At 34.3% G+C, this 72,089-nt stretch overlaps 5 protein-coding genes, 2 long non-coding RNA genes and 1 pseudogene across 9 annotated transcripts; 2 read left to right on the top strand and 6 right to left on the bottom strand.

Annotated features, from left to right (window-relative positions):
* Positions 1–38: 38 nt before the first annotated feature.
* On the bottom strand, positions 39–2,245 carry LOC125423783 (uncharacterized protein At2g29880-like). Its single transcript, XM_048478927.1, has 4 exons — positions 2,221–2,245; positions 2,002–2,081; positions 604–819; positions 39–506 (listed from the first exon to the last, which is right to left on the bottom strand). The coding sequence occupies exons 1-4, from the start codon at positions 2,243–2,245 to the stop codon at positions 39–41; spliced, it is 789 nt and encodes a 262-aa protein (XP_048334884.1).
* A 15,652-nt stretch (positions 2,246–17,897) lies between these two features.
* On the bottom strand, positions 17,898–19,829 carry LOC112492507 (uncharacterized). Its single transcript, XR_009639500.1, has 3 exons — positions 19,274–19,829; positions 18,378–18,618; positions 17,898–18,118 (listed from the first exon to the last, which is right to left on the bottom strand). It is a non-coding gene; the product is annotated as an uncharacterized LOC112492507 (long non-coding RNA).
* Positions 19,830–22,532: 2,703 nt separating this feature from the next.
* On the top strand, positions 22,533–23,558 carry LOC107425713 (zinc finger protein 3-like). The gene has a single exon (XM_016035728.1). The coding sequence runs from the start codon at positions 22,533–22,535 to the stop codon at positions 23,556–23,558; it is 1,026 nt and encodes a 341-aa protein (XP_015891214.1).
* Positions 23,559–29,818: 6,260 nt separating this feature from the next.
* Positions 29,819–30,223, top strand: LOC107425714 (uncharacterized). The gene has a single exon (XM_016035729.1). It carries the CDS (start codon positions 29,819–29,821, stop codon positions 30,221–30,223), a length of 405 nt encoding a protein of 134 aa, XP_015891215.1.
* Positions 30,224–37,799: 7,576 nt separating this feature from the next.
* Positions 37,800–39,043, bottom strand: LOC125418158 (uncharacterized). 3 transcript variants are annotated; one of them, XR_003057065.3, is made up of 3 exons: positions 38,889–39,043; positions 38,400–38,682; positions 37,800–38,180 (listed from the first exon to the last, which is right to left on the bottom strand). It is a non-coding gene; the product is annotated as an uncharacterized LOC125418158 (long non-coding RNA). The 3 variants fall into 3 exon arrangements; XR_007242651.2 differs by having other exon boundaries at positions 38,847–39,012; XR_007242652.2 differs by having other exon boundaries at positions 38,866–39,008.
* A 5,133-nt stretch (positions 39,044–44,176) lies between these two features.
* On the bottom strand, positions 44,177–48,652 carry LOC107425715 (polygalacturonase QRT3-like; annotated as a pseudogene).
* Positions 48,653–51,900: 3,248 nt separating this feature from the next.
* Positions 51,901–52,497, bottom strand: LOC107425716 (uncharacterized). The gene has a single exon (XM_016035731.1). It carries the CDS (start codon positions 52,495–52,497, stop codon positions 51,901–51,903), a length of 597 nt encoding a protein of 198 aa, XP_015891217.1.
* A 14,808-nt stretch (positions 52,498–67,305) lies between these two features.
* On the bottom strand, positions 67,306–69,481 carry LOC125423702 (polygalacturonase QRT3). Its single transcript, XM_060818759.1, has 3 exons — positions 69,172–69,481; positions 68,797–69,084; positions 67,306–68,684 (listed from the first exon to the last, which is right to left on the bottom strand). Exons 1-3 carry the CDS (start codon positions 69,424–69,426, stop codon positions 67,620–67,622), a joined length of 1,608 nt encoding a protein of 535 aa, XP_060674742.1. The 5' UTR covers positions 69,427–69,481; the 3' UTR covers positions 67,306–67,619.
* Positions 69,482–72,089: the final 2,608 nt, after the last annotated feature.

Genomic DNA, 72,089 nt, shown 5'->3' with positions numbered 1-72,089 from the left:
AGACCTTTTAATTTCAGCAACTCCTCATTAATTTTTGATCAATTTTCAGATGCTATTGTTCCTATATCTGCTTTGCTAAGTTTATCTAACACATCCTTAAGTTGAGAGCCAAGCAAGCTTGCAACTTCTTTCATTGCTTCCATTATATTTTCTTTGCCTTTATCTCTTTTTTTCCTTTTTCTAGATGAAAGTCCCTCACCTTTGCCAGTTTGGAGTGTTTGCAAGTCTTCTCCAAGATTAGTATATTCATCTTTTGCATTTTTCTCTATATCATCGTTTCCTTTTCCTTCCATATCTAAATTTTCAGCAACATTAATTGGCGATTCTGCATCTTTTCCATTTTTCTCTATATCATCGTTTCCTTTTCCTTCCATATCTAAATTTTCAGCAACATTAATTGGCGATTCTGCATTTTTTCCATTAGCATGGTCTTTTGCATACACAATACTTAAATCTTCATAAAGTGGAAAAGATTTGTTTTTAAATGAAGCTGCCTTGATATGACTCTGTAAAAAAAAATAAAAAAAAAATACAAACTTAGTAATACTCATTTTATATGTATTGTTTAATATAAATATTTACTGGTATATATGCCTCCCAGACCGCATCTTCTGCAGTGACAAACTTCCTCACATCATCCCATCCAAATCCACTTGTGTTAGTACCAGTTAACATCTCATGAACAGTTTGAAAATCATTTTTTAATGTTTTTAATCTTGATTCAATATGTGGCTTGGCTTTTAATCTAGAATTTAGTAATTCAGCTGAAAGTTTTCCCTCCAAAACTTCTTCATATCCATGCCTAAATGGAAGCTCTTTCTATTCATTATGCAATTCAACTAATGCTTCAACAAGTCTGAACCTCAGCATGTGTCCACTTTATTTTGGAAGAATCTTGAACACTTATGGTTTTCATATTGCCTAAAAATTATAAATATAATACAAAAAATATAATAATTAATGTATTATCATTAAATTTAACTAATAAAAAATAAAATATCAATATGAAAATAAATTATCCACTGTCAAATTAAACAAAAGAAAATCACACACTAATCCAATCATTACATTCATTGAAAAACATAAAGAAATAGTGCAACAAAATTAAATCACTAAATAATCAGACATTACATAAAAAATTAATTAGCCCTCCTATTTCTCCTCCACGAATTAAACATTTCAATAGCCGAGCTTGTTCTCCATGCACTCCAAGCATTTGAAGTTTTAATTTGTGTTATTGGTTCACCATGGATTTAAGTTGATGTGTTTTCTTGTTGATCAAATTCTTCCTCCAATGGATCTATGGGCATTTCTCTTCTAATAAAATTATGCAAAAGATAGCAAGCTATAATAATCTGGATTTGTGTTTTAACAGGATAGAATGAAAGGCTCCTAAGAATTGCCCATCTCATTTTAAGTAATCCAAAACATCTTTCTATAACATTCCTAGCAGATGAATGTTTTATGTTAAGATACTCCTCTGAGGTAGTTGGTTGGTGTCCATCCTTCCAATCATTTAAATGGTATCTTTGACATCTATAAAGGGCAAGAAATCCTTCACAGTTGGTATAGCCAGCATCCACAAGATAGTAGTAACCTATATTTTATATTAATTTTTATTAAAAATAAAATCCAATATTTTAAAGTAGTAAATTAAAAATTTATTAGGGAATTTATTTTCTTTACCATGTGGAATTTTTAATCCATTTCTTCTACCTATTGCATCTCGAAGAACTCTGCCATTTCTTGTAGAGCCTTCCCAATCAGGCAATACATATATGAATTGCATGTCCTATGAGCAAACTCAGGACATATTTGTAGCTATCTCTCTTTTCTGTTACAGTATCTTGGTTGATCTTTTAAAGTCATCCTTAACCGAATATATGTTCCATCTAATGCTCCTAAGCAATTCTAAAATTGAATAAAATAAAATTAATAAATAATCTCTCTAGTTAAAACTTCCTATATATATATTATATGCAATAAAATATGAAAAATTACCTTAAACAATTTCCATCTTTCATCTACTAAATATTCAGGAACCGGCTCTAGTTTCTTAAGTAACTCTGCTTGTAGTCGTACTATAGCATTCAAAAACAATGTTGAAATGTCTGCTAATTGTTTCTCTTGAACGTCTAAATTGGTGTTTTATGACTCGATTCTTTACATGATGTGATAAAATATGTAAGAACATTGCAGCTTGTTCAGCTACTAACATACGTTTTGTGGCTTTTAAGCCTCCCATTGCTTGAAGCATATCACACAATTTCATAAATGCACGTCTATTTATCCCAAGTTGATTAGTGCAAGTTATATCACTTTCATATATTAATCTATTAATATCTCTTCTTCTTGAATAAAAATTATTAACATATGTTATTCTCAAAGATTTTTTTTTCAATATAATGTTTAACCATAAAACACATAACAATTGATAAAAACTAGAGACCTTATATAACATTTCCAACCACACCATCAATACTGAAACCAACTTCTTTTTTTCTCATCAATTTCCTCGCAGTCAAACTCAATCTGGCCATTTAATTAGCTGCAAGAATATTAAATATACAATTAAATTTTATGGTAATAATTTTATAATATTCAAGCAATTTTAAGTATCCTAGATACCTAACATATCTCTTCCTCCCTCCTTAAAATAAAATAAAAAGGAAATATTTACTAAATTGTCAATATTAGCATAACAAAATTTCGTAAATGAAAACTTTGCCATCCCATATCAAAGAATCAAATATACATGCATAAGGATATATAAGATTTATATAGTGGTGATAAGACTATTTTATAAAAGGATAAAAAAAAATGAATGATAAAAGGAATGAAAACGCAGAAAACATATAATAAGTGAAGGTGGGGGAAAAAAAAAAGAAGGAAATTTAATCAAAAAGCAAAGAAAATAATAATAATAATAATAATAAAGCTGAAAAACAAGACAGGAAAAAAGAAGAAGGAAAAAAGGGCAAGTGGCGTAAACAAGGAAAAGAAAATTTGCCATTCAAAATTTCTCCTGCACATTCACGTTTTTAGGTCAAACTAAATAAATGTTGTCATATTACTAAAAGTTTCTTAATAGCAGATAATTGATCTTCTTATCTTCTTCTTCTTCTTCTTTCTTTTTTTTTTTTTTTTCCTCCTAATTTTCCTACACATTAGATACCTTAATTTTTTATTCATTGATAACAAAGAGGCTATGAAGTGACGGTACAGGGAAAGAGATTGAAAACTTATAATAAAATCGAATATTTTATAATGTAAACTATACAGGTCACAAGTATTCACTGGTCATTAACATCTTGCAATAGAAAAAAGAAAAAAATAGAAGAAGAAAAAAGTAAATAAATGAGACTAGAAGAAAATATTACCTTTGAAGATTTGCAAAGAACTTCTTCACCTTTGAGAAAAGAATATGAAAGTGATAGTTTTGGAGCAAACTATGTTTTGGGTATAGTATTATAGGAATGAAATTTTGAAGCGAAAAGAAAAAAAAATGGTGCATCAAAAAAGGCAAAAAAATTAATATGAAACTAAGAAAATATCAAAGCGTGAAAAAAAAAAAAAAAGGTAGCATATTTTGTATTTCTTTATTTTAGGGAATACAGATTCTGAGCTTTTAAGAAGGAATATTAATTCCTTATTGTGAGGAATTAGAAGGAATATCAATTTCTTATTGTGAGGAATTGGGATTCCATTGCAATAGATAATGCAAATTTTAAAAATCCAACCAAACAAAGGAATATCAAAATTTATGAATCTTTATTTTATTCCACAGTCTATCCTATAAACCAACATATCCTAAGTAAACTGATTTTATAAAAGTTAATTGCAAAATTGCAATCGGTTATTATTTCAGCTCTAAACTCATTTTGTAAGTGTTATCTGTATGCTTTTGCCAGAAGCTCATTTGTAGCTAAATTTGACAATTAGGGATTAATTTAGTTCTTTGTAACAAATTATCTTTTATTTAAAATTTTGAAACTAGGGAAAAGTTGGTGCCAAAATTATTAAGCATTTAGTTACAAGAATCAGTGACGATAATAATTTAGTAGTTAAATTCTATGGAATTCTAAGTTCATTAGCTACAAAATTATCAACTGACACAAAAACAAACCATCATTTAGCTAGAATCAAAATTATCAGCTGCATAAAAACTATCATTTAGCTAAAAAAAGAACAATTATAACTTGAATACGTAGTTGTCTCTTACTTTTTTTTTTTTTTTGGGTAGTAACTCCTGTGTATAAATAGATACAGATAAACTGATCGACAACTCTTAACAATATTTATTTCATTAATCTAGAATATTTAAAAAAAAAATGCTAATAAAAGATATTGCTTATTTGAATATATGAAAGAAAAAATGATCCCCCATTTGACATGCTAAATTTTGAGGGGGATCCTTATCCCATAAAAGGTTGGCTCCACATTTAGAGATAACATTCTCAGTTCATTCCTCATGAATACTGGAAATGTAAGCTTATATTTATGATGAATTTCGAATGGAAGTTTTATTATTATTATTATTTTAATTATTAAGGTTACTTAAACCTATAACCTTACATATAGAGAAATTCCAAATGAAAGTTGAGATAGGTGAATAAAATTGAGATCCATACGGTGAAGCCATATGTGACCTGAGTCTGCCGAAAGAAATCTCCTTGGATTCAATTTTTCATGCGTCTTATTTGAGTGGCATATAAGGAAATGCATGAAATAGATTTGCAACTACAATGCTCGATTCCAAGATGTAATGAAAAAGTTAGTGATATAGTCGAATTTTGATGGAAAAATGCAGTTAGATTCATGTATAAGATCCATATTAAATATTGTATCTTTAAAGTATAATTTGAATTTTGGAGTACTTATGCTAAATCAAAATGAGAGATCATTATTTTTATGTTAAATATATGGAGAGAAAGAGATAAATGTGAATTCCAGCATCTTAAAGTCCAGCCACAATTTTTACTTAGTATCCAAGTTAATCTATAGAAAAATGCAACCTTATAAGCCTATCAATAGGTGCTAGGATTTTCACTCTTGTATCCCAACATAGATGATATAATCTCAAAGAATATTAGGAACTTTATAGAGGGTTGTAGAGAGAAGTTTTTTTGTGTCTTGATTTCCAAAGAGAAATGATAAAACATTCTTTTTCTTCTAAATTTCTATGTTTTTCGTGGTCAGAAAATCACAATAAATGGTATCATAGCTCCAGGTTGAAAGACAAGGTTCTTTGCAAACAAACTCTAAACAAAGGTTTGAGAATACCAGATGACAAATCTCACTAAAACGAAGAGGACGAGTCCAACTAGACCTTCACTTGCTATCACGTAAGCCCCGATGCTCCAATGGAATTTTTCTGTAGGTTACATGCACCAATCCATGTGCCCACACTTTAACCACGGGCTACCACGCACCACATGTGCCTGTCAGCTAAGCTGAGTCACACAGATAAGGTGCCACATTAGCAACCAAGTCAACAGGCACATCATCTACCATGTCAACAACAATGCCCAATTTTCAAAATTGCAAATTAACCCCTATAGTTTCTAGTATTTAGGTTTACCCTATAACTTTTGAAAATTACAATTTAATCTAGAAGTTTTGAAAATATAGTTTTGCCTTAAATTTTTTAAGATTTGGATGTTGACTCTATAGGAGTCAAATCCAACATTTTTTACCATTCAGGATGTATTGGTGAACTCCTTTTTGTTGAATTCAACTTTGATTTTTCGATTAATCGATTGTAAAGCAAGATGTCAATATAGGAATCATTGGGAGCTATGATTAAGCTCATCGCCACCAACTATATAGTATGGAGACTTCAAATGGAAGATCACCTCAATTACGAGGATTTGTTTAACCCTTTGGAAACTAAAGGATTGAACCTCGATTAGCCAAAGAAGAAAAATGGAAGAACATGAACTAGAAAATGATTGGAAAGATTCGACAATGGATTGATGACAATGTCTTCCATCATGTAGCACAAGAGATAGAAATATATGACCTTTGGAAGAAGCTGAAGGACATTTACTAGGCCAAAACAACTCGGAATAAAGCCCTATTGATAAGACGATTGGTGAATTTGAAGTTAAAAAGTGGAAGCACATTAGTGAGTTTTAGAGTTTGGTAAATCAACTATCTATGCCAAAATTACAACTAGGGGATAAGGACCAATCACTCCTACTTCTTAACTCTCTTTCAAATAGCAGGGAGATACTAGTAGTCTCTCTTAGCAATTTGGTTTCAAAAGATAAACTTACAATGGCTATTGTAATGAATGCTTTATTTAGAAGGCTAGGAGAAAAAACATAGGCAATGACTAGTTGCATGTTCTTTTCATAGAGAAATATAGAAGGGAATAAGAAGGTTGTTGAGACAAGGGGAAAGGTATGAGCTAGAGTAAGGGTAGATTAACAAACTAGAGGAAGCCAAGATATAAGTGCAAATATTGTGGCCTAGAGTGTCATTTGAAGAAATACTTTAAGAAAACATTGTGAAAGTAAGGACAAAAGAGTAATCGTCTGAAGAAAGATGGAGAGAAATAGTCACTATCACACGAGAAATGGCATACTACCCACGAAGAGACATGCTTTCACATTTCAAGCCAAGATGTCAAATGGATAGGTGACATTGCAAAATCCTACTACCTCATTTCGCACATAAATTTCTTCAAAATGTACAAAGTAAGAGAATTTGGCACGCTGAAGATGGAAAATAGCAGTTTTCATGAAGATTGCTAGAACTAATGACTTTCAGATAAAAACTAACATTGGATGTACAATTACTTTACAAGATATCTATCATGTTTTAGACTTTTGGCTCAGTCTGCTCTCAACAATAGCCTTTGACAAGGAAAGTTATAACAACCATTTTAGCAACAACATATAGAAAATGATCAAAGTTGCCATGGCTATTGCTTAGGACATATTTGAGGAGCACTTTATAAGACTCATGTGAAGATATGGGCAGAAATCCTTAACATTAAAAAATGTAAGGTGTTTTAAAATTTGTGGCACTAAAAACTTGATCATGTGAGTGAGAAAAGATTTATCTACCTTGACAAAGAAGAAGTTTATCATTGTTTCCAAAAATACATTGCTAGATACTTGCAATCACTATTTGTATGGTAACTAACACATATTCTATTTTAAGTCCTTTTCAACGATGAGATCAAAGTTGCTCAATTTGGTGCACTCTGATGTTTGTGGTGTGGAGATGGAATTATTAGGTGGCAACAGATATTTCCTGACCTTTATTAATGATGCTTGCTCAAAAGATGTAGGTTTACTTCTTAAAGATGAAACACCAAGTACTAGATCACTTCAAATTGTTCCATGCCATGTTAAAGCATTAAACATAAAAGAAGTTGAAAAGCTTTGACTTAGACAATGGAGGCGAGTATGTGACAACCAATGTAGGTGGGTACAGGGTATTGGCAGGCTACTTGGTGTTTAATCCCACATCGTCTAGGTGTGGATAAGGGGATAGTGAAAATGTAATGATAGTCACTCTCATAATGCTGAGGCATTTTCAGAGCAGTTGGCTTCAAGGTTCGAAAGAACTTCACAGCTAAGCGTGCTCAAGTTAGAGTAGTCTAAGGATTGATGAACACCTGGAAAGCTCTTAATAAAAAACTCCATACCAAGTATGGTGGTTAAATTGGAGATAATATTGTTTGAGTGATATGTTTACTAGTGAAGGTGGGGTACACAAATGGTATCAGAGCTTATGCCTGGCCGAAAGTGTGCCATCGAGGATACTGAGCCTAAAGAGGGTAGATTGTGACAGCCATTGTGGGTGGGCGCGAGGCACTAGTAGGCTATCTATATCTAATCCCGCATTGCCCACGTATGAATCAAGTGATGGTACAAATGTAATAATATTCACTCTCATAACACTAAGGTATTTTCGGAGTAGTTGGTTTCAGGGTTCGAAAGAACTCCAAAGTTAAGTTTGCTAAGACAAGATAGTCCAAAGATGAGTGACCTCATTGGAAGCTCTAAACAAAAAACTCCATACCGAGTACTGTGGCTAAATTGGAGACAATATCATCTAAACAAAAAACTTCATACCAAATGCGGTGGCTAAATTGGGGACAAAATCAATAGAGAGTGACAGATCCATCGGTGGAGGAAGGATGATAGAGAGTATACTTCCAAAGAGTTTGACGCCTACTATAGAGGATATAGTATTTGACATGAAAAGATGATTCCTTACATCACACATCGTAATGGAACAATCGAGCGGATGAATTGGACAATCATGGAAAATGTGAGAATTATGATATGTATGGCTCATTTACCAAAGCCGTTATGGGAGGAACTATTCATCCCACCTGCTATTTGATCAAAAGATCACTATCAGTAACGTTGAATTTTGAAATTCCAAAGAAAATGTAGTCTAGTAAGAATCTTTCATACTCTCACTTAAGAGAAAGTAAAGATATTTTTATGGAGGGCTTGCTCTTTTGCTATATCTTGTGCTAGTGCTCTGTGTAGGGGAAATGTTTTATCAAGTGGTTGCTGTAGCAGTATATGTTTGTGTCTTGAAGAGACTATTTTACATGCTTTTTGGCTTTATTCTAATGGTAAGGTGATTTGGCATTAGGTGGAGTAAATTAATGCTTCTCAAGATGTTTCTATTTCTGGTTTTGAAAACTTATGTTATTTGGGTCATGATATTTTAAGTGATTTTCATATGGAGAAATTCACTTTTTTATGTTAAGCATTGTGGAATAGACGGAATAGATTCATTCACGATGAAAAGTTGAGATCTACTTTGCTGTAACTAGATGTTATGGCTAGCTTACATATTAAAATTTATGAAGCTATGGAGAGACGATCTACTAAGTTCCCTATGCATCGTGATGTAAGATGGGTAGATCCATGTGAAGGTTTGATGCAGTGCATTTAGCATTAAAATATATAGAATGCATTAAACATTCTAAATGTGGATAACTGATGGGGGCTTTATAGGCATTCTGGAAAATGTAGGATTTTGGCAATCATTTAGTCTAATTTGTTGGGAAACGATGCCATGAATAAAACTCACCACCAAAGGCAATGATAGATAGGGTCGCATAATGAAATTTCATATTAAGGGCCCAAAATGTTAAAATTTCTACTTTTGGTAATATTTTGACTCACAGAAATCTCGACCTATCAATGTCCAATTTGAATTTAGCTAATTGCTCATGAATCATGAGATAGTGGTTTTTTTTTTTTTTTTTTTTCAATTCAGTAGACATTCAATTTTTTTAGCTGATTTCGTATTTAATATAATTTCAAAAATTATAGAGGCACTAAGGTTTCTTATAGCCTCTACTATTTAAGTTTTATTTTGTTGATTATAAGAAGATGATTGATTAATAACTTTCAGAGATTATTCTCTCTCTTTTTTTTTTCTTTTTTTTCTTTTTTTTTTCTTTTTGTCAATTCTTGACATTCGTGCATGAATCAACAAGACTTGAATTATCGTTGCTCGTATTTGATTAACTCTCGTCTTTCTCATAAGCTTCTATTACATCAAGGTTGTCTTAAAATCATTGTGGATGGTGCTATATCTGCAGTAGATATGGTGGCTGGTGTGGGAGTGATAATTTAGGATTGGTGTGAACAGGTGTGAGCATCTTTGGCAAAACCTTTCCATCAATTTGTTATGCCATTGTTTATTGAATTGTTGGTCATACGTAAAGCATTGGATTTTTGCATTCAATTGGGATTTTTTAGTGGTGAAGTTGTGTCAGATTGTCAACAAGCTATTCACTTGATTAATGATCCTAACAGCTATTTGGGCATTAAGTATTTTCTGGAAAAGGATATCAAGCTGATGTTGTGTTTAAGTTCTCAATTTGTTTGTCATTATGTTTCTTGGGGTACTAATTGAGCTGCTCATGTTTTGGCTCGACATTCTTTGTTGTTATCATCTAGTCAATCTCGGAGAGAGGACGCACCTTCTTGCTTGCTTTCCACAATCCAGGATGAGATGTATTCTTGTTCTTCTTAATAAATTTTTTTTTATTTAAAAAAAAAATTGGTGGCCCTTTAATAAAATTCGTTTAACAAATTTTAAATAGGAGAGACGCCTCTTTAATTAAAGGACCAGCTTTTGTAGAATGAAATTGCCACTCTGTAATTCTTCCATGTAAGGTTCGTTTTGTATTATTAATGCGGTGTTATATTTAAGCCAAAAAAATAAAAATAAAAATAAAAAATCAGCAATAGTTATTAGAGGTTAAAAAGTATTAATATATATCCTTTTGAAATTAAACATATTAATAGATGAGATGCGGTTAGGTTAGTAAGAGATTGTATGCAACAATTACATATAGGTGGCATATTGTAGCAAATTAAATTAACCATTTATTACAAAACATTCAATATTATATACATATATATATATATATATATACATTTGAAAAAAGAAAAAAAAAAGGAGATAATTTTATTAAATCAAAGTAGCAATACACATATCGTCTTGAATAAAGTTAGAGAGCGAAGAAGGACCATCCAAAATTTGTAATCAACTAAATCTAAAGCATAATGGGCAAGCTCATGTACTACCCTAGTAGCCTCTCGCTTAGTAAGAGAAGAAGAAAATTGTAAATTAGCAACTAACAAACCCTTAATCTGATCAACCAGAAAACAATTTACAGTTAAACTAGACAACGAGCATGTGATTAAAGCTATTACATTCTGAGAGCCACCTATATATTTATTATTAAAATATAAAATATTATTAAATATTTTTTATATGAAATTATCATCATCATCATAGTTATAAACAAATAATGTATAATATGATTTCCTTCAAAATATATATACACTACAAGAAAAAGGGGCACACTTACGGCTCATTGTTGTCAGTGTATGCCCATTTTTTGTCACAACTTCATTTATAGTAAGAGAGTAGGAAGTAGGAGAGTTTGAGAGAATGTGGAGAATACTTGTATTGCTAGAATTCTTGGATGTGTTACAAATGAGAGTCCAACCCCTTTATATAGAGGGCTTGGCACGTATCACAAAGATACAAGATTCTAGATATGTACACATGTCATCCATCTATTTATGGTTCTTGATTATTCTAGGGTTATGTACAAGATATTTACATGGAGTATTCTAGAGAGATTCTCATCTACATTAGTCTAGGTTTCTCTTGAATCCTCTAGAATATTCCGGATTTCTCATGGATCTTCATGGAGAGTGTAGAACCTTCCAACCAAACCTCAAGGTTTTCACCTCTTCTGGACGGGACGTGACACCCTCCCCCACCTAATCTCGCGACGCCCTCGTCGCGTCTTCTTCCTTGAACCTCTGAATGTAGTCTCTAAATTGCCACAAAACCTCTTCATGCTCCCAACTAGCTTCACTATCCGGTAGGTTCTTCCACTTCACTAGATACTCCGTATAGTTAGGCACTCCTCTACGTCGTATGACCCGATCTGCAAGTATAGCCTCTATGTCCTTATCGAACGAAGTCACAACTGCCGTAGGTGCCCTCTTTGATTCCCCCCGATTAGGATCTTCCATGTCTTGATGGTAAGGCTTCAAGACACTCACATGGAAAATAGGGTGAATCTTTAACTTAGGAAGAAGTGGTAGTTGATAGGAAACCTTACCCACCTTCCTCACATTAGGAAATGGTCCTTCATAGCGTCGAACCAACCCCTTATGTACCTTCTGTAGGGCCTTGAATTGTTGGGGCAGTAGCTTCACCATGACCAACTCCCCTTCCTCGAATGCTACATGCATTCTCTTGGTATCTGCCCACTTCTTCATCTTCTTAGATGCCTTGTCCAAATATGCTCTAGCCAAATCGGCTTGTTCCTCCCAGGACTTGGCAAACCTGTAGGCAGCGGGGCTTTTGCCTCCATAGCTTAGGGCTAGGGCATTAGGAGTCATCGGTTGTCTCCCCGTCATGATCTCGAATGGACTCCTATTAGTTGACTCACTCCGTTGTAGGTTGTAGGAGAATTGGACCACATCCAGCAACTTAGCCCAATCTCGTTGGTTGGCACTCACATAGTGCCTCAAGTAGAGCTCTAATAAGGCATTAGTGCGCTCCATTTGCCCATCACTTTGTGGGTGGAAGCTAGTGGAGAAGTTTAAATCCGAACCAAGAAGTTTGAAGAGCTCAGTCCAAAACCTTCCAGTGAATCAAGGGTCCCGATCACTTACTATATTGTTAAGTACTCCCCACAGCTTCACCACGTGCCTTAGAAATAGTCGGGCTGTCTCCTCTGCCATGCAATCCGTAGGTGCAGGGATAAAGGTAGCATACTTGCTAAACCGATCCACTATGACGATGATGCTACCATAGCCCTCCGACTTAGGTAAACAAGTGATGAAGTCCATTGAAACACTCTCCCAAGGTCCGTTTGGAATGGGCAACGAATCTAGCAACCCTCCTTGTTGCTTTTGTTCTACTTTGTCTTGTTGGCACACAAAACATGTCCTCACATAGACTTCCACATCGTCCCTCATATGGGGCCAATAATATGTGGCTTCTATTAGGGCTAGGGTGCATCGAGTGCCCGGGTGGCCAGCCCACTTGGTGTCATAGCACTTCTTAATCAATTCCTTTCTTAGATTCTCCTTCTTGCGCACATATATACGGTCTCCCGTAGTGTAAAGCAAGTCATCTCTTACCCAGAACCGCCTAGTCTTTCCCTCATTGACTAGGGCCATGATGTTCTTGGCTATGGGGTCTTGTGGGAGTCCTTCCTTGATGCGTTCCAGCAAGGTGCACTCGGACCGACTTATGGATGCAAGTTCGGCCTTCCTGCTAAGTGCGTCTGCCACCACATTCCCCTTTCCGGGCTTGTACTCCATCTTATAATGGAACTCCGCCAAGAAGTCTTGCCATCGAGCTTGCTTGGGGGTGAGTTTCTTTTGGGTTTGGAAATAACTGGTGGCAATGTTGTCCGTCATAATAGTGAAGGAGCTCCCTAAAAGGTAATGCCTCCACGTGCACAGGCAATGGATGACCGCCGTCATCTCCTTTTCTTGCACCGTATAACGCCGCTCCGTGTCGTTGAGCTTTCTACTTTCGAAAGCAATTGGGCGTCCATCCTGCATTAGCACCCCACCTATGGCAAAATCCGATGCATCCGTATGTACTTCGAATGGCCTAGAGTGGTCGGGTAGGCACAACACCGGTTCCTCCGTGATGGCTTTCTTTAGGTCTTCGAAGGCTTGTTGGCACTTCTCCGTCCAACCTCAAGCTTGGTTTTTCTTTAACATGTTGGTTAATGGGGTAGCCTTCACCGAGTATCCCTTGATAAACCGCCGGTAGTAGTTGACAAGGCCCAAGAAAGATCTTAATTCATGCACCTTAGTTGCTGGTTCCCACTCCTGTATAGCTTGCACCTTTGCTTCATCCATCATAAGTTTCCCATCTTTGATCTTGTGCCCCAAGAACATAACTTTTTTTTATGCGAAGGAGCACTTCTCCAGCTTGATATATAGCTCATTATCTTGTAGCACTTGGAAGAATTGTCTAAGGTGTTGTAAGTGTTCTTCCATAGTATTGCTATATACGACAATATCATCCAAATATAATACTACGAAACGATCAAGATATGGGTGGAAGAGCTTATTCATCAAGGTGCAAAACATTGCAGGAGCATTTGTCAAACTAAAAGGCATCACTAGAAATTCATAGGAACCATACCTTGTGATGCATGTGATCTTGGCCTCATCACCTTCCGCTATGCGCACTTGATAGTACCCGGAGCGAAGGTCAAATTTGGTGAAGTACTTTGCCTGGCCAAGTTGATCGAAGAGATCCGTAATAAGAGGGATGGGATACTTGTTCTTGATGGTGATCTTGTTCAAAGCTCGATAGTCGATACACATCCGCAACGACCCATCCTTCTTCTTTTGGAATAGCACCGGTGCACCATATGGAGCTTTTGAAGGCCTGATGTAACCCGCATCGACAAGGTCCTTGAGTTGCCTCCTAAGCTCTTCCAATTCTGGTGGTGCCATGCGATAGGGGTTCATGGGGGGTGGCTTAGACCCTGGTTCCAGCTCGATCTTATGGTCTACCTCCCTCCTAGGTGGTAGTTTCTTGGGCAGCTCCTTGGGCATTACGTCCTTGAACTCTTGTAACACCGTTTGCACTTCGGGAGATATTAGGACGTCTTTATGGCCATCAAGCTCTTGAACAACAGCTAGATAGTTTTGCTCCTTTTTAATGCCCTTCTTAAATTGCATGGCTGACAAGGGTTTGGCCTCCATCTTGCTAGCCCTTTCCGTAGGCACCATGCAAGTCATCCTTCCATCCATGATGCACATAGAGTTTGCAAATGGAAGGGGGAAGGCCTCCACTTGGTCTAGGAACTCCATGCCTAGAACAACCTTGAAGTCATCCATGGGAACTACCGATAAGTTTAATTGGCCTACCCATTCTCCAATGGTGGCTTGTACACCTCTAGCAACCCCATGGATGGGCTTTGCAGCCGAGTTAACCGCCTTCATTGATCCACCCTCTTTCAAGGCCTTAATGCCAAGTCATCGTGCCTCTTCTACCGACAGGAAGTTATGCGTAGCCCCCGTGTCCACCAACGCTTTGGTGAGCACTCCATTAATCTTTGCTTCTACAAACATTAGACCACCTTTCTTTGAATCCTTAGGAGTGGCTTTGATAGCATTCAACAATTGTAAGGAGCCCATGTTGGCCTCTTCCTCTTGTCTCTCCTCGTATTGGGTAGTCATGGCATTCAAAGCCTTCCTTTTCGGACAATCCCTAACCCAATGCGGTCCATCACATACGAAACAAGAGTTTTTAGATTTGGAAGCATCCTTACCTTCTCTAGGCGGCTTCCATTTCGAGCTTTGAGGTTTGTGTGCACTTTCCTCTCTTTTGTGTTCTTTGGGCTTGCTTGATTCTCCCCCACCTTTTCCATGGTTGGTCTTCTTCTCCATTGGCTTCGAGGAGTCCCTTTGGATGGTGTAGTCGATAAAGCTTTCTGCATGTGCGATGGATGAAGCAAAGGTGCAAGCTATACAGGAGTGGGAACCACCAACCAAGGTGCATGAATTAAGATCTTTCTTAGGGCTTGTCAACTACTACCGACGGTTTATCAAGGGATACTCGACGAGGACTACCCCATTAACCAACATGTTAAAGAAAAACCAAGCTTGAGGTTGGACGGAGAAATGCCAACAACCCTTCAAAAACCTAAAGAAAGCCATCACGGAGGAACCAGTGTTGTGCCTTCCCGACCACTCAAGACCATTCGAAGTACATACGGATGCATCGGACTTTGCCATAGGTGGGGTGCTAATGCAGGATGGACGCCCAATTGCTTTCGAAAGCAAAAAGCTCAACGACAAGGAGCGGCATTATACGGTGCAAGAAAAGGAGATGACGGCGGTCATCCATTGCCTGCGCACGTGGAGGCATTACCTTTTAGGGAGCTCCTTCACCATTATGACGGACAACATTGCCACCAGTTATTTCCAAACCCAAAAGAAACTCACCCCCAAGCAAGCTCGATGGCAAGACTTTTTGGCAGAGTTACATTAGAAGATGGAGTACAAACCCGGAAAGGGGAATGTGGTGGCAGACGCACTTAGCAGAAAGGCCGAACTTGCATCCATAAGTCGGCCCAAGTGCACCTTGCTGGAACGCATTAAGGAAGGACTCCCACAAGACCCCATAGCCAAGAACATCATGGCCCTAGTCAATGAAGGAAAGACTAGGCGATTCTGGGTAAGAGATGGCTTGCTTTACACTATAGGGGACCATATATATGCGCCCAAGAACGAGAATCTAAGGAATTGATTCAGGAGTGCCATGACACCAAGTGGGCTGGCCACCCGGGCACTCGACGCATCCTAACCCTAATAGGAGCCACATATTATTGGCCCCATATGAGGGACGATGTGGAAGTCTATGTGAAGGCATGTCTTGTGTGCCAACAAGACAAAGTAGAACAAAAGCAACAAGGAGGGTTGCTAGATCCGTTGCCCATTCCAAACGGACCTTGGGAGAGTGTTTCAATGGACTTCATCACTTGTTTACCTAAGTCGGAAGGCTATGGTAGCATCATCGTCATAGTGGATCGATTTAGCAAGTATGCTACCTTTATCCCTGCACCTACGGATTGCACGGCAGAGGAGACCGCCGGACTATTTCTAAGGCACTTGGTGAAGCTGTGGGGAATACCTAACAATATAGTAAGTGATCAGAACCCTCGATTCACTGGAAGGTTTTGGACCGAGCTTTTCAAACTTTTTGGTTCGGATTTAAACTTCTCCACTAGCTTCCACCCACAAAGTGATGGGCAAACGAAGCGCACTAATGCCTTATTAGAGCTCTACTTGAGGCACTATGTGAGTGCCAACCAACGAGATTGGGCTAAGTTGCTGGATGTGGCCCAATTCTCCTACAACCTACAACGAAGTGAGTCAACTAATAGGAGTCCATTCGAGATCGTGACGGGGAGACAACAGATGACTCCTAATGCCCTAGCCCTAAGCTATGGAGGCAAAAGCCCCGCTGCCTACAGGTTTGCCAAGTCCTGGGAGGAACAAGCCGATTTGGCTAGAGCATATTTAGACAAGGCATCTAAGAAGATGAAGAAATGGGCAAATACCAAGAGAAGGCATGTAGCATTCGAGGAAGGGGAGTTGGTCATGGTGAAGCTACTGCCCCAACAATTCAAGGCCCTACGGAAGCTACATAAAGGGTTGGTTCGACGCTATAAAGGATCATTTCCTATTGTGAAGAAGGTGGGTAAGGTTTCCTATCAACTACAACTTCCTCCTAAGTTGAAGATTCACCTTGTTTTCCATGTGAGTGTCTTGAAGCCTTACCATCAAGACATGGAAGACCCTAATCGGGGAGAATCAAAGAGGGCACTTACGGCGGTTGTGACTTCGTTCGATAAAGACGTAGAGGCTATACTTGTAGATCGGATCATACAACGTAGAGGAATGCCTAACTATACGGAATATCTAGTGAAGTGGAAGAACCTACCGGATAGTGAAGCTAGTTGGGAGCATGAAGAGGCTTTATGGCAATTTAGAGACCACATTCGGAAGTTCAAGGAAAAAGACACGATGAGGGCGTCGCGAGATTAGGTGGGGGAGGGTGTCACGTCCCGTCCAGAAGAGGTGAAAACCTTGAGGTTTGGCTGGAAAGTTCTACACTCTCCGTGAAGATCCATGAGAAACCCGGAATATTCTAAAGGATTCAAGAGAAACCTAGACTAATATAGATGAGAATCTTTCTAGAATACTCCATGTAAATATCTTGTACATAACCCTAGAATAATCTAGAACCCTAACTAGATGGGTGACATGTGTACATATCTAGAACCTTGTATCTTTGTGATACGTGCCAAGCCCTCTATATAAAAGGGTTGGACTCACATTTGTAACACATCCAAGAATTCTAGCAATACAAGTATTCTCCACATTCTCTCAAACTCTCCTACTTCCTACTTTCTTACTCTTAGCTTCCGCATTTTGATAGCTTGTGAGCAAAGCTTACTTAGCAAGGAAGGTGCCAAGTGCCACACGGGAGTGTTGGAAAAGTTAGGCCCGTGACAGTTAGCTTAAACTAAAATGAGGAAAAAAATAAAGGAGATGGTGCTTCGTTAGCCTCTAAACCTTCTTGATGTTGTAATGCTGCAGCATTCTCCTTGAATGCCTTCTATCCTCTGGAAATACCACATGAGCTTCTTTTAACACACAAAAAGCCCCACATTCCCAAATATGCAGTAGATAAATACCTAAATGATTAAAATGAATAATAATAATAAACATAAAAGACAATGTGAAATGGTTATGTGAAATTGGACAACTACCATAAAGTGATGTCTTATAGATTTCCAATGGATAGAAAAGGAAATGAGAGTATATATCATAGTCTCAGCCAAAAAGTTTAACCCGAAGTAAGGAAAAAAAAAATGAAAAATGTGCTCCAATAATGTTAGCTACTAACAGCAATAAACAAATATAGAAAATCTTTTATCGTACTAAAAAATTATATCACATGTTAAGTGTAAATTACCAGCAATCCTTAAAATATCCCCATCAATATAGTAATAGAGTTCCAGATTGTGATCCACAAAAGGGAATATATTAATCTGAAAGAAGTATTAGAAAGCAAAGTAGTATAGGACCCATTAATCATCAAATAAAGTAAAATAAAAATTTAATTACAATTATATCACAAATGCAAACCTGAAAACATTCTCATCTTTAATGACTATCATATCAGGAATGATATGCAGATTTGCATCACAAATGCAAATGTAAAACATGGAAAGGATGAATATGTAAACAAGAAGTCTTCAAAATAATAGAAAACAGAAAGGAGACAAGTATTCCCGAATTTATTCTTACCTAACAATATCTATGCTCATCTCTGCAAAGCATGCTGTTAGATAAATCTGCATCATAGAGTGATCCAGCATCCACATATGCATACAACGTGTGGTACTTTGAATATTAAAAGTGAAATAAGATAGAAGATAGAAGCATGGTGGGTCGGCCAGCAGTACCACTCCTATCTTGTGTCTTTCATTCCTTGGCCTTCAAGGCTCATGCAGTTTTTGGGGTTAACCTCATCACATCCACACCTCACCTGCATTATTATATATTTTATGCCTATATACCTTGGCCAATACCACATTTCAATTTCAATATTTCAGGAAGACCAAATGAATAAAAGTTTGAAAAGTGCAAGCTTGACAATGTTCTCCATACGTACACACACACACACACATATGTACATATTTTCCTTGCCAACAATGAAATAGTTCCACAATTCATTAACAGAGCAATGCAAATTATACATTTGAAGATTTTGATCTCGCTAGGATAACAACTAGACTTTTCTTATAATTGAGGTAGGAACTCTATATGAATAAACGCACATCAAACCCAGTAGAAGAGTTCACCCACCACCAGCACACCCACAACACAAACCCCCCCCCCGGCGGCGGGGGACACACACACCCAAAAAAAAAAAAAAAAAAAAAAAAAAAAAAACATGCAACACAAAAAACTCTCTATAGAAGAGCAGAGGAATATAAATCAATTTCATTAATCTAATAAAGCTTATAAGATTTCAGAAAGCCAAAAATAGCAGCAATACGCAAATCCGTGAACAGGTGGAATTTCAATTACCAGAAAATTTACATCTACCAGCAATATGCAAACCAGAAACAATTTGTATAACACACAGAAAAGGGCAAATCCATGCAGAAAATAGCAAAAACATGAGGAATTTCAATTACCCAATACCTCCCAGGCCGGGTTAGGCAATTTATCAACTTTCTCACCCCGTACATCTTCTGAGTTCGCACTACTAGTCAAAGAAACGATTCCATTGACGGATTCCATCGAAAACCCATTGAAGTCTACGAGGGCTTCGAGGATTCGGCAAAAGCCATCGACGAGGAACGTCTGGTACTCCTCTGTAAAGGCCGTGAGAGACTCGATTGAGGGCAGGGGCAAAGTTTTTGAGAGACTTAAAAGAAAAAAAATTCCCTAGTTAGATTGGCGTTCGATGTCGGAGCGATAATGCTTAAGAGTTTGGAGATCTTCTTCAAGGTTCTGGGCCTCCAGTGTAGTTGCGAAGACGATTCCGCCATTGTTTTCTATTGCACATTGGACTGAGGGGGTTAGCTAATTGAGTAGGTGAGTGATTTTGTGGAAGCTGATTTTGATCTTTGGGGTTTCATACGGAGACTTTGGGGAAGGGAAATCAGAGAAGGTTTATGTTTGTGTGGGTGGGTGTGTATAAGTGAAGAGGGCAATAACAGTTAGAAAAAATTCTAGGATCCTACATTACTCAAAAACACACTATTTTGGACTTAAATGAGGTTATGGATGTGAAAACGCTGCGTTTTGGCTTTAATCCACATACTGACAATTTTTTTCTTGTAACTAATGTTGGTTGGACAGTCAACTTCAGCATTTTGAGTGACAAAGCCAAAAATTTATCACAATTTTTTTGAAAATAAAGGAGGGAAACTTGGCGCCATAATTTTTTAGGCCTACAGTGACAAAATTACGTGACAAGACGAAAATTGTCACTAAGGAGGATGATATTGTGACAGAAATTTTTTTTATCACTGATGCAGTATGATACTAGAAAATTGTAAGTGTTACTTGTTTTTTTTGTAGTGATATATATATTTATACGGAAATTTTATGGTGAGGACGGTCCGCATGAGGATAGCAGTATTAGTGATGGTTTTTCATAGTATTAACGACGGTTTCTTAGAAAATCGTCACCAATACTATGAAAAACCGTCACCAATACTGTGGTCCGCATGAGGACCGTCCGCACCATAGACGGACTGTATATATATATATATAATAGGACAATATTGTAATATATAAATATGAAAAGATTAAACGCATTAGTGTTCAACATCAAGAAAAGTACAACTCTTATACAATATAATATATGGTCATAAAATACAATCCATTCCTCTCGTCACACATCCAAAAAAAAAAAAAAAACCATAAATACACTCCAATAAAAATCAAAATGAAAATAAAAATAAAGATATATATATAATAGGACAATATTGTAATATATAAATATGAAAAGATTAAACACATTAGTGTTCAACATCAAGAAAAGTACAACTCTTATACAATATAATATATGGTCATAAAATACAATCCATTCCTCTCGCTCACACATCAAAAAAAAATAATAATAATAATAAATAAATAATAAAAATAAAAATAAAGATAGTAGAACACAATCCAGCAGAACAAAAGAGCCTAAAATGCTTGCTTAATCCTCAGTAAGATGTTGGATGCATTGTTAAACCTAAGCCTTCGACAGGCACGAGGGTGGGGGTTTGATATGTAGCAAAACAAATGTAAGGTCCAAATTACTCAAAACCTACTTTAATTTTGTAGTAGGTGTGAATACAAAAAGATTAGCAAATGAGAATCCAACGCCAAGAAAAACAAAACTCTTCAAATTAGAGTACAATATAATCATATATATTGTCATACATTAATGCAATACAATCCTGTCAGGCCAAAAAGACGAAAAAAATTGTTGACAATCAACATAGAAGTCCTAATAAGAGGACTTGGATAGATATCTATAAACCAAGTCCTCTTATTAGGACTTCTATCAAGATTACAGAATATATGCATAGTTCATATAAACCATATAAGTTGTGTAATATTGATATATTGCAATATATAATTTACAAAACTGATCCAATGTACAACAAACTAGGTTCAAGACCAATCTTTTTTGGTAACATATAATTCAATTGATATATGTTTCTAGAAAATTCTCAATACAATGACCAGAACCTTGATTGAAATTCTATTTATTCTACTTAATATAAGTTTGAATTAATATGTTTGTTTACATTTGTTTTTATTGGTGAAATCTGATTTCATTAAAAACTTAAATTAATATTAATATATTTTTTTAAAAATAATATTAATATTATTTATGGCGAATAACATTTACAAAAACATGCATGATATATGACGCATGACATCCTTTCACGCTATGTAATTAAAGGTTTTAATTCAACCAAATTTTGTGGAACAAAGATATTTTATTTGTGAAAATACTAATTATATATGGAATTTTAATTCAATTATGTAGATATTATTTTTTTTGGTCAATATTATGCTTTATATAAATTGATCAATTTGAGATGCCACAATTAATTAGTATATTTAATTAGCAAAGCACATCATGGTGTTAAAAATAAATTATATACATATAAATGCAATTCTTATATTTGAAGTATCATTTAGATATCACACATAATGATTTATATATGGTATTTACATATAAAACATTTAAAATAAGTATATCTCAATGCCTAAAAACCATGGGAAAATAAAGAAATAAATAACCAAACCATTTTTGGATCTTATAAAAACGATACGTTTGAGAATGATTCATTAAATCAGGGCGTTTTGAAATCTTGTGTACCAAAACTAGATGGAAGTCCAATAAAAAATTACTTGGACAAGAAATTGACATGAAAAGCTAATACATAGAATCAATATGATTAGGGTATTAAAATATTTATTTAATTATTCTTCCTTTACTATACTTAATTTCTTTCCATTTTTGAAATCCAATATGAAAGTGCATAAAAGGCACCTTTTTACACTCATTGACCACCATATATATCACGCGAACTGCTTAATATAGAAGTTTGACTATTAAAGTAATTAGCCGTAATCATAGAGTATTAACAATATACATACACATAGAGGATATATGACATATTATTGCCACGTGCCATTATATATATAAAAAAATATATATGGAAATATTGAAAAGGTGTAAGACTTGGCTGCCATGGGAACAAATCTCGGCAACCTTAGTCATCACTTCAATCCTTTGCTAATATAACGCTGGTATTAACTGCAAAATGGGATTTCTTTCCAAACATGAAATATAACGTATTAATTCAAACGCTCATTATAAACGACTATAATCTCTCCAAATCTCTTCCAAACCCACACAAGTTTTCATTTTTTTTGGCCATGGAAGAAATTGGTGGAGGAGAAACATGTTCCTCTGAGGCTTCAAGTATCTCTGCAGCCTCTGATGGAACTACTACTCCATGCCAAAATCAGCATGCTCACAACAAGAAGATCATGAATAACATGAAACTCAAAGAAAAACAACTTGTCAAATCCTCCTCCGATATTAATGATCGAGTGGAACTCCAAAATCCCGAATTGAGTTCTCGAGTTCTACTCGATCTGAATCTCTGCAATGATGAATCGCTTCGTGGTGGTTCATCGTCGAAGCTAGAACTCAACCTTTTCAACTCCATGAATAACCAACATGTTTCTTCTCGTGCAAACAACGATGAGTCTTTGGACGAGACAACCCGAGAGGAGAGATCGGAATCTAAGGTTTTCTCATGCAACTTCTGCAAGAAAGAATTCTCTAACTCTCAAGCCTTTGGAGGCCATCAAAACGCTCATAAACAAGAGCGTGCTTTGTGGAAACGTCGCCAAGGAATGGATGTGGGTGCTTTTGGATATCCTCCCTTTCCTTATTATCCATATTCAAGCATATCTAGCTACCCTCTTTTTGGATCTTTCAATAGGTCTATTGGTGTTAGGAATATGGAATCAATGATACATAAGCCTAATGCTTATCAATGGCCAACACAGGCTGGATACCGGTTCAACAACCATAGTGGAGGTGGCGTTGGTATTGGTGTCGATGATGTTGGGTGGGGGAGGCAGGCTATCATGAATCCACAAGCTTCCATTGATAGACTAAACCTTGAGGGGTTTCAGAATAATCATATTGGTGGTGGGGGATTACGGCTCGCAGGAACTTCAGCCTCTAATAATTCTTCTTCTTCAAGGTTTGAAGAAAGTAGTGCAATTCGGAATTTGAGTGTTTCTACTTCTACTACTAGTAATAATATTGTTTCTGGTTCAGACATGGTGACCAATAGGCTGACAGGTTCTGATTTTATCTGGAGAAGTGAAGATATGAAAACTGATCATGCTGATGTTCCAAAACTTGATTTGTCTCTTAAGCTTTAGTTTTAATTTATTTTCCTTTTTTCTTTTATTTTTCTTTAAAAAGATTATCGTATGATATTATGGGTGGTCTTGGCTCGACATTCTTTATTGTTATCATCTAGTCAATCTCGGAGAGAGGACGCACCTTCTTGCTTGCTTTCCACAATCCAGGATGAGATGTATTCTTGTTCTTCTTAATAAAGTTTTTTTTTTTTTTATTTCAAAAAAATAAATATTTTTTATTTTTTATTTTTGCTTAATAGGATCTTCTTTTTCTTTTAATGAATTTTAAATAGGAGAGACACCTCTTTAATTAAAGGACCTGCTATTGTAGGATGAATTTGCCACTCTGTAATTCTTCCATTTGAGGTTCGTTTTGTACTATTAATGCAGTGTTATATTTACACCAAAAATAAATAAATAAATAAAAATCAGCAATAGTTATTGGAGGTTAAAAAGTATTAATATATATATATATATGTTGACAGACTACCAGCTGTTAGTATTGATAAAAGAAAGGCAACCCGATGAAGCAAAGAATATCCTCTGTTATCCCGTATTGATAAGCAACCGAAACAGAGTGATAAAGGACAGAAAATAATAAGCAGCCGAACTAGATGATCATTATTTCCAACCTTTAATAGTTATCTTAGAGGTCTTTGATAAGTGTTGTTAATGTTATCTCATAATTACTTGTATGTATATATAGACAGAATGTTAAAATGAATACACGTGAACAATGTTTTTGAGCAAATATGAGTTTCCACACACACATATATATATATATATTCTTTTGAAATTAAACATATTAATAGATGAGATGCGGTCAGGTTAGTAAGAGATTGTATGCAACAATTACATATAGGTGACATATTGTAACAAATTAAATTAACCATTTATTATCAAACATTCAATACTATACACACATATATATATATATACACATTTGAAAAAAGAAAAAAAAAAAAAAGGAGATAATTTTGTTAAATCAATGTAGCAATCTGTGATGCTCGGACTCATCAAAATCACCAAAGCACCCGTGTCAACACGACACGACACGGATACGCCATGACAATCAACATTCATAGAGCTTCCATGAAGTCTTTATCCATGGAGGAGAAAAAAAAAAAGAGAGAGAAAAGCATTGATAAAGAGAAGGAAAAAAGATAGAGACGGAAAAGAGATATAAAAAGAAAGGATCCGAGCATCCATGCCATAAAAAGAAAGAACAGAGTTTCCTGCCTGCTAAGCTTCCATGGTGGAACTAGAAAGAGAAGAGAAAGGAGAAACATGGAAAGAGAAGAGAGAGGAGAAAGGTTTGAAGAAAAGCATAGGGAAGAGTAGAAAAGCATTGGGCAGTGAAGAGACGTGCAGAGTCCAATATGTCTGCTATACATTTCGAAATGTGATTTTAAAAGTACTGAGAAGAAAATGCAGACCTAAGCTATTAATTATCCTATTTTTACTATTATTTTATTAATTTTATAGTAAATAAAAATTAGATAAAAAATTGGTGCTTTTAAATTTGTTATTATTATTAGTTTTTATTTTTATTTTTTATTATTAGTGTATTAACTTTGAAAAGATATAACATTTAAAGAGATTAAAATGCCCATATTACTAAACGAGAATATCATTTCAAACACACCCCACATCCGTATTTAAAATTTGGATATTTGTTATCCGTATCTCCGTATCTTAAATTTTAAAAATTCATGAATTCGACTCTTAGATATGTGTCCATCTGACTCCCGCACCCAAGTCTGAGCAACATAGATAGCAATACACATATCGTCAAGGTTTGAAGAAACTAGTGCAATTTAGAATTTGAGTGTTTCTACTACTACTACTACTACTACTACTACTAATATTGTTTCTGGTTCAAACATGGTGACCAATAGGCCGACAGGTTCTGATTTTATTTGGAAAAGTGAAGCTATGAAAACTGATCATGCTGATGTTCCATAACTTGATTTGTCTTTAGTTTTAATTTATTTTCCTTTTTTCTTTTTCTTTTTTTCCTTTAAAAAGATTATAGTATGATATTATGGGTGTTCTTGTTGAAGTCTGTGTGTAATTTTTATTCAACTTCACATTGTTTTTTAAAGAAAAAAAAAATTGTTTCCTTTTTTTTTTTTTAAAGTTATTTTTTATATTCAAGAACATGATAATAGAGCCAATCTTGCTCTTTTGATCCAAGATGATATGTGTTCATATTATGTTTCTTTCGTTTAATGTTTTTCTTTAAAAAGGAAAAAGGGACCAAAAAAAAAAATAAAAAAAACTGCTAATTTGGATAAAGAGTTGGTCAACTCTGACTTTTACTTATACCATGCTGGCCTTATGAAATTAAATGATATTATGATATATTATTAATCTGCCATACATAAAAAGATTGATTTTCATATTTGATAGCCTGGAGATATGAATCTGTATTTGATCATGTGAAAAATTAAATGCAATGAATGAGATATATTTAAATCTATTAGTAATTAATTGAAAATTAATTATAAAATATATTTTTTGTCTATCAGTTAGCTCGAATGAGATATACCATCAGTTGTGGTTTAGAGTTTGACAGCCCAGACCATCCGCATGCGATATTGTCCTCTTTGGACCTGGGAAATCCTCTTACAATACAACCCGCGATATTGTCCTCTTTGGACCTGGGAAATCCTCTTACAATACAACCCTCAAGGTTTTAAAAGGCCTCCCAGTGGTTAGAGGGAATCCTCTTCCAACTCCTACACCTACTAGTCCCATTGGCCTGGGCCTCCCAGGCCCAACCGAGATATTGTCTGCTTTGAAAGCTAGGTGGTGAGCCCAATCCTACTCCTGACGGTTTTGTTTCCTCACAGGAAGGCCTCTCAGGGGAAAGATATCCACACACTTATAAGTCATGCTTCGTTCCCCTTTCTAACCGATGTGGGACTTCACAATCCTCCCCCCTTGGGGCCCAGCATCCTCGCTGGCACACCGATCCGGGTTCGGCTCTGATACCATCTGTGACAGTCCAGACCACCCATATACAATATTGTCCTCTTTGGGCCTGGGGAATCTGTGACAGCTTCGTTCCCCTTTCTAACCGATGTGGGACTTCACAATCCTCCCCCCTTGGGGCCCAGCATCCTGGCTGGCACAGCAATCCGGGTTCGGCTCTGATACCATCTGTGACAGCCCGGACCACCCACATGCGATATTGTCCTCTTTGGGACTGGGGAATCCTCTTACAACCCAACCCTCAAAGTTTTAAAAGACCTCAAGGTTTTAAAAGCTCTGATACCATCTGTGACAGTCCAGACCACCCATATACAATATTGTCCTCTTTGGGCCTGGGGAATCTGTGACAGCTTCGTTCCCCTTTCTAACCGATGTGGGACTTCACAATCCTCCCCCCTTGGGGCCCAGCATCCTGGCTGGCACAGCAATCCGGGTTCGGCTCTGATACCATCTGTGACAGCCCGGACCACCCACATGCGATATTGTCCTCTTTGGGACTGGGGAATCCTCTTACAACCCAACCCTCAAAGTTTTAAAAGACCTCAAGGTTTTAAAAGACCTCCCAGTGGTTAGGGAGAATCCTCTTCCAACCTCTACCTCTATACCTGCCAGTCTCACTGGCCTGGGCCTCCCAGGCTCAACCGAGATATTGTTCGCTTTGGAAGCTAAGTGGTGAGCCCAATCCTATCCCTCACGGTTTTGTTTCCTCACAGGAAGGCTTATCAAGGGAAAGATATCCACACGCTTATAAATCATGCTTCGTTTCCCTTTCCAACCGATGTGGGACTTCACATAGAGAAAGTGAAAGGCCAATACCTGTGCATGAGATTGTTCATGCTGAGTCGGTATGTGTAGTAAAAATGGGTTTTGCAGAGTGAGTTTTTATATTCTCATATAGGAAGAGAAGGAAAAACAGCGAAAAGAGAAAAATAAATAAATAAATAAATTTTACTTTTTACTTTTGGAAATTAATTAAGCTGCTTACTGTTGACCGGTGAGAGGAAAAGGATTGATCGAGATAATTATTTAAAAGGAGAGAATAAGAAAGATAAACTTTTTTTGGAAGGAGCGAGTATTGTTTTTTTTTTTTTTTTCATTGTTTTTGGTAATAATGAAGAATGAGTAATTAGTAAGAAATATGATATGTCTTGCTCTCTAATTAAGTTCATAGTATATAATCTGCATATATAATTAATTAATAATAGATTTTTGTTTTGATGAAATTAATTAATAATAGATCAATAAAAGTATTTTAAATCAAATTATAATTTATAAGATATATACAATCTCATATTGATGATGAGATACAGTATGTGATGTTTAATTATGTCTTTTGTCATTTTGTGATGGGTCCAATAAAAAAATGATAATAAAAGTAATCTAATAATAATTTTCAAAAAAAATAATTAATCTAATAATAGTCATTCAATAATGATCACATAAGCTATCTTGTTATTAGTGATTATCACCAGATAAGGAATTAGAATATGTTTGAAAGAAATATTAGAAAAGGAAAGAAATTTGATAAAGTAGTGACAAGATTTTGCATCCTATAATTCATGGTATGTGAATATTGAGTTTGTTTTACTTCAAAAGTTGATTTTACGAAGTAATTGATATATATATATATATATATGGTGTACATATATAAAAATAATAAAAATTAAATATCCTAATTAAAATAGTGATTATTACTAGAGGAGACAAATATCAAAACTCAAATATACATAAGTATGTTTCATTGTACATTATATTTTATTAACAAAGAGTATCCTCTTTACATTGGTAACTAATTAATTAATTATAACCTTTAAATTCAAGATATTAGATAATTATTTAATTTGCTATATATATACATTGTACCGGACCTGATTGTAGTCCAACTGTCCAAGGTAATAAATTATGTTTAAAATGCACACCTAGCACCTTTTATTATGCATACTAATTTAGGTATGATTTGCCACCTAAGCTAATTAATCATTTATATATTAGGTATTTGTCCTGTTTTTTATTGATAAATTAGCCTTCAATTATGTGAGCCATGCGTTTCATAAGTTTATGCTGAGTACTTTTTTTTTTTTCTTCTTCTTTTTTTTAAAATATGGTGCTTTGGGTATTTTGAAACAATGAAATAAACTATATTTTTAAATTATATCGGTGGTCAGAAAATTTTAGAGTTTTAATCAAGATCTTCTCAACAGCATTATTTGGAGATTCTAATTAATTTTGATCATAATCGGATAGACACAATACTTAAAAAGGATATTGAACAATATTTGGTTAGTGAAGAAGATGAGGAAATTATTATATAGTGGGACACTGACAAGTGCCATTGAAAATTTAAAAGGTTCAATCAGTTTCATTGTTAATGAGAAGAAAGAGTTTGGAAGCTACTATAAAAGTGTTATCACCGGTGGTTATTGTCATATTGGTTCTTTTAAGAAGATAATTTGATAATTTACTAGAGTAACATAGCCTATATTGGTTAGGAGACAAGTGTTTTAATTGTTTATAACCAAACAAATCCCTAAAGCAAAGTTACTGTGTCTGAACAGAGCAGTTATGTTTAAGCAATAATTACCATGTATGGTGATGTATGCACCGCTGAAACTCCCCTTTGGTATAATGTTGTGTTTTGAAGATAAAAACTTCAAGTCAATAACAACAAAACAGAGTAAAATTAAGTAAAAAGAACACCATATTGTCAACTCAAATTGATTAACATAAGATAATAACAATCTTTTATAAAACAAAAACAAAAATATGCAGCATTAGTAATAAATATACAATTTCTAAATCTAATGATCGTACACATATATATTTATAATTAGTTGAAATTATATACGTGACCACATGTTCTCTTGACTTTCAAAGTGGTTTATTTTTTAATCAAAAGAGGAAAGGTGTTCTAATCTAAATAGGATCTTTCTTTGGTATTGGGTTTCTTATATTTTTATATATACATACATATATGTGTAACATATGCCAATTTCAAATTAGCGTGTTCTTTTCTTGAGTACTTTCTTCTTCTCAGCTGCTTTTTATAAATTAGTGTAATTCTCTACAATGGCTGTCAACATCGAAGAGCTTCGATCCGGCGAAGGCCTTGTTCCAGTTTCTTCTTCAGATCACATTGCTCCACAGCTAATCATACCGACGTCATTCGCTCCCCAAGTGCTTCAAGACTCTTTGCTTTGCCGATTCCATATTCAGGATGAACTCAGTAGAGTGTTAGGGTTTAGGTCTCGAATTACTGCCATTGCTCGGCTCGCCACACATTAATGGCGACTGCAGTGACAGAGAGATTGAATGAGGATGGTGTTGATGATGATGATGGTTTTGTTGTTAATTTTGAGATTGCTACCGTTGATGAGATTGAGGTAGAAGATGGGGATATTATTATTGGAGAATATTTTGATGAAGAAGATGATTATTCGTTTGATGATGAGGAAGTAATTACTCATGGGACATCAAGAACCGCCATCAAAAAATTGAAGGCTCAAAGTTTTGTTAATGAGAAAGAAGAGTTGGGAAATTGCTGCGTATGTTTGGAAGAGATGTGGCGTGGGAAAGAGCAGCTTGTGGGTTTGCCTAAAAGCAAACATATCTATCATGAAAACTGTATTCTTCAATGGTTGGAGAACACCAATTCTTGCCCTGTCTGCAGAACCCCATTAGAGGATTGATTCATACTCTGCTATCGTTTCTTTGTTTTTCTTTTTTGTAGATGAAATTTTGTTAAAACTAACATAACATATGAATATAACAATATATATGGATCAAAAGTCCTTTTATGTTTGTAAATGTATACACCCTTCTTTTTTTTCCCCCCTTCTTTTATTATTGATTTTAGAATTGGAAAAAACAATAAGCAAATAAACTAAGGACGATAGATATGATTTTCCTTAACTAATAAGAGATTTCTATATTATTATAGCCTCTATATTATAATTTTTCATATAAGTTTAATTAGGCAATTTCATTAGATGAATTCATTAGACAACATTAGTAAAAAATAGAAGCATAACATAATTAAAATATGAGACATATATTAAGGTCTATAGATTAGGATATATTAAACAGATTTAGGGGAAAAAAAGATAAATTAAAAAAAAAAAGAAAAAAAAAAAAGAAGAAACTCGACTGCCCAAGCTATTCAAGCATGTCAAGATTCTTGCCTTCCAAGTAAGAGGGTTTAAAACACACCCCAACAGTTAGATTTTAGATGAAACTGAATAAGCCAAATATTGACTATTGATTTATATATAACGGTTATTAGTTTTTCTAATATTTATTGGGATTTTCTTTATATTAAATTAAAATAAAATTAATCTTCTGAATTTGTTTCTTTCTTGAGTAGTTCTTCTTCTTCCTCCTGAAGTCCGCTTTCATCAACAATGGCTATGAACCTCCATGTGCGTGGACACTATGCTTTGCTTTCTTTCCCGTACTTTCTTCTTGTCTCATTGCTTCGCCCCTCTACATTACATATCCATTTTATTTCCCTACGCAGATTCTTCTAGACCTTTTGCCTTGCCTATTCCATATTCGGGATGAAGTATCAGCAATCTTAGAATTTAGCCTTCCATGATAAATTGGATAAGAAAGCCGTAAATAATGGCCGCGGTGATAAATTGTATTCTAACATCACATCAAGACATTATGACTCTAAAAAATTAGAATATTGTATAATAGTCATTTATACTTCTTGATATCCAATTTTGGATGGAAAAGAAAACAAGTTATAATTTAAAAAAAAAAAAAATCCAATTTCTTTTGTTTCCTTTCTACCTCATTTTATCAATGCAAATAAGGGATTCAAATATTTTCCTTGTATTTCCTTTTATTCAGGCAAAAATAAATAAAGAAAGAAAAAAAGAAACTCACCCAAGCCATTCAAGCATTTCAAGATCTTTGCCTTCCAAGTAAGAGGGTGTAAAATATATCGCTAGAGTTATATTTTAGATGAAATTGAATAGCCAAGTTTGATTGATTTATATATTAATGGTTGTTTCTTTGTACTTTTTCTAATATTAATTGGGATTCTCTTTAGATTAAATTAAAATAAAACTTAGGGAACCAATACTGTCATTCTAAGACTAATAAATTAGGGAATGATAGAAGTAGAGTTTCTTCTGCCAGCATTGGCTGATCTCTTTTCCAATTACTATACAAATAATATTAGGTTGATTACGACAAAATAATGCTCTGTCTATTTCTAAACAAATTCCTGTTACCATGCAAACTTGCTCTGTTTTTAAAAACAGAGCAATGACCGATTTTCAATATTTTGTTAACAAACATACATCTTTACCACGATTCTAATGCATAAACTACCAAAATTTAAGATTGCATAGATTATAATTCTCTGAACTAAAAATAGGATTAAATGGTTAGTGCACTAAACATAAACCTCTAACATGTTCCAAAGCATCCAAATAACAGAATGAAAGGAAGAAATATGTAAAGAAAACCAATCATTTTTAGGAACAATAATATCTTAATTTGCTCCTTCGTGTTTTTTTTCACAATTTTAGTACACTAACATAAATTTTAGTACATTTTCTCTTTACTGCAAAAATACATTGAAAATGCCTTGAATGGAATATTAAAATAACATTGTCCAGTAAAGAGTACTGCCTTTATACCTTGCTGAAAAGCACACATCACAATGGCAAGAGAAGAAGCCCTTAAGCAGGTTGTCAAAATCATTGTGAAATAACAAGTTAAAAATTTTTCCAAATGCTGGGGATTAAATTGGACGACAATGGAGAAAGTGGACAAGAAAGATAGCCATTAAATCATAGACCATGAAATATGTGAATTGTGTTCTTCCCTTTAAAACTGCAATGCCTTGGTCATCGAATCCACTGGGGATTTGGATGGCGCTGCAAATATGGCGGTAGGGATGATTGTGGATATCAATAAGCAGAGACTTGCTAAATCCTTACCCTGTTTTTCTTCTTCTGAATTCTTGCGCTCTTTTCGCTGATCTTTTTGTTTTCTCATTTCAGCATTCTCAGCTTCTTTAGAATTCATGGTATGCAAATATTGAGTTGGTTTTACGTCAAATTTTGATTCTGTTAAGTAATTAACACCATTAGTCTAGATAAATGTTAAATGTGTTATGTATATATATATATGTGTGTGTGTGTACATGTTGTATTCTTATTTTTTTGAACAAGGGTATCCTATCTAAATTTAGGATTGACAAAATCTTATAAGACATGATAACATAATATAAATCTGCATGATATTTTGTGAGATCATGTAGGGTATATATTAGTGTCAACCAATAAAATCTAATAAATTAATGAGTTTTGACTTATGAAACATGATAATATACTATAAATCTATTAAAACCATTAAAGAAAAATATTTTTGTAATTATCAGGTTTTATATATTAAAAATACTTAATTTATTATTTGAATATATATCAATTTGTTATTTTTTAATTTAATTTTTTTAAAAGTCTAGAAACAAACAAATAAGTATATTTTTTTTAATCAATGAGTTTAAGATTTATTTATTTTCATATGAAAGCTTAATAGGTCGTGTTCGGAGTTACTAAATTTAACACGAAAAAGACATAATACAACACAAACACTATTTAACACATGTAACATTGCTAGATCTATGTAGATTGGCAAGAAGTAAACTAATTATAATTTCTAAATTCAAGATATTTAAATAATTATTTTCAATAGTGTGTACATATATATATATATATATATATACAAGGTAATGGACTCAGGTGTAGTAGATTTAAAATCTAAAAGTACCACACTTTGACCACACTAATTTAAGTATGAAAGGTGACTTGAGCTAATTAATTACATATGTGGTAAAATTCCTACTTAACAATTCTTTCTTAATAAATTAGACCCCGTTCATGTGAACCATACATTTCCAAATAGATACCTGGAATTTTTTTTTTTTGGCTTTTTTTTCCTTTGTGTTTTTTGTTTTGTGTTTCTTTTTTTGTTTTTATTTATTTATTTTTTTTTTTTGCATTCTGATATTAATATTTGGTATACTTGAAATAAAGCAACAAGTCCCTTTTAGGACAACCCAGTTGGTAATAACCGCCAATGACAGTTCTAATTTTAGGTTTAAGGCATGACGATGAAATCCATCTTCCCTAATTTATTTAGGGGGAAAAAAAAAAAAAAACAGTGTAACAAAATATACCCCTTTTTTTCTCAGAAACAAAATATACGTATATAATTTGACAATATATTATCATATTGGTGGAAGACTTTGAGTAGCATTAGAATTTTGAGTATTAATTTTTTAAAAACTGTGATATATTAATTTATTAGCCATTAAAAGCACTTGTTTTATAATGCATGCGACCTTATTGATATCCAATTAATCCATATTTCTTTAAATGCAGTTCGTTGTTTGTAATGTGTATATATAATATATATATATATATATATATATATATATATATATAAATTGGAGTAGATAAATCTTTGAACTCCAATTCCCTATAGGACTCAAAGGCTTGGCGATCATGTAGTAGTGCAAGTTGTCAAGTCAGTCTCAAATACATATTAATTAACGAGACAACAAAGAAGTTTCCTCTTTCTGAATCCTTGTCATTCCAATTTCTTCGTATCCCATCGTTCCGCCACTCCAAGCATCATTTAATTTCCCCAAACAGATTCTCCTAGACCTTTTGCATTGCCTATTCCATATTCAGGATGAACTCACAGCACTCTTAAGAGTTTAGGGTTCCATCCATAACCAATGCTTCGCTTGCCGCCCGTTTAGTGTTGTGTGCAGGGAGATTGAATATGATGGAGGTGGTGAATAATGGTGGTGATAATAATGTTTAGCGGTGGGTATTATTTTCATGCTGATACAGAGATTGTTAATCTTGATCAAATAGTCGACACAGTTGTTTATGTTTATCAGTTATTTAACTTAGTACTATTGGAAGATATTCAATATGACTTCTTTGTTGAAGAAGATGGATTGCTTGATGAGCAAGTTACTAGTGGGACATCAAAAACTGCCATTGAAAAGTTGAAAGCCGAACGGTTCCTTGGTGATGATGAGAAGGAAGATTTGAGAAGCTGCTTTATATGTTTGGAAGAGGTGCGTGGTGGGAGTGGCATTTTTCAAATTACTATAGAAATAATATTATCTTGATAAAGACAAAAAAAAAAAAAAAAAAATCCTCTGTTCATTTCTAAACAGATTCTCTTACTACAAGAAATTTAACTTTTACTGACAAAACAATTTTGTCGGCAAAAACACAAAATTCATCGGTAAATGTTTTACGGACAAAAATAAATTCATCGCCCATGTCATCGCCTATGCCTCCTCTGCAATTGTATTTACCGAGGAATTTTTAATTTTTGCCAGCTAAAACTTTTGCCGATAAAAATTTATTATTCTCGCTAAAAACTATTTCCATCGAATCTAAAATTGTAGGTGAAAGGTTTTGGCCACAAGATATAGCATATGAAAAACTATTTTTATAATGGTGAAAATATAACTAGCGACAAAATTATTTTGTCGGCAATAAATAATTTGCTGACAAAATACAGTTCATTGGCAAAGAAATTTTTAGCGACAAAACAGTTTAGTGTGCAATAATAAGTTTGCCATCAAAGTTTATTCGTCGGCAATGGTGATTTAAGCGACGAAACTGTTTTGGTCGGTAATGATTAAATTTCCATCATATTTCAGCCGAAAAGGTTGTTTTAGTGACGAAAGTGCTTAGATTGCTTGGCTCCACACCTAATCCACAAAATGCAATTAATTAATGTACCCATGCTCACACACACAATATATAAATTGTAGAGCAACAATAAATTAAGTCAAATATAGCCAACTATGGAAAATCTGAATCTACCGAGGCCTGGGAGACAAGAGGTTGACTGCGTAGACACATGTAGAAAATGGTACCATGCATAGGCATAAACGCATAGACAATAGCATGCACAATGACAGCAGTGGAAAATGGCAGACAACATTGGTAGACAGAAAATAGTACCAGTAGCAGGAGAAAAAAACAAAGAGGTAGAATGAGAAACAATCCACTAATCAAGCATGATAATGACAAAGATAAATAGAATAAGGAGCTCTAGGTGTCAACTAATCAAGTAGCACTACACTTCACAAAGCAGCGCTAGTTTTCTCTTTGTCTTCAACACACCACAAAATGCAACAGAGAGAACAGAGTAGAGAATGAGTGAGATTCAATGGCTTCGTAGGTCTCCAACATTTAGTAACATAAGTCTTTAAAACAATGATCTGCCTGCCATATGGTGCTTCAGGATAGAAGCATTAAGAAAGAGGAGAGCAGACAACCCGACTTTTGACTTGAAGAAAGGTGGAAATGGGGTAATATGATTATTATGGTATAGTTAAAATGGTAAAGTTTTTGGAGTCATGGACCTTATCCACAGTCTCAGCAAAATCATGATTACCATGTGGTATACCACCATAAGACCAATGTTTTTATGTACACATGATACTATTTTCAGAAACCTTAAAAAATATTTGTTAAGAAGCTAAAAAAAAGACACCCACAACAGGTCATCATGATCCAACACAGAAAATTGCCTCCTTTGTCACATAAACAACAAAAACAAAGTGCATCAAAAAGGGAAGAAAGAGATAAAAATAAATAAATAAATAAACAAATAAAAAAAAAATAAGAATGAGAACAAACATGTCCCTTAAGGATGGTGAAAGGTGACTCAGGAGGATTATAATTCTATTTTTATTTAAGCTTTTGAAAATATAGTGACATCTAGCTGCTAACCCTTTTTAACAATCTACTTTTCCACTTTTCCCTTTCTAACACTAATATGACAGATAGTTACATTGCTATGAACAATTCTGAAATTGCGGCAATCTTGAATCAAAATGTATTTCAATACAATCGCTTCCACAAACAATTCTTTGGTGCTTTTATGCTTAACCAACTGAAAAAAATATAAATCCTATGTTAGTGGTTCCATTAAACAAACGCTAGCAAACTGCATGATGCCGGTGCATATTGCAACAAAGGCAACTTACATAAAATTGGGAATTAGCTTTGACGTTATATGATCAAGTAAAAAAAATCTTATTAGAGGAATTAGCAAACCATAGGCAACAGGACAACAAGCTGGATATAAATTATTTATATATATATATATCGGAGAACCATCACCAACAAAATGAAGAAGCCACCAAGACCCCTTTATCTCAAATAAATGCCCATCATAAGTTTTACAATGCATATGTATGAGATTGACATAGTGAATTACATGTAGACAAGGAGCTTGTCAAATCTCAATTGATTAGTATGAAAGCTCTTTATAACTTTCAAACAATGTAGGTTGTCTAAATCTACATACACCACAGTACCATCGTGACTCTTTAAAGGTGCCAAAACATGGATCTGCTTCTTAGTAGTGTCAGATGGCAGAATCCATATTTAAACTTTATTTTAGGCCTTAACTTTGTGTTTGGTTAGACTAATGAAGTAAAGGACAGAATGATGGATCAAAGTAATCAGGAAAATGATATTACAAGGGATAAACGAAGGGACTTTCCCTTTTGGGTTTATCTTTGCAAGTTAACATACATATATATATATATATATATACATGTATATATATATATATACATGTATATATATATAGATATACATGTATACAGTTCGTCTATGGTGCGGACGGTCCTCATGCGGATCACAGTATTGGTGACGATTTTTCATAGAATTGGTGACGATTTTCTAAGAAACCGTCGTTAATATTATGAAAAACCGTCACTAATACTGCGGTCTTCATGCGGACCGTCCTCACCATAGAATTTCCGTACATATATATATATATATATATATAACCACACATTGATCTATGTAAGACAAAGTTTTTCTTATATCCACTAAATTCCTCTGTATCTATTTGATTGAATAGGTTTAATGTTGTTACTTTATAAAAAAAAGAGAGAAAAAAGAAAAAAGAAAAAAGAAAAATTTTGACCATGTAATTAATCATGTAATCTATATCTCTATTCTTCAGTAGTTAACAGATAAGAGCAATTCGATGTTTCTTGCACTGGCAAAATATGGATTTGAATTGAATGTTAAGTCAATTAATTAATGATTAGATGTACGTATATTAATGTGCTTTGTTATTATGTACTTTTGTTATATGTCACTATATTTGACATTTTATTCTCCTAATGGATGGTATTCATTTATTATGACATATACACAATTATCATCAGCTGAAAATACTGCTGTTGGATCATGCAAAATTTAATAGCTGATCAACAAGGTAGCATTTTTCTTATAGATAATATGGAATTATAATCACTTATACATAAAAACAAGTCAAGCAACTACAACTCACTCTCTCTAAACAACAACATAACTCTTCCAACTTCATCACATGTGCCACTAGCCAGCTACCAACAATAGCCACAGCCGAGATAATACTTGTGCATAAACTTCCACCGGAGCTTTAGACTTATATATATATATATATATAAATCGAGAGAAAGAAAAATAAAACCTTCCTTTGCCAACAATATCAACATCATATCTATATATAGAGTTGGTTATACAGATATCAAAAATATGAAAGCTTTCTTATGTGGCTATACATGGTTATACAACGAACACAAAGCTGCACCCAAATAAAGAAAGCTTTCTCAAAAATATGAAAGGATGTAATGGAATGTACCGCAAGCAGAGAGGTACCTCACAAGTAGACATGAAGATATCAAAAATAGTAATGTACTTAAATTGTACAATACACTAACATCTATCTATGCTAAAGATCTACTGAAAACCGAAATTAGCTCAAAAAAAAAAAAAAATATTACATTTTGAAGAAATGACTAACCTGACTGAATTGAAACTCCAACCTTCAATTACCAATCAAACGCTTTTCAGTGCCAAACCTCCTTTTGAACCAAATATATATTATGATAAACAAATTAAACAAATAAACAATAGAAATTCGCAAACCCAAGTATTATCTGCAAATATTATGCAAACCTAGAAAAATCAAAAGCTAGCCATAAAATATTCAGCAAAAAGAAAGAAAGGCAGCCAGAATTCCAAAATCCCAAAATTGGATGGAAACTTTTGAAAAGATAATGATGAAAATACAAAACAACATCGACCTGCAGAATGGCAACAACCAGATCGGCGACCAGAACAGCAACAACCGGCGATCAGTACCAGCAGAAAAGGAACAAAAAAAAAAAAAGAAAATCAAAGAGAAATCCAAAGAGAAATTCAAAGAGAAGAGAGGAAAAAAAAAAAAAGGGTTTGCTTCAATAAAAACCATTTTGACTTGCTTCAACCTTTGGAGATGCAGAGAGCTTACTATTTTGACCTGCTTGGACCCAATTTTTGAAGGAAGAAAATGGGTTTGCGGTGGAGGATCTTGACAGAAGAAAAAGAAAAAAAAAAAAATAGAGAGTAAGGAGAAGGAGATGCAACGGATATAGAGAGAAAAATAATGGACTCATTAATTGTTCTTTCTTTCTTTTTTTCTTTTTTTTTTGTTTTAATTTTTTCATTTCAAAACTGGCGGGACCGTGTGGCGGGATATGGGGAGCCAAAATGTTTTACTATTGCAGACGAATTGTCAAAATTCTCGCCAAAAGTCCCAAGTATTTACCGTCAATTTTATTAGTTTGTCGGCAATAGTAATTTTTCCAAGGAAAATATATTTCGTCAGCAAAAGCTGAATAATATTTTTCCCTTCTCAGTTTTCTATAAATGCATCCAAAAGGAATAAAAAAGCAATACCTTTACTAGGTAAATAAAATATAAATGTCATCAACAAATGTTTGCTAAAACTTAATATGTAAAATATAATAAATATATGTATTCTCCACCATTAGAATATAACATAAACAGTCCGTCTATGGTGCGGACGGTTCTCATGCGGACCACAGTATTAGTGATAGTTTTTCATACTATTGGTGATGATTTTCTAAAAAACCGTCGTTAATATTATGAAAAACTGTCACTAATACTGCGGTCCTCATGCGGACCGTCCTCACCATAGAATTTCCAATAACATAAAATGTAAAATTAATTATAAACTAAGATGAAAAGTAAGTTATATGAATATTGGATCAATTCAATTTATATCTTACGAATTATGAAATAATACTACTACTAATAAAAACAATAATATCAATACTATATAAATGGTTTTATATAATTATAATACTAACTAATTGCTAAGCAGCTCATTTAATTTTTTTTAACATAAATCATTTACATATGCGTATCATAAAAAACCCAAACCAGAATAGAAAAATGAAATATATGAAAATTTCCCAAAAACTACATTTCTCCCAAATGTTTTTTCCATTACCAATAAAACAGAAGAAGAAGAAGTTATTTAGAATGTAACAATTATTTGTAAGTTAAGGTATAAACTAACTTACATGTATGCTTTTTAATTTAATTTGTATCTTACAAATTCTAAAATACTACTACTAATAATAATATATATATGTGTGTATATATATATAGTTACACATAATTATAATATTAGCTAATAAACATTGCATTTAATTTGTTTTTAGCATAAAAAAATTGCACATATACGCCAAAAAACCATGTGTAGAAGATGAAATAATTAAATATATAAGATTTTTCTCAAACAATAAATTTTTTGAAATAAAAAGTTCCCAACTTTTGCCGACAAAACTATTAAATTTCATTGGCAAAAGTGACATCTAACAAGGAATTTCTAAATTTGCTGGTAAAAGTTTATCCCATCACACAAATACTAAGGTACATAGAAGGTGACAAATTAGATATAAATTACGATAGAAAATAATTTATATTAATTACAAAAAAATAAGATACATAGATTTGCTAAATAATAATAATAATAATTCAAAAATATACATCTTGGGATTTTATCTTTTACCGACAATATTGTGGTGTTTGCAGCTAAAAGATATAATTTTTACCAACTAATTTCAATTTGGTCGGTAAATGTCATATTTTTACCGACAATATTTTAACTTTTTCTGACGAATTTATATTTCGTTGGTAGATAGAAATTTTTTACAGACAATAATGTAAAATCATTGGTAAAAATTAATCCAATAGTGGCAAAAGCTTTTATTCATCGCCAAAAATATATCATTTGCTGACGGATTTTTTTCGTCACCAAAAGTCTAATGTTTATCGAGAACTACTTTTTTTGTCAGTAAATGTGTCTTTTGAGACAATATTCTTTTTCGTCGGTAAAACTTTCTTCGGTAAAAGACCATTTTCTTATAGATCTGTTTTTAGGCAAAGTTGCTCTGCTTTTAAAAACAAAAACAATGTGAAAAATAGCAAAAGAGCGCTCACTGAGAATAATCTAAAACATGTTTTATATCAAAAAGTTCTAAGACATGTGACCAGATACTAAAAACTAATAAACATATATTTTAATTTATTTTAAATAAAAGAAAAGTACAAAATGTCTAGAAGTAGTCCCAAAATTAATTTTGTCGATTTGCTGAAGTAATAAAAAAAATATAAAGTTTTCTAAGCAGAGAAAAGGATTTCTTTTCTTAAATGAAATTCGTTACAGCTTAGAAGTTCTAATTAATATTATTATTTTTTTGTCAAAATAACTTAAAGTAGAAAAATATATATACATTTGTTAAACAACAATAATCATAAAAGGACTTATGTTGGTCTTAAATAGGTTATATAAAATCATAAAACGCCATTCATACTGTTCCTTTTCAATTTCGAATCCAAATAGGATTCCTTCTCTAATGAAAATAGGAATCCTTTTAAATATCAAAATATATATAGGTTTCCTTTTCAAGTTTTAGTTCTCTTTGTTGTATATACACACATACACAAATATGTATAACATATATATGCCAGTATCCAAAGTTTGTGTCTACTCCAGTTCTTCTTTTTTCCTAAATCTTTTTTACAGTTTGATTTTCTTGGGTTTACATTGACAATGGCTATCAATTTCCATGTGCAGGGACACCGTCCTCATACATTGTTTACACATCCAAATACAAGTCTCCAAAACATCTCTCTCAAGCAATATGGCATCAAAGAGATTCGATCGAGCCAAGGTCTTGTTTCAAGTTCTTCACATCCCATTGCTCCACGGAGCAACATACCTATACGATTCCCTTCCCATGAAATACTTGAAGACCCTTTGTGTTTCAAAAACCATATTTGGTACAAACTCACGGAAGAGTTAGGGTACAGCCCTCCATATACGGACGTTGGAAAGCTCGTTGAAGAAGTTGCGGCCATTGCAGGGACATTGAATACGAATATGGGGTATGATGTTTTTGCTGATGTTGAGATCCACATTGTTGAAGGGGTAGACATAATCCGTGAGAAAAACAATGAAAAGTATATGAAAACTCAAAGATTGTTGTTAATGAGAAGAAAGAGTTGGGAAGTCGTTGCATATGTTTGGAAGAGATGTGTGATTGGAAAGTGCTTTTTGGATTGCCTTGCAAACATGCTTTCCATGAAGACTGTAGTCTTCAATGGTTTCATAAGAGCAATTCTTGTCCTCTTTGTAGAACCCCATACGAGGATTGACTCAACTATGCTAAAAGTTTGTTTGAGATTTTTTTTTTCCTTTTGGATTAATTTTTGCTAAAATTGAAACAGGTACTTTGCATCACATAATTAAACATGATACATTTTAAGGTCTAATGTAATAAAATATATTTAAAACAGATTTAGTGGAAAAAAAAGAAAAAAAAAAATTGGCCTAAGCTATTCATTGCTCACTAAGATTTTAGGATTTTTGTCTACCAAGTCACGGGGCGTTGCATATTGCAACATCTATAGGACTTCTACCAAGTCATGGTACATGTTTTTGTAAATCTTATTCGCCATAAATAATATTAGTATTATTTTTAAAAATATATTAATATTAATTTAAGTGTTTAATGGAATTAGATTTCACCAATAAAAACAGATGTAAACAACCATATTAATTCAAACTTATATTAAGTGGAATGAATAGAATTTCAATCAAGGTTCTGGTTGTTGTATTGAAAACTTTCTAGAAATGTATAGCAATTGAATTATATGTTACCAAAAAAGATTGGTCTCAAACTTAGTTCGTTGTACATTGGATCAATTTTGTAAATTATATATTGCAATATATCAATATTATACACCTTATATGGTTTGTATGAACTATGCATATATTCTGTAATCTTGATAGAAGTCCTAGTAAGAGGACTTGGTTTATAGTTTTGTAAATTATAGATTGCAATATCATTGATAACAAAATGTTGAAAACAACAGAGAAAAACAATTTGAATATCATTTATAATGGAATGAAATCGATGGTACATTTTGTATAAGTTTAATTGCACTGTAGTATGCTTGAAATCGATACATGCAATATATTATATTTGCACTTTAGTATAGGATTAATTGCACTTCGATATATTTTATATAGGTCAATAAGTTGAATAGATAATATGTCTGAATTGTCACATGCAATACTTATCTAGTAATAATAGCATGATACTTGATTAAATTCTTAATGAAACTTTCATATAGTTGAACACAATAAAGGGGTTGATTGATAACCAACCAAAAAAAAAAAAAAAAAAAAAAAGAAAAAAATTGATATAGAAGAGGTAGGATTAATTGATTAATACTTATAATGTTGAAAATAACAAAGAAAACCACTATCAATATCATGGATAATAAAACGAAGATAATGATATAATTTTATATAGTATTAATTGCATTTTGATACTTTTCACTGTTAAATTTTAGCATTTGAACCCTAAATTTTACAAAATAGCCTTCAAACAATCAATTTTTCAACTTACGGCAGGATCTCCAATTTGTTAAAACAAATTGATGATAGTTTTGCTTAGGATATAGCTTTCATAAACTTCATAAACATCCTAATTTCTTTCCTCACAGGCTCTACTATAAATTTCTAGACAAAATTGGTTCTAATTTTTATTTTATATTGTTTGAAAATAGAATCATTACTAATTTATGGTGCAAAATTGGAAATTCGACCAATTTGTAACAAATTGAAAAATTAAAAATCTAAAACTCTACTTTTAAAAGTTAAAGACCTAATTATAAAACTCTAAAAATCAAAGGTTCAAATTACTATCAATCCTTTTTATAAATTTTAATCTATTAAGTACGCTTACTGTATTGAACTTTTATATATTGTTGTTACTTTAATTATCCTTATAAACAATAATATGTATAATATGATAATATTTTGTAATAGGTGCAAACAAAAAGAACAATTAGCAAATGAGAATTCAACGCCAAGAAAAATAGAACTCTTCAAAAAGTACAATATAATCATAAATATTATCATATATTAATGCAATACAATCCTGTTAGGCCAAAGACAAAAAAAAAAAAAAACAATTTGAAGTAATAGTAGTAAAATACAATACACTCCAATAAAAACAAAAATATATAGAAATTGTATAACACAATCCCAAAAATTAAAAAAAAAAAAAAAGAAGCCCTAAGATGCTTACTTTCTTAAACCCCCTGATCAGTAAGCAAAGATCTTGGACGCATTATTGGACTTAGGCTTTGAAAGGAAAACCAAATTTATTTAATTTATATATTAGGAGGGTCCAAAATCCAAAAAGCTAATTTAGTTTAGTTTTGGTCCATGGTGGGAAACTCCGTGGCCAAAACGGGCACATTGGTGGAGACCACGACACGGTTGTTGGACACACTGCGAAGAACATGATTAGGGAAAGCCCCATTGGTGGCAATCAAGGAGTATTGGGCATGCGTAAAGCAATTTGGAAAGAGAAGAACGGGATTGAAATCAAGCATAAAAGAGGTGTCGTTCCCTTGAGCAGCCCCGTTGGCAATGGTGGCCTTCATGCTCATTCCCGTAACGCTGCTCCTATCCACAACAACTTGGTTAATTTTGTTGAAAGGCCCATTTGATTGTTGTAATTGGACAATCCCAGTTCTTTTGTTGGACCCACTGAAGGTATTGTCAACAATGTTCACCCACTGACCACACCTTTTATGGATTTAAGGGCCACAAAAGCATCACCACGGAAGAAATTGTTGGAAATGTGAAGCTGGAGAGGGTCTTCAGCAACGATCCCGGTATAGTCCAAATAAGAATTTATGATTCGATTTCGACCCACATCCTGACCCGACTTTCTCAAATAAATACCGGTGCCCCCAAACCTAGTGGCCTTGTTGTAGCAATGTACACTAGAGAGAGTGTTAGCATGGCTGGATACATCTACCCCAACGGCAGAAGAGAAAAGGACAACATCGGTGATAGCATTGTTGGTGCCGGAGAGGTTAATGGCGATGCCCATGAAGTTCCCATCGCGAGGATCACATCCGGTGGTGGGATGCTGGCCGAGGAATGAGTTGCTAATGTAGGTTTCAGAGCCAAAGGGGTGGATGTTGATGCTGGTAGTACTGAAATGGGCAACGTAGACATTTTCAATGCTGGTTCTAAGGGCGTTTGAAAGAGAAATGCCTGCACCCCGGTGGTTAGAGTTGATCATGATGTTTTGGAAGGTGATGCACTCGAAGCTGAAGGATGATGGATCGGGAGAAAGCTATGCGGGTTCAATATCATCCACGAAGCTCTTTGTGTTTTCTGCTGGCGGTGCTTGTTGAGGCGATGCATCGATCACAGCACCTCCTTCAGGAAAATCATCTGAGGCTAGGATCGTTCCGTCTTTAATCTATTTCAATTAGAAATTATTATTTTTTTTTTGTTTTCAAATTTATAGTTAGATGTTAGTAATTAAGCAAAAAAATTTTGTAATGGAATGGAAGAGCTAGCTACCGTACGTACCACAATGTTTCCTCCAGGCCGTACTTGGATAGGTTTGCCGACCTTATAAGTACCACCTTGAAAATCAGCCATCCCAGCTTTATTGGGGACTCCAGCTGTCAGGACCCATCCAGAATTCCTTCCCGGAATCCTAGACAAGCCTTGATCCCAGGGAAATACCACCGAACCTTCCAACGGAAAATCCGGCAGCACCTTCCCTAAGGGTAGGACTTACCACAAATTACTTGCACTGAAAACACACTTCTATATTCATCCCCTTATTCCTCCCACAATACTACAAATTGATTCCACAAATTTACAGCATTCCAAAAGAACAGTAAATCAGTGCATAAATAATAACTACTGAACACTTTTAATATTAATAATATAACAAATAAAGGGATTTAATTAATACCAACAATTAAATAAATAAATAATAATAAATAATTGAAGTAATATTTTCTCTCAAATCCCTCACTATTCACTCCGTTAGAAATGTTCGCCTTTTAAAACATTTTCATAAAACCCGATATTCGTAATTCCCGAAAACCAAGGAATCAAATAATTTAATAAACAACAAATAAATAAATACCCCAAATGTAATTAAAATGTAAATACATATAATAAATAATTTTTGAACACTTTGGGGTTTGAAATTTTATTTGAAAATTTACACTTGACGCACCACACCATATACCGATGATGCCCTCCGATACCTAGCGTCCCGAGCACCGACTGGCGGGAAGATTAAAGAGAGAAACTTGCAAACGGCACTTCGGCGTCCCGACAGTACTGCTGCTGAAACCGTCATCCCGGCCAAGGAGGGGGGCGGCTGATGCGCAATATATAAGACTTGCCTGCCCTCGGTCCAATGGCAACTCACGGGAGACATAATACTTGCACGCTAAACCACATATACACCAGAACACCAATACTGTATGAGTGCGTCTAATTTAATTATTAAATTAATCATAACCGTACTGATTTTCCAAAATCACCGTGGGAAATATACAAATTTTCAAATTTACCATCCCACATATTTTCCTTTAACAAACCCGATACGAAACCATCAATAACGATAAAACAATAATTTTTCTTGTAACACGAGGTTCAACAAATAATATACCACGGGCATAATTATAAAAAAATTTAAACCACCAATTAAACAAATAATTTCTTTAAAATATTGAAACCAATTATGCCCAAAAATAATATTAAAAATCCAGACACAATTAATTTACGAAAATACCTTGCTCATGTGTAATAAATACAATTAAATCACAATAATAATAATCGGGAAATTCTTAGTAACCCAAAATTCCATTTAGCAGCAATGGGAAAATATATATATATAAAATAATATTTTGTTCCCGATTATATTTAAATTCCACACATGAGCATAATTTCCAGATATCAATTTAACAGCAATTAAATATAATTAATTAGCCCAAAATAGGTTTAAAGGTGGGTCACTCACCTGGAGCACGCAATTAACCTAAGATCCACCATGGGATCAATTCCACGACTCACCCGTGCTCCTAGAACACAATTCACACACAGTCAAATAAATTAATATTTTATTTGGATAAATAATACAAGCTTGTGGTGGTTAAACACAAACGTTAACCAAAATTGTCGAATAATATACCGAATCGAAGCTTGTGGAACGAACATCGCATTACCAGTCTCCATCGACCCCAATTCCGCCGGTGGTGGCCGGAAAGCTTCGGCCGATCTTGATTCCTTCGCATCTCACAAACCACTTCGAATTTTGGAAATAGGAGGCCATATTTGGGATCAGAAGACCCAAAATAAGGGGAAAGGAGGTTTAATTTGGACTGGGTTGGCCGGAATACGGCGGAATCGCCGGAAAATTTCAAGCCGTCGCCGCCGCCGACTTCACAGGCCCGATCTGGGCGCGTCGCTGGCCGACCGGTCGCCAAATTTGCCTGGTGAGCTCGCCGGCGTGTGGTCTTGGATGGTGGCCAGTGCGTGTAGCTTGTGGTGGCTGGAGAAAGATGAACACGGGAGAGAGAGAGAGAGATGGCCGGTGGGAAGGAAGAAGAAGGAGGAAGAAGAAGAAGAAGAAGAAGAAGAAAGAAAAGAGAAATTCCCCCCGTGTCCCCCCCTTTTTTCCACATGTGGGGAGAAGAAAAGAAAAAGAAAAAGAAAAAAGATAATAAAATAAAATTAAAAATTAATTAAATAATATTAAAAATAATATTATTATATAAAATAACAATAATAACATAATTTGGTATTAAGCATGGTTGACATGTGGCATCTCAAAATGGTGACACATGATCACATTTATTAAGTCACACGTGGCACATCGTTACACGTTTAAAAAATAATATTAAAATAATACAGTATTTGAAAAACTCTACAGGTCCATAACTTTCAAACCACATGTCCAAATCGGACGTGCCGCTAGTCTACGGACTCTTATCGATGAACACTTTACAACCACGCATGAGTCAAAGCTCAACTTTGCATGAATAAAAAGTCAACTCCGACACCCCTTGGACAGTTTGGACCTTAACTTGTTTTGCTCATAACTTTCAAACCGTAGCTCCGTTTTCAACGTGCTACTAGTCTACGAACTCGTGCCAACGTGTACTTCGTAACGGTACCTTAGTCAACCTAGAATTCCAACCGAAACAAAAAGTTAACTTTTGACCCATTCGGGTCAACGATTAAAGTCAAAGTCAACGGTCAACGGTCAACATCGGTCAAAGTTGAAAAATTTCCGTTGTACTTTGGGACGGGGTGTTACACCAGCCGTCAAGCTCCCTTGGCTGGGTCCACTTCCTACACTCGACATTATCCTTTGAGCATCTGGAGTGGGTCCTTGTCCTGCAGCCGCCAAGCACTTGAATATGCTCCGTGCTGTCCTTTACTCCTGTCGGATCACCACCGAAATCTGACATGTAGTACACCCGTGCTGCAGCACTACTCCTCCTCCAGTCCTGCATTATTGAATGAACATATTATACTATTTAAAAATTCTAAACTATGTTACATACGCAAAAATAAAATAAAATGACATGACGTACCTTGGGAAGCTGAGGCTGAGGCTGACTGTGAGGAGCAGCAGAACTATGAGAGACAAAGCCACGGCCATCGCGCATGAGTGAGGCCTTGAATGCTTGCATTTTGCGCATGTTTTCTTTGTGACTCCCCCTACCAAACTCACCAACTGGAGAATAATCGTCTCCCATAATGGGGACTCTGATGAAGTTGAAGGCAGCTAACGCCATCATAACAACCAACTTCCATATGATCATCACCTGATGAGCTTTCTTGCTTGCTTCCATACTTGTCACTTTAGTTGAAGAATATATTTTCAATGACCACCACCAAAGCTAAGATTTGATGAGAAAATGTTACCCCATGCAGTGATATTTATAGTAAGGAAACTGACTAGGAATCCAATTATTGCTTCAAGTATTGTTCAAAGTATCGGTCCCGCATTTTATATCTATATGTCTATATATATAAAATTACAAACTTTATTCCCTCTAAACCTAATGGGACTCTTTAATTATGTTATATATATATAGATAAACATTATGAAACATGGGGATCCAAATTGCTTCAAATGCCTTCCACGTATCCATATATTTTTTAAACTGTTAATGGAGCTTGAAGAATTGTATTTTTCTGGTGTATTTTTGTAATAAAGAAGATACTTTCTTGATAGAAAAGTTAGAGGAAAGAAAGAACGTGAGCTCAGCTTGTGTATTTCATTTTCAATGTAATTGTGAAAACAAAGATATTTTGGCTTACATCATAAATGTAACAATTGCTAATTTGTTATAAAGCATAAATCTATATTTTCTCTCTCTCACACTTTCACGCACTCAAACTTTCTTTCTTCTAGGTAGTTCTATTACACGTGGCATATGAGCCACTGTGAAATGCACATGTGAAGCCTCATTTATCCACATTTGGATTAGTTTCCATGTTAGCACAGCAGGTTATATTCCAACACTCCCCTGTAACCTCTGTGCTAAAACAACTCCAAGCTTTTCCCTCAAATAATTGAACCTGTCTCTTGGTAAAGACTTGGTAAATATATCTACAATTTGTGTTTTGGAAGCACAATATGACAAGTCTACAATTCCATCTTGTAAGGCTTCTTTGATGAAGTGGTACCTTTTGTCAATGTGCTTAGTTTTCTGGTGGAAGACTAGATTCCTAGTGATGGCAATGGCTGAGGTATTATCACAGTATAAAGGTGCAGCTTCCATTTGCATTTCACCAAAATCTTCTAACACAAACTTGTGCTGTTGCTTCTGAGGCACTTATATATTCTGCCTTAGCTGTAGAAAGTGCTACACAATTTTTTTTAACCGAAGCCCATGAAAACACTCCACTTCCAAAGCTAAAAGCATATCCAGATATGCTTTTCATATCATCCACAGAACCATTCCAATCACTGTCACAATATCCTACCAAAACAATTTGTTTTCCCTTGACATATTCTATTCCATAGTCAAAGGTACCTTTGACATACCTTAATACTCTTTTTGCTATACCAAGATGCTTCTTTGTGGGACAATGCATGAACCTTGCCAGTAGACTTGCAGCAAACATGATATCTGGTCTTGTAGCTGTTAGGTATAGAAGACTTCCCACTACCTTTCGATACATCTCCTCATCTGCAGCTCCACTTCCATGTTCTTTGCTGAATTTCTCATTTGCAACTAATGGTGTGAGAACTAGATTACAATTGGTTAAGCCAAACTTGTCCAGCAATGCAAAAGCATATTTCTTCTGGTGCACGAAAATGGTGGAGCTTGTTTGTATTACTCCCATTCCAAGAAAATGATGTAGCAAACCTAAATCTGTCATTTCATAACTTTTCATCATATCTTCCTTGAACCAATGCAACATTTCATCATCATTTCCTGTATACACTATGTCATCAACATATATGACTGCAATGAGTATTCCTTTTCCTCTCTTGGTTTTTGTATAAAATGTGGCCTCACTTTGACTCTTTTGAAAACCACCCTCACTGAAATATGCATCAATCTCACTATACCAAGCTCGAGGGGCCTATTTCAATCCATATAATACTTTATGTAGTTTATACACTTTGTTTTCATGCCCTTCAATGAAAAAACCATCTGGTTGTTCTACATAGACCTCCTCTTGCAGCAAACCATTTAAAAAGGCTGATTTAATATTAAGCTAGTATAATTTCCAACTTTTGTGAGTTGCTAGAGCAATCAAGGTTCTAATTGTGTCAAGTCTTGCAACAGGGGGCAAATGTTTCATTAAAATCCACTATTGGTTTCTGTGCATACCCTTTAGCCATTATCGTTGCTTTGTTCTTCTGAACTGAGCCATCGAGATTGAGTTTTGTCTTGTATACCCATTTGACACCAATTACAGGCTTATCTGCTGGTCTACTCACCAACTCCCAAGTTTTATTTTTCTTAATCATTTTCAACTCATCTTTCATTGCATTGATCCAAGACTGATCTTGTGCTGTCTCATTGTAGTCTTCAAGGTCAATGATGCAATTGTTGCATTTTGCTAGAATATCAGTCAAACTCCTCCATTTTACTGGTGTATGATCAAATTCAGCATGCATTCCACTAGTTTCAGTGTGTGCAGAATCCATGCTAATGCTCCTAGGTGTACTTGAAATGTTCCTACTGCTGCTTGTAGTTTCTCTTGAATTATGCACACTTTGTGTTGATTTCTCTAGTGTATAGTAAGCATCTTCGAATGCTGAGTTCACTTTTTCTGAGACTTTACAACCATCCTTGGCTACTGAAATTAGCCTTCCTCCATCATTTCTCTCATCTTTCTTCCAATCCCATGAATTTTCTTCATCAAATACAACATCCCTTGATAAAATCAATCTTTTTGCTATAGGATCAAATATCCTATACCCTTTCTCACAGGTTCCATAGCCAACAAAGATTCCTTTTACACTTTTAGAATCCAACTTATCCCTTGTCTTAACTAGTACATGAACATAACAAATGGATCCAAAAATTTTTAAATGTCCTACACCAGGTTTTCTTCCACTATAAGCTTCAGAACGTGTCACACCATTCAAAGCTTTAGTGGAGCACCTGTTTAACAGATACACAACTATATGAACAGCTTCTCCCCACAGATAATATGGCATTTGTTTATCATGTAGCATGGCCTTGACCATTTCAACAACCACTCGATTCTTCCTTTCAACTACCCCATTCTGTTGAGGAGTGCAGGCCATTGTCATTTACCTTTGAATTCCCTCAGATTCACAGAATTTTATAAACTCTGCAGATAGAAATTCTCCTCCTCTATCACTTTTAAACACTTAATTTTAAACTTGCAACTCAAACATTGGTTTGAATTTCTTAAAATAGATAAAGGCTTCAAACTTGTTTCTTAGAAAGTACACCCAAACCATGTGTGTACAATCATCTACAAATAGCATAAAATATCTGTTTCCATCAAGTGTCTTTATCTGCATTGGTCCACACAAATCAGTATGAACTAGTTGTAATGGCTTATTTGCTCTCTATGCACCATTCTTTTGGAAAACTTCTCTATGCTACTTTCCAAATTGGCAACCTTCACAAACCTTCATCATTTCTCCAAGCTTTGGTAACCCCAAAACCATTTCCTTCCTCTTTAGTTCAAGCAAAGCATTCAAATGAAGATGTCCCATTCTTTTGCACCAGGTTTCTACACTGAACTTAGCTTGAACTCTTAATGCAATCTGCTCACTTGATGTCATAGTCAGTGGATAGCATCGATTTTTCTTTGCTTTGACTTTCAAAACCAGATTTTCCAATGTAGGTCCATCATACACATGACACATTCCATCACCAAATATCAGAAAATGGCCATGCTCATCCATTAGACCAACACTCAACAGGTTTTCTTTCAAACTAGGTAAATATAGTACCTCTTTGATATGTCTTTTTCCCTTGTTAGTGTCAATCACGAGTGTACATTTACCAACAATGTTCTCTAGTGTTTCATCAGGCATTTGAACCCTTCTAAACAAATTTCTCTTAACATCAATCAATAAATTGATATTTCCTGTCATATGGTTGCTGCAGCCATTGTCTATGTACCATTCACTGCTTTTACTTGAGCCACCAGTCTTACTAGCTGCATAAAACATATTCCCTATCAATTCCATCTAATTTGTACAATTGACTTTCTACACATTCCTTCCAATTGTACATTCCCTTGCCTAATGTCCAAACCTATCATAATTATAGCATTTTGGCTTGCCTTTAAACTTACATTCCCCAAAATGGTATTTACCACAGGTTTTACATTATGGTTTTGAATTGTCTTGACTGCCTCCAATCTGCCATCTATTCCCCCCGTGAACAGTGTTTGTAGCATGTGTGTTTGTCATTTGAGCTCCATGAAACCTTTGCTGAAATTTCTGTTTAGGTTCCCATTTCTTCTCTTTTGGAGACCATGACCTTTTAAACTTGGCTACATTAGCTTGTGTTACTCCTTTGTTTTGCATTTTGGAACTCACAGACAATGTAGAGAATGCTTTCTCTGTGGAATCAGTAATTTGCAAGTCAAGTCTCTGCTTTTGACTCTTTAAAATTGTAATTACTTCTTGAAATTCCACCAATGTCAAGTCCTTAGTATTTTCTATCACCAAACAGATAGGTTCATATGCTTTTGTTAAACTGATTAATACTTTTTGAACCATTCTTTCATTTGATAGTGTCTCTCCAAATGTTTTCATCTGGTTTATCAGATCATTTAATCTTGTAAGGTAATTAGACAGTGTTTCATCATCCTTCATCTTGGTGTATTCGAATTCTCTCCTTAAACTTTGCAATTTTATAGATCTTACCTGATCTTCACCATAGAATTCTTTGTACAAAAGCTCCCAAGCTTCTTTCGATGTCTCTGCATTTGCTATCCTTGGAAAAATTTGATCAGTGACAAGCACCTTGAATAATTCCCAAAGCTTTTGCATCCTTCATGTAAAACTCCATCATATGTTCATCATCTTCAATTGCTGAGCTTCCTTCAGCCTCTTCAATTTTTCCCTTCAGCTTCCCAGCAGAAACTGGAATTCCTTTCTCCACGAATTTCCAAAGCCCAAAGGATTTGAAAATGGTGACCATCTTGATTCTCTAGAATTCATAGTTCTCACCTGAGAATATTGGGGCCCTTACTTCAGATCCAGCCATTAATGATTCAGATCTGAAGTTCTAGCCTATACTCTTCAATCGAGCTCAAATTTGCTTGAGCTCTGTTTCTGCTTGCTTTTTTGTTCTTTTTTTTTTTTTTTCAGAGCACAGTGTTTACTCCTAAATCAGATTCAACAAGCTCTGATACCATGTTAATGGAGCTTGAAGAATTGTATTTTTCTGGTATATTTTTGTAATTAAGAAGATAATTTCTTGAGAGAAAAGTTAGAGAAGAAAAAGAACGTGAGCTCAACTTGTATATTTCATTTTCAATGTAACAGTGAAAACAAAGATATTTTGGCTTACGTCATAAATGTAATGATTGCTAATTTGTTATAAAGCATAAATCTGTATTTTCTCTCTCTCATACTTTCACGCACTCACATTTTCTTTCTTCTAGGTAGTTCTATTACATGTGGCATATGAGCCACCGTGAAATACACATGTGAAGCCTCATTTATCCACATTTGCATTAGTTTCCATGTCAGCACAGCAGGTTATATTCCAACACTTAAAATCCTTTCTTTCTTTCTTTCTCATTCTGCTTTCGTGCCTCCCTCTTTTTGTTGGTGATGAAACTTTCTATTTTAATATACATACACAGTACTTTTTTCTATTTGATTGTTAGAATTTTTGTATGGAAAAGGAAAAAAAAGCAACATGGAAAACTTGGAAGAGTGTGAGGAAAATTTGGGATAGGAGCTCCCTTCTTCTACTGAAAGTTTGAAGAAATCTTGCTGTTTTACTTTTTAATTTGCTTTCTTATCTCACATCTCACAAGGATTCATGAACACTCACCAAAAAAAGAAAAAAAGAAAAGACAAAAACTATATATTTTTGCTATCTAGTTTGCTAATAATCATATAAATCAAGTTTTATCATAGTTAAAATAAACAAATAAATAAATTACATGTTTCCCTTTTACTTCACTATTTCGTCAAATTGTTTTAAATGGTGACGAAGATATACAACATAATATATCATGTATCTTTACATGATTAACGTGTGATTAAAAAAATGAAGAAAGTTGTGAACATATAATTAACATTTTGTCTACAGTATTATTTTATTCTACTTAAGACAGGTTCTTCAAGCTTATATTTTAAACCTAAATTCATATTCTACAGATCATATTATTCTAAAAGCTACAAGAAATTAAAATCTAAATATGTCTCTTTGTCTTTATAATCAATGTATAACTCAGTTCTGTTACTCCCAAAAAAAAGAAAATGTGTGCCACGTCGGGGTCTTTTTTCTCAATGATAGTTACTTGGAATCCCAACTCCAAGATTATTTAAAAAAAAAATGGTATTCAGTAAAAGCTCTTACAATATATGCGACATCAAATTGTTTCATTGTTGGAATTTAAACGTAAATTGTAACATCCTGATATTTAAATTTTTTGTTTCTTATTTTTGCATTTGATTTCTCGCGTTAATTTATCTTTTGGAAAATGGTAATGAATTTTTTTTTAAATTCTATTTTTGGGAATCGATGAGATTATTTTTGGGGTCACAAACTTTTCCTAGGAAAATACTTATCTTGTATTAAGGTATATGTGTGTACACATGCATTATTTTGTTCAGTACACTAAGAAAATTATTTTAATTTAAATCATGGAAAATTATTGACCTATGTACACTCATATTTTTATGTACAGTGGGGATTCAAATTTTTGTCCTGTCTAAGGTTACTTTTAGAAGATCAAATTTTATAAGCATACAAATTTGAACATGCAAAGGACATATGTGTCATTTTGGAGAAAACTTTGTCAAACCATTAGAAAATCAATAACCTTAATAACTTCAAAGACCATGTAACTAATTTCAAATACAAATAACCTTCACCTTAACATAACATCATAGACATATACTGATTCCAATTAAATTTATGGTACAAGTCATTAATCTCCACAATTACAGTATATTTTTAACCTCAATATAAAATTAAATTCAAGCCAATAAGATTTCCAGTAAAAGTCATACTTAACCTCATGAATACTTAAAAATAAATTAACAAGTCCAGATACATAAACAAGAACTTCATAAAACATGCCAAAGATACAAAACATAATTAAATCTCATCAAAATGTACCAACTAGAGTTCCCTTTGTCTCCTTAGAAATTACTTCTAGATGTAGGCCTATTAAGAATTATAGCTCCAGAAATAAATTCTATTTGATGCTCGAACCATCGAATAGGTGGTAAGCGACTATGAATCTCCTTCGGAAAGACATCATCAAATTCTTGCAAAAGAGAAGTTATAAAACTTGGCAATACTTGTTCTTCAGAGTTAGCTAGATGATTTAAATAAGTATCTTTAAACATTAAGACATCATAGGTTTATTACACAAAAATGCCTTTTTAATCTCATCTTGGCTAAGATAGAAATTTTTCTTTTTCTTTTCTTTCTTCTCTTTCTCACTCACAGCTTCCTCTCTCTTTCTATTACTCTTCACTTCCTCTCTCTTCTTATCACTCCCGAATTTCTCTCTCTTTTTCTTCTCACTCTCGGGTTTAGAAAACTTACATTGGTTGTGTGGTTCGGCCTTGCTCTCTTGTTTTGTAGATGAAGTTGTGGGTGGCACGCTTGTCTTTTCCTTTTGCCGTTTGGTCTCTCTCCTTTGTTGAATTTGCAATCGATCGCTAAATATCTCTTTTGGAGTCAATGGCTCTAGTTTTATCTTTTTTCCTTTAAATCGGAATATAATGGCATTTTGTCGACTCTAATGCATGGTATCGTTATCAAATTGCCATGGCCTTTCCAACAAAATAATGACTAGCATGCATAGGTACAACATCACATAAAACCACATCCACATTTTTATAATTACTAAACTTTACTTTGGGTTGTTTATTTACCTTCATCTCTCCATTATCATTAAGCCATTGAAGTCTATATGGTTTGGGATGTTTGATTGTTGTTCAACCTAATTTCTCTGCCACAACATTGGCATAACTTCCACTATCAATAATCATACTACAATTATTACATTGAATGTCACATCTAGTATGGAAGATGTTTTCCCTTTACACTTGATCTTCATCCTTGTATAATGTCAATACTCTTCTTGCAACCAAACTTAATTCAGCCCTTGAAGCTTGTTGTTTCTTGGGTGCACCATATTCTTCTTCTTCAAGTTCTTCCTCCAATCAAGTTCGGTTTCAGCTTCGGATCCCTCAATTTTGGATTCCAACTTTCCATTACCTTTTAGCACTATAATTTTTTTATTTGGGCATTGGTTGGCATTATGTCCACGACCATGACACTTAAAACACACAATATCATGTTTAAGTTCATCCTTACCCTTCGGTTTTGGTGCTTGCACATGTTCGGCCTGGTTGTCTATCCTTGGACAATTGGTACCCCCTTCATCTAGCTTCGGCTTTAGTCTTGATTTGAATGCGGGATTACTTCTCCAACCACTTAAACTTGTCCTCCCGCTACTTGAAACTCCACCAAACTATGAGCTATTAACTCTCCTCTTGAGTTAGTTCTCAATTCTGATGGTCACATGTAGCATCTCTTCCAACTCCACATATTGTTGTAATTCCACTTGGTTAGCAGTATCTCTATATAAGCCTCTGAAACAGCGCCATTGTTGCCTCAAGGTCCTCATTCATGCTCAACCTCATCATAAGCATCTCCATCACCTTGTAGTAGCCTTCCACCAACCTACTTATGATAAAGATTGTAGTCTTTGATGCAACATCTTGTGGTAATGGCTTGGTACAAATCTCTTCCTCATGGCTCCTTTCATTTGTCACCAAGTGGTTATTAGCTCATCACCAACTCTTCTTTGGACACCTTGCTCATTATTCCACCATTGTAAAGCATAATGTCCAAAATCCAAAGTAGCTAACTTAACCTTTTTAGCCTCCGAATAATTATGACAATTGAAGATGACCTCCATTTGTTTTTCCCATTCTAAGTAAGTCTCTGGATCACTCTTTTCCAAAAATAGTGGCATGTTGACTTTAATATTTTTGAGGTCATCATCCTCTTCTCAGGTTTGTCTCCATGGTTTTGCCTCCTTTGGAGTGCAAAAATATCTTTGAATTCCTCCTCAAGGTTATCTTCAAAGTTTTCTCCTTCAAATTCCTCCCTAAAATGTCCATGGCTTCCTCAACCTCATCCATGGCCTCCATATGGTTTATGCCTTGGTTTTGGTCCTCTTTGTGAATGTTCAAATCTGTCCATCCTTTGATCAAGTTGATTAAAGCAATTATTCATCCTTTGTAATTGTTCCAAAATTGTCATCATGTCAGCAGGTTCTCCTCCACTTCCTATTGCGTTAGATTCTCCTTTGAATCCCATGGATTCGTCTTCAAGATCTTTTAATGAGTATTCTCCACTTCTTATTCTTGAATATGTCATGTTAGTGAAATAATACAAGAAAACCTCACCAAATTCACTCCCTCACATGTATCACTCAAATAAAATCTCGACACTCGTGTTTGCACACTAGTTTCAGCCTTTAAATCTCTTTTAAACTCACATTCTCTTGCCTTTTTTCACTTAAAAAATTATCTCAAAGTTCTATTAAAACACACTTAAAACATCAATTAGATCATAAGTATGTTCTAATTAAATCTATCAATAAAACACAAAACAAGTAGCAAGCAATTTCCAAGTGAATTAAAAAAACCTAGTCTCGGCTTTACTAAACAAAAACATGGAAAATTAACAGGAAAAATTTCAAAATTAGAAAGAGAATAAACCAGAATATTAAGGACAAAAAATTTAGAGATCAAATTTAGAAAAGGGCTCAATCAATTAACAAGAACGAAAATTGGAATAAAGTGTGAGATAGTTGTTGGTTGTTGTTCTTGTAATTAAGCCTTTGTATCAAATTCTTAACCAATTTTAATCCAATAAATTTAGCATTCAAAATTAAAAATATCTAACAACCAATATTAAACAATAACGCAACAATTGCAATTGAGTTTCCCAAAAAATAAACAATCTTGAATATCAATCTATCACAGCCAGCCTTTGCGTAATTTTTTTAAAAAAAATTTGGCCCCCTTTTTTATGTTTTTTTTTTTTTTTTATCAGCAACTAAATAACACTAACACAAATCCCATCAGTACAATCAACAAAAAAAATGCCACTCCAATTCCAACAAAAGTGTCAAACCCCATTTTATCACAAATTGCATAATTTTAGGGTTTATGCAATATGCTTTTCAATTCCTTTCTTTTTTTTCTTTTTTTTTTTTTGAATGTATGTGATGAGAATCTACTTGTACCCATAGGACCTATGACTTGCTAAGGTGCTGATCCTATGCAATTGAAGACGGGACCAATTACTAGGGCATAAGCTAAAAGGTTTAAAGACAATGTTGGCCGAATTTTACCCTAATGTTTCTAGGGTTTTTGTTTTGTGAATTTAGCCTATTTAACGGCTAATTTTTCAATGAAAAAGCAGCTTAGATTATTATTCAAAAACTATTGTGAGAAAGAATTCTTTTTGTTCTCTTTGAACACCTAAAACATCGAATAGAGATCGAATGTTTTAGTTTGACTTATCAATAGGACATCCATCACCTATTGTGGCATCTTCATCATATACTAAAGTTTATAATCACAAGTTGATTAGGGGTTAAGTTGTTAGGGCCTAAACTTAATTTCGATCTAGGCTAGTATAATACGAATTTAAGAGCAAGTTGACCTAGATTCGTATCATTTGGTATCAGAGTCGAATTTTGTTCATATTTGATCTATCTTATTTGATTTGTTTTGTTTTATGTTATTCTGTAATTTTAATATTAGATTAGGGTTGTGTTTTACTCATACATGTTAAAAAAATAAAAATTCTAGCAGAATTAGGTTTTGTTGTTTTAGCTGAATTTTTTGCTTTATAGTTTGTTGGTTATTTTGCATATTAGTTTTTAGTAATTTGATTCATTGTTGATTTTTATTTGTTGTTTTTAATATTAATTAGTTGCACTATTACATTAGAAAAAAAAAAAGGAGGATTTTGAGAACATATTGCATAAAACCTAAAACTTTTGCAATTTGTTTTTATTTGAAAGTGTGGATCAGGTTTGATAAAATTTTGGCATTGGAATTGACCATTAGCACCTAGTTTTGAAAGATTCAAAAATTGAGCTTGTATGTTGTGCAATTTCAATTTAGAATTGTTGGAATTGCTGTTCGTTCATTCAATATTACTGCTGGATATTTGAATTTTAAGTACTTATGTAACAATCCAGACCACCCGCATGTGAATATTATCCGCTTTGGCACTGAGGAATCCTCTTACAACCCAGGCCTCATGGGTTTAAGACGGGTCCACAAGGGAAAGCTATCCACAGCCTTAGAAGGCATGCTTTGCTTCCCTTTCCAACCGATGTGGGACTTCACAATCCACCCCCCTTGGGACCCAGCGTCCTCGCTGGCACACCGATCCGGGTACTGGCTCTGATACCAACTGTAATAGCCCAAACCACCTGCATGTAAATATTGTCCACTTTGGCACTGAGGAATCCTCTTACAACCCAGCCCTCACGAGTTTAAAACGCATCCACATGCGAAAGATATCTATAGTTTATAAGGCATGCTTCGTTCCTCTTTCCAACCGATGTGGGACTTCACAGCTTAAATTGATTAGATTAAAATTGATAAAAGGATTGGATATAAAGACCTAAATTATGAGAACTACAACCAACAACTATTTCATATCTTATTCCAATTCGTCGTTCTTGTCATTGATTAAATTCTTTTCTAAATTTTATCCTTGAATTTTGGTCCTTAATATTTTGGTTTATTCTTTATTGAATCTGAAATTTGCTTCGTTAATTTTTCCTTGTGTTTGGTTAGAAAGCCAAGAATTAGGCATTAACACTAGACTCAGCAATTGCTTGTTTTTGTTGCTGTTTTATTGATAAGTTTAATTAGAGTATACTTGCGATCTGATTGCAGGTTTGAGTGTGTTTTAATAGAACTTTAAGATAATGTTTTAGTGGAAAAAGGCAAGAGAGTATGAGTCTAAAAGATGGTCAAAAGCCGAAACTAGTGTGGAAATATGAGTGAACGAGACCTTTTTGAGTGAAGGTGAGGGAGTGAATTTAGTGAGGTTCTTTGCATTATTTTCTTTAACATGATAGATTCAAGAATGAGAAGAGGAGGAGACTCATTAAGAAATCTTGAAGACAAACCTGTGGGATTCAATGTGGAATCTGGAGCAATGGGAAGTGGAGGAGAACCTATCAACATTGTTGGCGGTTTTGGAACAACTTCAAATGATGAATGCTTACTTTGATCAACTTGATCCAAGAATGGATAGATTTAGGAATTCACAAGGTGGGCTGAACCCAAAGATGGACTTACATGGAGGCCGTGGTCGAGGTCGAGGAGGCTGCGGATGTTTTAGGGAAGAATTCTAAGGAGGTAGCTTTGGAGACAACCTCGAGGAAGAGTATAAGGACATATTTGCACTCCAAGGAAGAAAAAACTGAGGAAGGCAAGCTCGAGATAAAGATGGTAACCTTGGCAACATTAAGGTCAATATGCCACCATTTTTAGGTAAAAGAGATCCGAAAGCTTACCTAGAATGGGAAGAACGTATGGAGATAATTTTTAATTGCCATAATTATTCCTAGGCGAAGAAGGTAAAGTTGGCCGCTTTGGAATTTGGACATTATGCACTTCAATGGTATAATAATGGGCAAGATACCCAAAGGAGAGTTGGCGATGAATTAATTACGATTTGGTGACAAATGGAATGAGCCATGAGGAAAAGATTTGTGCTGACCCATTAGCATAGGATATTGCATCAAAGAGTACAATCTTTATCACAAGGAAGTAGGACCGTGGATGATACGAACCTAGGTCAACTCGTGCTTAAACCCGTATTATATTAGTCCGAATTGAAAAATTAAGTTCAGGTTATTATGGTCACCTCAACCCCTAATCAACCTATGATGAGAAACCTTGGTATATGATGAAGACGTCACAATAATTGATGGATGTTCTATTGATAAGTCAAACTAAAACTGGTGTTTTAGGTGTTCAAAGAGAACAAAAAGAATTCTTTCTCACAATTAATTTTCTGAATAATATGTAAGTTGATTTCTCATTGAAAATAAACCCTCAAATAGGTTAAAATCATAAAACAATAAACCTTAAAAAGCTAAGGCATAATCGGCCACACATTGATAGATTCCTAATGTGGCCGAAATTCCATTTCTTTCCTAATCTAATTTTGATTAATTAATTCTTTTATTTTGAATTAGGAATTAATTAATTTACAATTGAAATAATGAAATAATAACTTTCCTAAGTTGATTTTTCCAGCAACTAAATAAATAAAGACCAAATAAAAGACTAATTTTCTAAAACAAAAAGTCAAATTCAAATTAGAAAACTAATTGACTAGTTTGACTACTAAACTAACTTTGACCAATTTTAGCTTGTAAAGGCTCAAAATCTATTCCAATGTGCCATGTAGGATGCCAATAAGATTAATGATGATTCCCACACATTGCCTTGATTGGAACAAAGAGAAAATGCCAAATCAACAAAATACAGTAAAGCAAGCAGCAAAAACAGCATTTTCGGCCCAAAAGTTGTTTCATGCCCAAATCACCATTTTAGTTGCTTTAGATTCTACATTGTCTTGATTCTATGACATCTTAATGATATTCATTGAATTCATGAAGTGTTGGATCCATTCCTTGCTACCCAGAGTCCATAAATGCACTAAAATAGCTATCCGGGTCCATATCGGCCTTTACTACTTGGATGCTTAAAACAAGCTTTGAATCTTTGGGTATTGACAAGCCCTTCTGAGAATTGATAACTCCTTGTATAAAATACAAATTTGCAATTTTTTTTGTAAATCTATATATGTCTCTGCAACACAAATTATTATTTTTTTTTTGAATATATGAATACAATTATTTAAGATCAAAACAGCTAAGAAAAATCAACAATAAACTAAATTACCAAGAACAACCAATAAACTAGGAAACAAAAAATACAGTAAAACTAGGAAAACCTAATTTAACTAGGAATGATTTTTATTATTATTATTTTTTAATAATATGCAGAATGTGTATGAGATGGATGCAACCTTAACCTAATGCTAAAATTATAGATTAACACAAAACAAAATAGAACAAATAGAGATAGATCAAACCTGAACAAAATTTGGCTTTGATACCAAATGATATGAACCTAGATCGACACATGCCTAAACCCGTATTATATTAGCCCGGATCTAAATTAAGTTTAGATTTTGGTGGAATGATCTCAACCCCTAACCAACTGGGGATTAGAAACCTTGGTATAATGAAGACGCCACAATAGATGATGGATATCCTATTGATAAGTCAAAATTAAAACATTCATTCTCTAATGGTTTTTTAGATGTTCAAAGAGAACAAAAAGAAATTCAATCTCACTATTAGTTTTCTGTAAAATATTCAAACTGCATTCTCATTGAAAAATAACCCTTAAATAGGTTCAAGACATGAAACAAAAAACCCTAAAAAGATAGGACAAAATCAGCCAATAGGATTAGGAAACCAAGCTGGCCAAATTTTCTCTCTCATTTTCTAATTTAATTTTGATTAATTAATTCCTTTATTTTGAATTAGGAATTAATTAATTTATAATGAAAATAATAAAATAATAACTTTCCTAATTTGATTTTTCCAGCCAATAAATAAATAGAAACCAAATAAAAGACTAATTTTCCAAAACAAAAAGTAGAAATCAAATTAGCAAACTAAAATACTATCTTTTTTACTAAGTTGACTTGGACCAATCTCTGACCAATTTAAGCTCCTAATTAGCTTCTATATGCTTTGTAGGATTCCAAATAGGATTATCATGGAGTCCCACACATTGGCCTACTTTGGAACAAAGAGAAAATACCAACTCAGCAAAATACAGTAAAGCTTGCAACAAAATACAATAAAACTGGCCAAACTCCCTTCTATGCACACAAGCCTTTTTTGATTGCCTTTGAAGCTGCCTTGACTTGATTCTATGACCTATTAGAGATATGTATTGAATCCATGAAGTGTTGGAACCATTTCTTGCTGCCCGGAGTCCATATTTGTGCGAAAACAACTCTCCGGGTCCAGGTCGGCCTCCACCACTTGGATGCTTAAAACGGGTTTTGTATCTTCGGGTATGGACAAGCCCTTTCGAGAATCAATCACTCCCTATATAAAGGCAGCCAGGTTGTCCTTAAACCTCTTAGCTTGAACCCTAGTGATCGGCCCGGTCTTCATCCGTATCGGGTCAGCACCCGAGTGGGTAGTCGGTTATGTAGGCACGGGCAGGTTCTCTTCACAATTCCTTTGGAGCTGGTTTTAAAGTCAGATAATTTGGATGAAGGTATATCAGCCTTTTATCAGGTCAAAATAGCATTACCCGATTTGGAAGCAGACAGTTTTTGGAATTCAAATTCTTACCAACCTTTACCATCTTTATACACTTACATGTGCAGCTGGTATTTGAACATTTTGTTATTAAATTTTGTGTGGGAAATGTGTAATTTTTGAATTTTAAAGACTTCTATTTGGTCTCATACACACTTGACATGTGTGAGACAAATTTTGTATCTATATATTCAACAAATGAATGAAGAAAAAAATCAATTATTATGCTGTCTAGTTTGTGTGGCCTACTCTTAGCATCTTCTCTTGTTCTTCATCTTCTTCTTCTTCCTTCCAAACAAAAACCCTAACAAACCTCAATACCACCATAACAAAAACAAACATAAAAATCACCTAAACACCGAACCACAAACCGGATTAAATATTGTGCACAAGACTAACACCTTATGTACAACATTCTTGGCCAAATGAACTCAAAACTACACTAAACTCCAACATAATGTTGAATTTTGAAATTCCAAAAAAAATATTGTCGAGTAAGAATCTGTCATCCTCTCACTTAAGAGAATGTGAAGATATTTCTATGAAGGGCTTGCTATTTTGCTTTACCTTATGTTAGTGCTCTATTTAGGGGAAATGTTTTATCAAGTGGTGGCTGCAATGGTATATGTTTGTGCATTGAAGAGACTATTTTACATGCTTTTGGCTTTGTTCTAATGTAAGAAGATTTGGCATCAGGTGGAGTTAATTAATGGTTTTCAAGACGTTTCTGTTTTTAGTTTTGCTAACTTATGTTATTTGGCTCTTGATGTTTTAAGTGATTTTCATATGGAGATATTCACTTTTTTTATGTTAGGCATTATGGAGTAGAAGGAATAGATTCATTCATGAGGAAAGGTTGAGGTCTACTTTGCTATTACTAGATGTTGTGGCTAGCTTACATATTGAATTTTGCCAAGCTATGGAGAGATGATATGCTAAGTTCCCTGTGCATCGTGATGTAAGACGGGTACACCCATGTGAATGTTTGATGCAGTGCATTTAGTATTAAAATATATGGAACGCATTGAATATCATAAATGTAGATTACTGCTGGTGCCCTTATTGGCCTTTCGGAAAATGTGGGATTTTGGCAATCATTTAGCGTAATTTGATGGGAAACGATGCCATGAATCGAACTCACCGTCAAAGCCGGTGATAGATAGGGTAGCATACTGGAATTTCATCATTAAGGGCTCCAAAAAGTCAAAATTACTATTTCTGAAAATATTTTGACTCGCAGAAATCTCATCCTATGAATGTCCAATTTGAGTTTCTTCAATTGCTCGTGAATTATGAGACAGTAGTCTTTGTTTTTATTTCCAATTCAGCAAACTTTCGTCTTTTTTAGCAAATTTCGTATGTAATGTAATTTTAATAATTATAAAGGCACTAAGGTTTCTTGTAGCCTCTACTATTTAAGGTATATTTTGTTGATTATAAGGAGATGATTGATTAATAAATTTCAGAGATTATTCTCTCTTTTTAAAAAAAAAAAAAAAAGAAATTCTTGACGTGCGTGAATCAACAAGACTTGAATTACAGTTGCTCGTATTTGATTAACTCTCGTCGAGGTTGTCTTAAAATCAATGTGGATGGTGCTATATCTGCAGTAGATATGGTGGCTGGTGTGGGAGTGATAATTTAGGATTGGTGTGAACAGGTGTGAGCATCTTCGGCGAAACCTTTCCAACAATTTGTTACTCCATTATTTATTGAATCGTTGGTCATACGAAAAGCATTGGATTTTTGCATTCAATTGGGATTTTTTAGTGGTGAAGTTGTGTCAGATTGTCACCAAGCTATTCATTTGATTAATGATCCTAACAGCTATTTGGGCATTGAGTATTTTCTGGAAAAGGATATCAAGCTGATGTCGTGTTTAAGTTCTCAATTTGTCTGTCATTATGTTTCTTGGGGTACTAATTGAGCTGCTCATGTTTTGGCTCCACATTCTTTATTGTTATCATCTAGTCAATCTCGGAGAGAGGACGCACCTTCTTGCTTGCTTTCCACAATCCAGGATGAGATGTACTCTTGTTCTTCTTAATAATTTTTTTTTATTTAAAAAAAAAATTGGTGGAGGATTTTTTTTATTTAATAGGATCTTCTTTTTCGTTTAATGACTTTTAAATAGGGGAGACGCCTCTTTAATTAAAGAACCAGCTTTTGTAGGATGAATTTGCCACTCTGTAATTTTTCCATGTAAGGTTCATTTTGTACTATTAATGCGGTGCTATATTTACACCCAAATATAAATAAATAAATAAATAAAAAATCAGCAATAATTATTAGAGGTTAAAAAATATTAATATATATTCTTTTGAAATTAAAGATATTAATAGGTGAGATGCGGTTAGGTTAGTAAGAGATTGTATGCTACAATTACATATAGGTGACATATTGTAACAAATTAAATTAACCATTTTTTATAAAACATTCAATATTTGTACATATATATATATATATATACACATTTGAAAAAAGAAAAAAAAAAAAAAAAGGAGATAATTTTATTAAATCAAAGTAGCAATACACATATCGTATTGAATAAAGTTAGAGAGCGAAGAAGGACCCTCTTCCATCCAAAATTCGTAATCACCTAAATCTAAAGCATAATGGGCAAGCTCATGTCCTACCGTAGTAGCCTCTCGCTTAGTAAAAGAAGAAGAAAATTATAAATTAGTAGCTAACAAACCCTTAATCTGATCAACCAGAAAACAATTTACGGTTAAACTAGACAACGAGCGTGTGATTAAAGCTATTACATACTGAGAGCCACCTATATATTTATTATTATTATATAAAATATTTATATTTTATATTTTCATAGGTTAAAATATTATTAAGTATTTTTTATGTGAAATTACCATCATCATCATAGTTAGAAACAAATAATGTATAATATGATTTCGTTAAAAATATATATATATATATATATTTATATTTATATATACATATATAATAGGACAATATTGTAATATATAAATATGAAATGATTAAACACATTAATGTTCAACATCAAGAAAAGTACAACTCTTATACAATATAATATATGGTCATAAAATACAATCCATTTCTCTCGCTCACGCATAAAAAAAAAAAAAAACATAAATACACTCCAATAAAAATCAAAATGAAAATAAAAATAAATAGGACACAATCCAGCAGAATAAAAGAATCTAAGATGCTTGCTTAATCCTTAGTAAGATGTTGGATGCATTGTTAAACCTAAGCCTTCGACAGGCACGAGGGTGGGGGTTTGATATGTAGCAAAACAAACTTAAGGTCCAAATTAGTCAAAACCTACTTTATTTTTGTAGCAGGTGTGAATACAAAAAGATTAGCAAATGAGAATCCAACGCCAACAAAAACACAACTCCTCAAATTAGAGTACAATATAATCATATATATTGTCATACATTAATGCAATACAATCCTGTCAGGCCAAAAAGACCAAAAAAAAAAAAAAAAGGTAATACTAATAAAATACAATGCACTCCAATGAAAATAAAAATATGTAGAAATAGCAGAATACAATCCCAAAAATAAAAAAAAAAAAAATGCCCTAAGGTGCTTACTTTCTTAACCCGCCAGATCAGCAAGTAAGATCTTGGACGCATTATTGAACTTAGGATTTGAAAGGAAAACCAAATTTATTTAATTTATGTATTGGGAGGGTCCAAAACCCAAAAAACTGGTTTAGTTTTGGTCCACGGTGGCAAACACGGTGGCTGAAACTGGCACGTTGGTGGCGACCACGACACGGTTGTTGGACACACTGCGAAGAACATGATTAGGGAAAGCCCCATTGGTGGCAATCAAGGAGTACTGGACATGCCTAATGCGATTTGGGAACAAAAGAACTGGATTAAAATCAACTGTAAAGGAGGTCCCATTGCCTTGAACAACCCCTTTAGCAACGGTGGCCTTATTGTTCATTCCCTCAACGCTGTTCCTGTCCACAACAACTTGATCAATTTTTTTGAAAGGTCCATTTGATTGCTGCAATTGGACAATCCCAGTTCCTTTGCTGGACCCACTAAAGGTATTGTCAACAATGTTGACCCCGCTGACCACACCTTTGACTGACTTAAGGGCCACGAAAGCATCGCCACGGAAGAAACTGTTGGAAACGTGAAGCTGGAGAGGGTCTTCAGCAACGATCCCGGTATAGTCTAAATAAGAATTTATGATCCGATTTTGACCCAGACCCGACTTTCTCAAATAAATCCCGGTGCCCCCAAACCTAGTGGCCTTGTTGTAGCAATGTACCCCAGAGAGAGTGTTACCGTGGCCTGATACATCTACCCCAACTGCAGAAGAGAATAGGACAACGTCGGTGAGAGCATTGTTGGTGCCGGAGAGGTTGATGGCGGTTCCGGTGAAGTTCCCCTCGTGAGGATCACGTCCGGCGGTGGGATGCTGGCCGAGGAATGAGTTGCTGATGTAGGTTTCAGAGCTGGAGGGGTGGACGTTGATGCCGGTAGTACTGAAATGGGCAACGTAGACATTTTCAATGCTGGTTCTAAGGGCGTTTGAAAGAGAAATGCCTGCACCCCGGTGGTTAGAGTCGATCATGATGTTTTGGAAGGTGACGTATTCGAAGCTGAAGGATGATGGATCGGGATCAGAAAGCTGTGCGGGTTCAACTTCATCCACAAAGCTCTCTGTGTTTTCTGCAGGCGGTGCTTGTTTAGGCGATGCATCGAACACAGGGCCTCCTTGAGGAAAATCATTGGAGGCTTGGATTGTTCCGTCTTTAATCTGTTTCAATTAGAAATTAATTTTTATTTTTATTTCAAATTTATAGTTAGATATTAGTAATTAAGCAACAATTTTTTTGTAATGGAATGGAAGAGCTAGCTACCGTACGTACCACAATGTTTCCTCCAGGCGGTACTTGGACAGGTTTGCTGACCTTATAAGTACCACCTTCAAAATCAGCCGTCCCTGCTTTATTGGGAACTCCAGCCGTCAAGCTCCCTTGGCTGGGTCCACTTCCTGCCCCCGACATTACCCCTTGAGCACCTGGACTGGGTCCTTGTCCTGTAGCCGCCAAGAGTAGCGCTTGAATATGCTCCGTGCTGTCCTTTACTCCTGTCGGATCACCACCGAAATCTGACATGTAGTACACCCGTGCTGTAGGACTACTCCTCCTCCAGGCCTGCATTATTGAATGAATATATTATATTATTTAAAAATTCTAAACTCTGCTACGTACCCAAAAATAAAATAAAATGATATGACGTACCTTGGGAGGCTGAGGCTGACTGTGAGGAGCAGCAGAACTATGAGAGACAAAGCCACGGCTACCGCGCATGAGTGACGCCTTGAACGCTTGCATTTTGTGCATGTTTTCTTTGTGACTCCCCCTGCCAAAGTCACCAACTGGAGAATAATCGTCTCCCATAACGGGGACGCTGATGAAGTTGAAGGCTGCTAACGCCATCATAACAACCAACTTCCGTATGATCATCACCTGATGAGCTTTCTTGCTTGCTTCCATACTTGTCACTTCAGTTGAAGAATATATTTTTCACTGACCACCACCACTACTAATGCCAAGATTTGATGAGACAATGTTACCCCATGTAGTGATATTTATACTAAGGAAACTGACTAGGGATCCAATTATTGCTTCAAGTATTGTTCAAAGTATCGGTCCCCACATTATATATCTATATATCTATATACATAAAGTTACAAACTTTATTCCCTCTAAACCAAGTGGGACTCTTTATTATATCTATATAAACATTGTGAAACATGGGATCCAAATTGCTTCAAATGACTTCCACGTATCCATATATTTTTTAAACTCTTAAGATCCTTTCCTTCTTTCTTTCTCATTCCCCTTTAGTGCCTCCCTCTGATTGTTGGTGATGAAACTTTCTATTTTAATATACATATACAGAACTTTTTTCTATTTGATTGTAGGAATTTTTGTATGGAAAAGGAAAAAAAGCAACATGGAAAACGTGGAAGAGTGTGAGGAAATTTTGGAACAGGAGCTCCCTTCTTCTTCCGAAAGTTTGAAGAAATCATGCTGTTTTACTTTTTAATTTGCTTTCTTATCTCACATCCCGCAAGGATTCATGAACACTCACCCCAAAAAAAAAAAAAAAAAAAAGAAAAGAAAAAAAACTATATATATTTTCTCTATCTAGTTTGGTAATAATCATATAAATCATGTTTTATCATAGTTGAAATATATAAATAAATAAATCACATGTTTCCCTCTTACTTACTTCACTATTTCGTCAAATTGTTTTAAATGGTGATGAAAATATACAGCATAATATATTATGTATCTTTACGTGATTAACGTGTGATTAAAAAACTGAAGAAAGTTGTGAATATATAATTAACATTTTGTCTACCGTATTATTTTATCCTGCTTAAGACAGGTTCTTCAAGCTTATATTTTAAACCTAAATTCATATTCTACAGATCATATTATTCTAAAGAGTCCTGAAAAGCTACAAGAAATTAAAATCTAATTATGTCCCTTTGTCTTTATAATCAATGTATAACTTAGTTCTGTTACTCCCAAAAAAAAGAAAATGTGTGCCACGTTGGGGTCTTTTTTCTCAATGATTGTTACTTGGAATCCCAACTCCAAGATTATTTAAAAAAAAAATAAAAATGGTATTCAGTAAAAGCTCTTACAATATATGCGACATCAAATTGTTTCATTGTTGGAATTTAAACGTAAATTGTAACATCCTGATATTTAAATTTTTTGTTTCTTATTTTTGCATTTGATTTCTCGCGTTAATTTATCTTTTGGAAAATGGTAATGAATTTTTTTTTTAAATTCTATTTTTGGGAATCGATGAGATTATTTTTGGGGTCACAAACTTTTCCTAGGAAAATACTTATCTTGTATTAAGGTATATGTGTGTACACATGCATTATTTTGTTCAGTACACTAAGAAAATTATCTTAATTTAAATCATGGAAAATTATTGACCTATGTACACTTATATTTTTATGTACAGTGGGGATTCAAATTTTTGTCCTGTCTAAGGTTACTTTTGGAAGATCAAATTTTAGAAGCATACAGATTTGAACATGCAAAGGACATATGTGTCATTTTGGAGACAACTTTGTCAAACCACTAGAAAATCAATAACCTTAATAACTTCAAAGACCATGTAACTAATTTCAAATACAAATAACCTTCACCTTAACATAACATCATAGACATATACTAATTCCAATTAAATTTATGATACAAGTCATTAATCTCCACAATTAGAGTATATTTTTAACCTCAATATAAAATTAAATTAAAGCCAATAAGATTTCCAGTAAAAGTCATACTTAAACTCATGAATACTTAAAAATAAATTACCAAGTCCAGATACATAAACAAGAACTTCATAAAACATGCCAAAGATACAAAACATAATTAATCTCATCAAAATATACCAACCAGAAGTTCGTTTGTCTCCTCGGAGATTACTTCTAGATGTAGGCCTATTAGGAATTGTAGCTCCATAAATAAATTCTATTTGATGCTCGATCCATTGAATAGGTGGTAAACTACTATGAATCTTCTTCGGAAAGACATCATCAAATTCTTGTAAAAGAGAAGATATAAAACTTGGCAATACTTGTTCTTCAGAGTTAGCTAGATGATTTAAATAAGTATCTTTAAACATTAAGACGGCATAGGTTTATTACACAAAAATGCCTTTTTAATATCACCTTGGCTAAGATAGAAATTTTTCTTTTTCTTTTCTTTCTTCTCTTTCTCACTCTCGGCTTCCTCTCTCTTTCTATCACTCTTGGCTTCCTCTCTCTTCTTATCATTCTTGGCCTTCTCTCTCTTTTTCTTCTCACTCTCGGGTTTAGAAAACTTACATTGGTTGTGTGGTTCGGCCTTGCTCTCTTGTTTGGTAGACGAAGTCGTGGCTGGCACGCTTGTCTTTTCCTTTTTCCGTTTAGTCTCCATCCTTTGTTGCATTTGCAATTGATCTCTAAATACCTCTTTTGGAGCTAATGGCTCTAGTTTAATCTTTTTTCCTTTAAATCGGAATACAATGGCATTTTCTCGACTCTAATGCATAGTATCGTTATCAAATTGCCATGGCCTTTCCAATAAAATAATGACTAGCATGCATAGGTACAACATCACATAAAATCACAGCCACATATTTATCA

Source organism: Ziziphus jujuba, chromosome 7, assembly GCF_031755915.1.
Source record: "Ziziphus jujuba cultivar Dongzao chromosome 7, ASM3175591v1".
NCBI lineage: Eukaryota > Viridiplantae > Streptophyta > Magnoliopsida > Rosales > Rhamnaceae > Ziziphus > Ziziphus jujuba.
This window is presented reverse-complemented; position numbering and strand designations above follow the sequence as displayed.

Bases quoted from the DNA above. Each gene is read 5' to 3' on its own strand.
- LOC125423783 (XM_048478927.1), bottom strand. From the start codon at position 2,245: ATGGGAGGCTTAAAAGCCACAAAAC. The intron at 2,082-2,220 runs GTATGTTAGTAG...TGAATGCTATAG, and splicing joins AGGCTTAAAAGCCACAAAAC to TACGACTACAAGCAGAGTTA. The intron at 507-603 runs GTCTGGGAGGCA...TTTTTTTTACAG, and splicing joins TTGTCACTGCAGAAGATGCG to AGTCATATCAAGGCAGCTTC.
- LOC107425713 (XM_016035728.1), top strand. From the start codon at position 22,533: ATGGAAGAAATTGGTGGAGGAGAAACATGTTCCTCTGAGGCTTCAAGT.
- LOC107425714 (XM_016035729.1), top strand. From the start codon at position 29,819: ATGGCGACTGCAGTGACAGAGAGATTGAATGAGGATGGTGTTGATGAT.
- LOC107425716 (XM_016035731.1), bottom strand. From the start codon at position 52,497: ATGGAATTGATAGGGAATATGTTTTATGCAGCTAGTAAGACTGGTGGC.
- LOC125423702 (XM_060818759.1), bottom strand. From the start codon at position 69,426: ATGGAAGCAAGCAAGAAAGCTCATCAGGTGATGATCATACGGAAGTTG. The intron at 69,085-69,171 runs GTACGTCATATC...TCAATAATGCAG, and splicing joins GTCAGCCTCAGCCTCCCAAG to GCCTGGAGGAGGAGTAGTCC. The intron at 68,685-68,796 runs GTACGTACGGTA...TAATTGAAACAG, and splicing joins CGCCTGGAGGAAACATTGTG to ATTAAAGACGGAACAATCCA.